Here is a 70,777-nt window from a genome sequence, read left to right on the forward strand (position 1 = left end):
CTAGGACCTGACACGTCTGGCGCGTCCGCAAAATGTGGCACAGCCTCCGCCGCAGCCACGTCCAAGGCCACAAAATAATCCAAGTCCTCCTCCGACGACTCCTCAGTCCACTCAACCGAGCTCCCAGAGTCAGTAAAATCAAAAAACTCAGATACAGACCCACCATATTCATTTCCATCTTTCGCGGTCGAAGCCGCCAAAAACTCAGTAGTAGCGGTTGCGTGCGCAGGCCCAAAATCTTGAACCTGCGCAGCAACCAAAATTCAGTACAACATCCAAAAATTCCCCAACCCTAATCACCCACTACGCCACCTGCGAAGGCCCTGCCGCTGCGGGAGCCTCCGCCGCAGCCTCCGCCGCTGCCTCTGCCCCAACCGCCGCAGGATCTTCAGCGCTCGGCACAGCAGCTGCGGGGGCATCGGGCGCGCCTTCGGCCACCTTTGGGGGCAGGTCTTCACCGGGCGCAGCAGATGCGGGGGCGCCTGGTGCGTCTTCCGCTGTCTCCGGGGTCGATCCCGGGGCGACTCCAGTCGCGGCCTCCGCAGGGGTCGTCTCCGGGTCAGGCAACGCGCTGTTCAGCGCCCCGAAGTCGTCCACCCGATCGCCGCGCTCCGCCTAAGACAAAACGCACAAAAATTCAGCAAACACACGCACAGACCGCATGCAGCAAACGCCGAGCAAACGACAACGTTACCTGAGCCCTCGCAGCCTCGGCCCGCGCCCTGACCACCTCTCGACCGTACGAACCCCACATCCGGTCATAGAGGGCCCCGGCGGATTCCTTCACCACGGGGTCTTCGACCTCAAAGATATCTCGCCCAAAATCCTCATCTGCCTGGTCGAGGGCCTCAAAGTGCCGGCACCCTTCGCGAGAGAGTGCGTTCATCGCTGCCTCGCAGGTGACCAGGGAGGTGAACGACATTAACCCCGCCAAGACAGTGGGGAGCTCCTGCAGTTCCTCCTGCACCCATTCCAGACAGCGAAGCCCGGCCTCTCGCTCCGGCACCTCGAAGTCACCGGTCCGCACACCCAGCTCGCGATATGCAGTCATGAGCTGCGTGCGCGTCCGTTCAGCCTTCGCTCGCATCGCGGCCTCGGCCCCCTCCGCGCGGCTCTCCAGGGCAGTAAGCCGCCCCTGCAGCTCTCCGGCGAGCTCCTTGCGATATTGCCCTCCGCCCGCGCCAGCCTGGCCTCCGCCTGCGCAGCCTGCTCTTTGGCGATGGCTTCGTTGGCCTCCCTCCTCTCCCCCGCCAGCTGGCGCCGGAGGTCAGCCTTCTCCTTCTCCAGGGCGGCCACTTTGTCCGCCAGTTTGCGGCACTTGCTGTCGGAGGCCGACTTCTCACGGACAGCGTCAGCATGTTGCGTCCGAAGTCTCTCGACTTCGGCAGACAAAGCTGCCGTAAGGGCCCCCGACGCAGTGCGGCTGGTGAAGTCAGCCACCTGCAGAGCACACGTAAAGCCGCTGTTTAAAAAAAAAACTCAGCGGACCTGACTCAGCGCCTCCGTCGCCCGACTCAGCGCCTCCGTCACTCCTTTCAGCCGGCGGGTCGCTACGCCCGCCTCGTCCCTGACCAGCGCGAGGGCCGACACCTCGCCTCCGGCGCCGAGGGTCTCACTCCTTGCCTTCGGCGCTAGCGCAGCTGTCACGATCGCCGCGCCAGGCGCAGCAAGAGCAAGCTGGCCCTCGTCCGACCCTGCAACGCGTCAACAGATTAAAAAAAATATAGACTTACCCCCAAGATAATCATCCACATTAATCTCGGTGCCGAAGTCGGCAACGCGTTTGCCCGGCAGTGGCAACGCCCGAGCCGCCTTCGCAGCCTCCGCCACTCCGCCGGCCGGCGGCACCACCTTCGTCAGTCTGGGGCCTCCGGCGCCCACCGTCGCCTCCGCGCCTTGCTAGGTGCAGAGACGCCCGCCTTCGCCGGCAGCGGCGGTTTGCCTCCGCCGGGGGCCGCAGCCTTCGCCGGTCCCCGCTGCCTTTTCGGCCGAGCTTCGTGAACCCTGACAGTCGCCTGGCGTTTTTGCGCCGCACCTTGGCGATCCTTGTCCATCACTGCCCACACAACAGCACCGATATTTTGCCCGTAAGGAAAAACTCTCCACCGATGAACCATACGAGATGTAAAATAGTCCTCCTCAGCCGCGCAGGGGATAGGAACGTCTTTAGGCCAACAACCCCCGGTAACCCTCAGCATCCGAGCCGAAGACTCCTGGAGCTCGGGCGAAGACATCCTTTCCCCCGGGGCCGCACACGTCCTCATTAACTCTCTAGCAAAACTATCAGACACCCCAAGTCCTCCCATCGCAGTACCTAATTTTCTCTTTTTCGAGGAGGCGGCGGCCACCAGCGCAGGGTCGCCTCCAGTCTCCACCGCCGGTTTCTTCCCACGGCGGTCCGCTTCGTCTTGGCCAGGGTAGCCGTCGTACGGCAATTGATTTAATTCGAAGACCCTGTTCAAACGTTCATTTGACCCGCGGATATCAAAGCTGCGCTGGCCTTTCGTCCTCGGCACGTAACGCCCCACGAGCCGCACCGCCAAGTCCTCCGCATCACGCACAAAGGCGGTCGGGTCACGGTTTCGCAAATTCAGTGCGAAGGCAGGACTTCGCACCACCCTTCCTCCGTGAAAAGGCATCTGACGAGGGCATACTTCGCCCAGCGCCCAGCCGTGCGCCAAGGGCCAGACCCCGTACGCCGCGAACTCTTCAACTAAATCACGACCGCTGCTCTGGCCGGCGGCGCACCGAAGGGCCCCTTCGTCTGCATCCTCTTCTGCCACTTCAAAAGGCGGATACGCAGAGTAATAGTGAGAGCACATTTCAGACACGGGGAGTCCTTCATGGCCTTCGACAGTAGCCTCAGCAACGTAAAACCAAAATTCATTCCAATTGCCCCACTTGTTGCGGGCGCACGGGACCAACTCCACTACTGGCATTGTGGTCTTGCCGGTCTTCGGCGTGAATGTGCATGACCCGAACTGGGCAACTCCGTCCTCAACCATCCTTTTCTGCCAATGCAAACAATAATTCTTCGCAAAAACTTCAACTGACGGCTGTCCGCCGTACGAAGTCGTCGCCCAGACATACTTCGCCAGCGCCACTATGGCGTTCGGTGTCAGCTTATGTATTTGAACACTGAATCTACGCAGGACTTCGCCAACAAACTGGAGCGCAGGCAAGCGGAGTCCGGCGACGAAGAACGCCTCGAAAACAACTAACTCGCCCTCCGGCTCGGGGACTTCCTCCGTCCCCGGAGCACGAGCGACTCCGCCTCCAAAGTAGCCCAACCGCTGCATATCTTCAATGCGGGCTGACGTCATCCGTGACACACCAAAATCAACAGAGTCGCCGGCGCGCAACTCCTCCACCATCACGCTACTCAACGTCTCCTCAGACGAGGCGGCGGCCGGCGGCGTGGCGTCGGCGGAAGAAGAAGAGGATGGCATTGCTACGTACCGTCGGCGGCGGCGGGCGGTCTGCTTCACTCGAGCCAGAACGCCGGCGAGCAAAAGGAGCAGCGGAGGAAGAGGAGCAGCAAGACAGCGGGCGGCTAGGGTTTTACGGAGCGCGGAAGGCAAAGTTCAAACAGCGCCGCCCCCGCCCCCTTTTATAGGCAGGGCGCGGCTCTTCGGGAAACCCGCAATCCGACAGGCCGCGACGCTTCGGGAAACCCGCAATCCAATAGTACGCCGTCCATCAACGGTCACATCAAAAACCCCCGCGGAACCACTTCGAGCGAGGGCAGCGTCTCCGCCATCTAGCGACGTCTTCGGCACCAGGTGACTTTGTCGAACTGGTCCCTCGGAGGGCAAATGTTGGGGCGAAGGCAAAGACGCCACCCTTCGCTCGAGGCCTTCGCTGCAGCCGCTGGTCTGACAGAGACAAAACGGGCAGGGACACCCTTCGCAGGACTCGGCACTTTGACGAAGGCCTGCGGCGACGTCTTCCCGCGGCGCGGCCTCGTTCAGTCCCAAGGCCCACGTGTGATCTGGCCCATTGTAACGGGCCCCGTTGGCCGCCTCTGTATTACGGGCCTAACTTGTAAAGGCATACTTGTAATTACAGCTTGTAACCCTGCTTTATGGGAATATTCTGGGGATAAACTAGGTGTCTGAGGGCACATGCGTCCTTAACACAAGGCGTCAGGCACTCAGATACCTATAAATACCCCCGCACAGTGCCCGTGAAGGGCTAGATTAACAGAGCTATTGCCCCCGAGCACGTAACCCTGTTGTCACCACTGTTCACCATTGTTGGCCTTCTTGCTGCTGAGAGCAAGTTCCAACAATGTTCATCATCCTCGCTGGGGTGGAGACCGGGCTGAGCCGGAGCTCTACCTCCCGCGCGGGTTCGTGGGTTCGTGGGTAGCGGTGTCAGCATGGACAGAGGCAGAGTTGGCTCGAAAATGAAGACTTGGTCGGCCGGAGCCTGGCCGGGTCGTCCGTTAGCGGGACCGACGCCGGAATTGATCCACCGAGGCCTCGGGCCGGGCTGATGTCCTCGGAGGACAGCTGGCCGAGGCCTCGGGGTGACCAGCCAAGCCGCCTGCTCGGGCCGGATTTTCGGAGAAGACCCTGGCGGCGATGGCCCGGGCTTGGTGATGACGTCGTCCTTCAGAGTGGAGATCCTCGGATCGGGTCGCCGTCCGAGGCTAGGTCGGACCTCGCCGAAGGTGTAGTCGACGCCGAGGGTGCTGCTGCTCCCTTCAGCCGTCAAGATCCGAGCCTGCAGGATCGGATTGTCTTGTAGCGTGTGTTTTCTGCGGCCGCCGAGGCCCAAACACACCCTCGCCGTGTTGTAAAGCTGCGCTTCTTTTCCTCTTGTTTCGAGTATCTAGACTTTTTCGTCGGTAACAAAATTATCTGTGCGAGCGAGAGTTGCTTTTCACGGAAGGTGATGGGTGAGGTATTCGTATCCCAGAGGCGTAGGAATCCCTCGGCTCGGTCGGCCTTGCCGCTTACGCGCGCTCTTGCCCGTCCATGGGGTTCTGTCACCGTCGCAGTCGAGAAGGCCCGAAGAACCACTTCGGCAGAGGAGCTTTCGAGCGTGAAGACTTGTTCGGTCCGCGGAATCACTTATCCGAATGTGAATTACTTATCGCAGAAGGTGATGAGTGAGGTATCCGTATCCCGGAGGCGTAGGAGTCCCTCGGCTCGGTCAGCTTGGCTGCTTACGTGTACTCCATCGTTTTCAGGATCCACTTCCGAAGTGGTCGAAAAGCACGAAAGACATTCTGGCAGAAAGGATCTTTTTTCGAGGAAAAAATTCAACGCAGAGGGGGTTCCCCCTTTTAGCCCCTGAGGGAGGGTCGGGCTTTGCCGAGGCAAGGCTGACCCTTCCTTGATGACTAAACTTTGCATGAGAGCGAGGTATATGAACAACTTGAAAACATCTTAAGGGTAGAAGCGACGTAGCTGTTGGATGTTCCAAGCGTTGTTGTAGACCTCACCTTGGCTGTTGGCCAGCTTGTATGTTCCGGGCTTCAGAACTTTGGCGATGACGAACGGCCCTTCCTAGGGAGGCGTGAGCTTGTGTCGCCCTCGGGCGTCTTGTCGCAGCCGAAGCACCAGGTCGCCCGCCTGGAGGTCTCGGGACCGGACCCCTCGGGCGTGGTAGCGTCGCAGGGACTGCTGGTACCGCGCCGAGTGTAGCAAAGCCATGTCCCGAGCCTCTTCCAGCAGGTCCAGCGAGTCTTCTCGATTAGCCTGGTTGCTTTGGTCAGCATAGGCCCTCATCCTTGGGGAACCGTATTCTAAGTCTATGGGCAAGATGGTCTCGGTCCCATAGACTAGAAAGAACGGCGTGAAGCTCGTGGCCCGGCTCGGCGTTGTCCTCAAGCTCCAAACCACCGAGGGGAGTTCCTTCATCCATCGCTTGCCGAACTTGTTGAGGTCGTTGTAGATCCGAGGCTTGAGTCCTTGTAGAATCATGCCGTTGGCACGCTCTACTTGCCCATTCGTCATGGGGTGAGCCACGGCGGCCCAGTCCACTCGGATGTGGTGATCCTCGCAGAAGTCCAGGAACTTTCTGCCGGTGAACTGGGTGCCGTTGTCGGTGATGATGGAGTTCGGGACCCCAAAACGGTGGATGATGTTGGTGAAGAATGCCACCGCCTGTTCGGACCTGATGCTGTTTAGGGGTCGGACCTCGATCCACTTGGAGAATTTGTCGATGGCGACCAACAGGTGCGTGTAGCCCCCGGGTGCCTTCTGCAAGGGGCCGACGAGGTCCAGACCCCACACAGCAAAAGGCCAAGTGATGGGTATCATCTGCAGAGCCTGAGCAGGCAGGTGGGTCTGCCTTGCGTAGAACTGACACCCTTCGCAGGTGCGGACAATTCTAGTGGCGTCGGCCACCGCCGTCGGCCAGTAGAAACCTTGCCGGAAGGCGTTTCCGACAAGGGCTCGAGGTGCCGTGTGATGGCCGCAAGCCACCGAGTGTATCTCTCGTAGGAGTTCCTGACCTTCGGTGATGGGAATGCATCGCTGGAGGATACCTGAGGGGTTGCGGTGGTAGAGCTCTTTCCCGTCTCCCAGCAAGACGAACGACTTGGCGCGTCGCGCCAATCGCCGAGCTTCGGCTCGGTCGAGGGGCAGCTCTCCTCGGTGGAGATATTGCAGGTACGGGGTCTGCCAGTTTTGATTAGGCGTGACCATGCTTCGCTCCTCCTCGACGCGCAGTGCCTCACCCTCGGGGGCCGAGGGTACCTCGGGCTGAACCGAGGATGCCTCGGGCCGAGCCGAGGGTGCCTCGGGCTGAGCCGGGGGTGCCTCGGACTGAGCCGAGGGTACCTCGGGCTGGGCCGAGGGTGCCTCGGGCTCAGGCGTGTCGTCGATCTTGACGGAGGGTTGATGCAGGTCTCGGGAGAAGACGTCCGGGGGAACCGTTGTTCGCCCCGAGGCTATTTTAGCCAGCTCGTCTGCAGTCTCGTTGTAGCGCCGGGCGATGTGGTTGAGCTCGAGCCCGTAGAACTTGTCTTCCAGGCGCCGAACCTCATCGCAGTAGGCCTCCATCTTCGGGTCGTGGCAGTGGGAGTTCTTCATGACTTGGTCGATGACGAGCTGCGAGTCACCGCGAGCGTCGAGGCGTCGGACCCTTAGCTCGATGGCGATCCGCAACCCGTTGACCAGAGCCTCATACTCGACCACATTGTTGGACGCCGGGAAATGGAGGCGTAGCACGTAGCGTAGGTGCTTCCCGAGGGGCGAGATGAAGAGTAGGCCTGCGCCGGCTCCTGTCTTCATCAGCGACCCATCGAAGAACATGGTCCAGAGTTCCAGCTGGATCGGAGCTGTTGGGAGCTGGGTGTCGACCCATTCAGCCACGAAGTCCGCCAAGACCTGGGACTTGACGGCCTTCCAAGGGGCGAACGAGATTGTTTCGCCCATGATTTCCACCGCCCACTTTGCGATTCTACCCGAGGCCTCTCGGCACTGGATGGTCTCCCCCAGGGGGAAGGATGACACCACAGTTACCGGATGAGACTCGAAGTAGTGTCGCAACTTCCGTCGCGTCAGGATCACCGCGTACAGCAGCTTCTGAACTTGTGGGTAGCAGGTTTTGGTCTCGGACAGTACCTCGCTGATGAAGTAGACTGGCCTCTAGACAGGCAATGTATGCCCCTCTTCTCGTCTCTCAACCACAATCGCGGCGCTAACCACCTGAGTGGTCGCGGCGACGTAGATCAAGAGGGCTTCTCTGGCCGCTGGGGGCACCAAGATAGGCGCATTCGTGAGGAGCGCCTTCATGTTCCCGAGGGCTTCCTCGGCCTCAGGGGTCCAAGTGAAGCACTCGGCCTTCCTTAAGAGGCGGTATAGAGGCAGACCTCTTTCGCCGAGGCGTGAGATGAAACGGCTCAGAGCCGCAAGACATCCCATGACCCTCTGTACGCCCTTCAAGTCCTTGATGGGCCCCATGCTGGTGATGGCTGCGATCTTCTCCGGGTTGGCTTCGATGCCCCGCTCGGAGACGATGAACCCCAAGAGCATGCCTCGGGGTACCCCAAAGACACACTTTTTGGGATTGAGCTTCACGCCTTTCGCCTTGAGACATCGGAATGTCACTTCAAGGTCGGAATGATGGTCGAAGGCTTTCCTCGTCTTGACTATGATGTCATCGACGTAGGCCTCGACCGTCCGGCCAATGTGTTCGCCGAACACATGGTTCATGCACCGCTGGTACGTCGCATCGGCATTCCTCAAGCCGAACGACATGGTGACATAGCAGTACATGCCGAAGGGCGTGATGAAAGAAGTCGCGAGCTGGTCGGACTCCTTCATCCTGATTTGGTGATACCCTGAGTAGGCATCGAGGACAGACAGGGTTTTGCACCCAGCAGTGGAATCCACGATTTGATCGATGCGAGGCAGAGGGTAGGGAACCTTCGGACATGCTTTGTTTAGACCAGTGTAGTCTACACACATCCGCCATTTCCCTCCTTTCTTTCTCACAAGCACAGGGTTGGCAAGCCATTCGGGATGGAATACCTCTTTGATGAACCCTGCCGCCATTAGCTTGTGGATCTCCTCGCCTATGGCTCTGTGCTTTTCTTCGTCGAATCGGCGCAGAGGCTGCTTGACGGGTCGAGCTCCGGCTCGGATGTCCAGCGAGTGCTTGGAGACATCCCTCGGTATGTCGGGCATGTCCGAGGGACTCCACGCGAAGACGTCGACGTTCGCACGGAGAAAGTCGACGAGCACTGCTTCCTATTTGGGATCGAGCTCGGAGTCGATCTGGACTTGCTTGGAGGCGTCGCCGCTGGGGTCGAGGGGAACAGACTTAACCGTCTCCGCTGGCTCGAAGTTGCCGGCATGACGCTTCACGTCTGGCACCCCCTTAGAGAGGCTCTCTAGGTCGGCGATGAGGGCCTCGGATTCGGCGAGGGCCTCGGCGTACTCCACGCACTCGACGTCGCATTCGAACGCGTGTCGGTACGTGGGGCCGACGGTGATGACCCCGTTGGGGCCCGGCATCTTGAGCTTGAGGTAGGTGTAGTTGGGGACGACCATGAACTTCGCGTAGCATGGCCTCCCCAGTACCGCGTGGTAGGTTCCTCGGAACCCGACCACCTCGAACGTGAGGGTCTCCCTTCGGAAGTTGGAGGGTGCTCCGAAGCAGACGGGAAGGTCGAGTTGTCCGAGGGGCTGGACGCGCTTCCCGGGAATGATCCCGTGGAAAGGCGCAGCGCCTGCCTAGACCGAGGACAGATCAACACGCAGAAGCCTGAGGGTCTCGGCGTATATGATGTTGAGGCTGCTGCCTCCGTCCATGAGGACCTTGGTGAGCCTGACGTCGCCGATGACGGGGTCGACGACGAGCGGGTATTTCCCCGGGCTCGGCACGTGGTCGGGGTGGTCGGCTTGGTCGAAGGTGATGGGCTTGTCGGACCAGTCTAGGTAGACTGGCGCCGTCACCTTCACCGAACAGACCTCCCGACGCTCTTGCTTGCGGCGCCGAGCCGAGGCGTTTGCCGCTTGCCAACCATAGATCATGAAGCAGTCGTGGACCTCGGGGAACTCTCCTGCTTGGTGATCTTCCTTCTTGTCGTCGTCGCGGGCCCTACCTCCCTCCGCGGGTGGCCCGGCCCTGTGGAAGTGGCGCCTAAGCATGGCGCACTCCTCAAGGGTGTGCTTGACGGGCCCCTGATGATAGGGGCATGGCTCCTTGAGCATCTTGTCGAAGAGGTTGGCACCTCCGGGGGGTTTCCGAGGGTTCTTGTACTCGGCGGCGGCGACAAGGTCCGCGTCGGCGGCGTCGCGTTTCGCTTGCGACTTCTTCTTGCCCTTCTTCTTGGCGCCGCGTTGAGTTGACGCCTCGGGGGCATCTTCCGGTGGGCGGCCCTGGGGCTGCTTGTCCTTCCGGAAGATAGCCTCAACCGCCTCCTGGCCAGAGGCAAACTTGGTGGCGATGTCCATCAGCTCGCTCGCCCTGGTGGGGGTCTTGCGACCTAGCTTGCTCACCAGGTCGCGGCAGGTGGTGCCGGCGAGGAACGCGCCGATGACATCCGAATCGGTGATGTTGGGCAGCTCGGTGCGCTGCTTCGAGAATCGCCGGACGTAGTCCCAGAGAGACTCTCCCGGCTGCTGCCGGCAGCTTCGGAGGTCCCAGGAGTTTCCAGGGCGCACGTACGTGCCCTGGAAATTGCCGGCGAAGGCCTGGACCAGGTCGTCCCAGTTGGAGATCTGCCCCGGAGGCAGGTGCTCCAACCAGGCGTGAGCGGTGTCGGAGAGGAACAGGGGGAGGTTGCGGATGATGAGGTCATCATCGTCCGTTCCACCCAGTTGATAGGCCAGCCGGTAGTCCGCGAGCCACAGTTCCGGTCTCGTCTCCCCCGAATACTTTGTGATAGTAGTCGGGGGTCGGAACCGGGTCGGGAACGGCGCCCGGCGTATGGCGCGGCTGAAGACCTGCGGACCGGGTGGTTCAGGCGAGGGACTCTGATCCTCCTCGCTGTCGTAGCGCCCCCCACGCATAGGGTGGTAGCCTTGGCGCACCCTCTCGTCGAGGTGGGCCCGACGGTCGCGGTGATGGTGCTCGTTGCCGAGGCGACCCGGGGCCGCAGGCGCTGTGTTGCGCGTGCGCCCGGTGTGAACCGAGGCTTCCCGCATGAATCGGGAAGTCGCGGTGCGATGTTCCGAGGGGTACCCCTGCCTTCGAGAGGCGGAGCTTTTGGCCCGTCGGACCGCGGTGTCCTCCAGGAGATTCTTGAGCTCTCCCTGGATTCGCCGTCCCTCGGTGGTTGATGGCTCCGGCATCGCGCGGAGGAGCATTGCCGCTGCAGCCAGGTTCTGGCCGACTCCACTGGAAGCGGGCGACGGCCTCATCCTGGCATCGTCGGCGATGCGGTGCTGGAAGCCCTGGGGTAGATGACGCATTTCCCCGGCCGGAGGTTGGCCCGCCCATTCCTGCCCGACGTCCCGGCGGATCGGCTCAAGTGCTCCTTCTCCCTCGTCGAGCCTGGCCGACACCCCGCGGATTTGCTCGAGCTGTGGGTCATGACCCCCCGCCTGAACGGGGACCACTGCTAGCTCCCGTAGGATGTCAACGCGAGGCACAGGCCTAGGGAGATCACCGTTCTCCGGCACACCAAGATGGTTGCCTTCGGAGGGACCCCCTAGATCGACGTGGAAACATTCGTGACTCGGGCCGCAGTCCTCGTCACCGAGGCTGCGGCTACTGTCGGAACAGTCGGAAAGGCAGTAGTCGCATGCGGTCATGAAGTCCCGCATGGCACTGGGGTTGCCAAGTCCGAAGAAATCCCAACAGAAGTCGGGCACGTCGTCTTCCTCGGACCCAGAGGGCCCGTAGGTCGAGACGTCCGTCAGCCGGTCCCAAGGTTACCGCATACGAAACCCCAGAGGGTTTGGACTCGCCTCTACGAGGGCGCCCGCCAAAGCGAAGTCGTTTGGCGGGTCGAGGCTGAATCCAGGGGCGTGAGATGAGAATCGGTCGGTACCTCTTGGTCGACGGGCGGTGATGAAGTCACGTCAGGGACTGACTGCACCGTCGTCTCTGGTACGAGGGTGACGCCCAGCAAGCCTTTCGCGAGCGTTCTGGCGTCGTCCGTTTGCTTGGAATTGGCGCGTTGCGGGGAGACGGCGCTCGTCTTCGTCTCAAACGCGAGGTCGATGCCCGGCGCACCCCCCGTTGGGGTGCCGGTGCTGTCGACTCGCTCGACAGCCGACGAGGCGCTGCCTCCTGCTTGGCCTTGGTTGCCCCGCCTCCTCCTCCGTCGGCGGGGGAGAGGACGGGGTGAGCTCGAATGTTGTTCTTCCACCACGCGGGGAAGACGTCGTCGATTCCGCCGCCGGCGGGCGGGCTGTCGGCCTCCATTGCTGCTGTCGCACGGCGGGGAAGGAGTATCATGTCGTAGTTGCCGTCGAGGGACATGAACTCAAGACTCCCGAAACGGAGCACCGTTCCGGGCTGGAGAGGTTGCTGGAGACTGCCCATCTAGAGCTTGACGGGAAGCTGTTCGTCAACACGCAGCAGGCCCCTACCTAGCGCGCCAACTGTCGGCGTTTCGAGACCGGGGGGTCCCTGGGCCGACGAGTGAAATGTCGCCGCGTGCCCCAGCCTAGATGGGTCGGCGCGAGGCCGAGCGCGAAGGGGGGAGAAAGGTGGCCGGAGACGGGCGTGAGAGAGGTGGAAATCCCGCGGCCTTCGTGTTCGTCCCGTGCCCAGGTCGGGTGCGCTTGCAGTAGGGGGTTACAAGCGTCCACGCGGGAGAGGGAGCGAGCGGCCTTACGCGAGCGCCTGTCTCGTCCTCGTCCCCGCGCGGCCAACCCTCTCTAAAAGGGACCTGGTCCTTCCTTTTATAGGCGTAAGGAGAGGATCCAGGTGTACAATGGGGGGTGTAGCAGAGTGCTACGTGTCCAGCGGAGCCGCGGAGGAGAGCTAGTGTCCTAAGTACACGCCATCGTGGCGGCCAGAGAGGTTTTGGCGCCCGGTTCGTGTGGTGTCGTGGCCGTCGGAGGAGCGCTGGAGCCTGGAGGAAGGACTGCTGTCGAAGCTGTCGAGTCCTTGCTGACGTCCTCTTGCTTCCGTAAGGGGGCTGAAAGCCGCCGTCGTCACAGAGTGTGCGGGGCGCCATCATTGCCTATCTGGCGGAGCGAGCCAGATGGGACACCGGTCTTGTTCCCCGTGGCCTGAGTCAGCTTGGGGTAGGGTGATGATGGCGTCTCCTGTTGACGTGGCTGGTCTGCGCCTAGGTTGGGCGATGTGGAGGCTCCTCCGAGGTCGAGGTCGAGTCTGTCTTCCGTGGCCGAGGTCGAGTCCGAGCCCCTGGGTCGGGCAAGGCGGAGACCGTCAGCTGAGGCCAGGGATGAGTCCGAGCCCTGGGGTCGGGCGGAGCGGTGTTCGTCGTCTTCCGGGGCTGAGCCCAAGTCCGAGCCCTGGGTCGGGCGGAGCGGAGTTCGCCGTCTTCCGGGGCTTAGCCCAAGTCCGAGCCCTGGGTCGGGCGGAGCGGAGTTCGCCGTCTTCCGGGGCTTAGCCCGAGTCCGAGCCTTGGGTCGGGCGGAGCGGAGTTCGCCGTCTTCCGGGGCTTAGCCCGAGTTCGAGCCCTGGGTCGGGCGGAGCGGAGTTCGCCGTCTTCCGGGGCTTAGCCCGAGTCCGAGCCCTGGGTCGGGCGGAGCGGAGTTCGCCGTCTTCAGGGGCTTAGCCCGAGTCCGAGCCCTGGGTTGGGCAGAACGGAGCTTCCTATGGTGCCTGAGGCCGGGCCTGATTGCCTGTCAACCTCACTCTGTCAAGTGGCACTGCAGTCGGTACGGCGCAGGTGGCGCTGTCCTTCTGTCAGGCCGGTCAGTGGAGCGGCGAAGTGACTGCGGTCACTTTGGCTCTGTCGACTGAAGGGCGCGCGTCAGGATAAAGGTGTCAGGCCACCTTTGCATTAAATGCTCCTGCGATTTGGTCGGTTGGCGCGGCGATTTGGTCAGGGTTGCTTCTTGGCGAAGACAGGGCCTCGGGCGAGCCGGAAGTATGTTCGTCGCTGGTGGGGGACCTCGGGCGAGGCGGAGATCCTCCGGGGTCGGCTGCCCTTGCCTGAGGCTAGGCTCGGGCGAGGCGTGATCGAGTCCCTCGAATGGACCGATCCCTGACTTAATCGCACCCATTAGGCCTTTGCAGCTTTGTGCTGATGGGGGTTACCAGCTGAGAATTAGGAGTCTTGAGGGTACCCCTAATTATGGTCCCCGACAAGAATAGTACCAAACCGTTCGATCTGCTCGCAGACTGTCCGACTACGAAGTTTGGACCGTTCGGAACATCAGAATCCACATGTGATCGGCCTAGTACAGAAGGCCAGCATAAAGACAGTCGGCCACCTAAGCCCCACGAGACGAAAGGTTACACATCATGAGTTTGTTTGGCCTATTAAGGAAATCTTCTACTCGATCTCGCCCGCACTCGGCACAAAAGGGGAAAATTAAGTTCAAATTTAATATTGCTAAGTGTGATAAAATATTTGATGAGTTACTTAAGCATGGTAATGTTAAATTGTCACATACAATTTCTTATGTTGAAGAATTAAAAGGGTGTGTATATTATAAATGGCATGGCTCCTTTTCTTCATAACACCAATGATTGTGATGTTTTTCGTCGGCAAATACAATCAACTATAAACGAAGGTTGGTTAAGATTTCAAAAAGAGGTGAAGAATGACACACCACCTGTCTCTATCACCACATTAGAGTCAATGAGCAAAAATGTCTTAGTTCGGTCGTGTCCGACCGATAAAAGCAAAGATAAAACATCATCATTGGTGATTCTCTCACGCCAAATATATCACGCAGAGTGGTTGCTCAGAAGGCTCTGAACAAAAGAAATACTGGAGCCATCGAAGGGCAAGCACTATCGGACACCCGATCACGGTCACCTGTCTTGCGTATGCCGAACGGTCTGGGTACTAAAGTCAGATAGTCTAGGACAAGCGCGGACAGTCCGACTATGAAGGTCAGACGGTCCGCAAAACGACCAAAAGCAGTAGCAACCTCATACCGTCAGACCACAACGTTCCGAAACATGTACTATGAAGCAAAACAATTCCGAAACGTCTGACCGACTCAGCAGAGTCGGCCATATTTTTTATTAGATGCTTGCTAAATATATAAAGAAGAAGGTCGTTCCACACAACTGGCCGATAAAACAAAAGAAGTCAAAAAGATAATATGTGCGAAAGCAAAGGCCAACTAAACCAGCCCAAAAGGTAGCATAGCCAAGATCGTCTGGTCATCTTCCTCTAGGTATGACATGGTGCTTCCCGGTCTATCCATCGTCGATGTGTTGTCCTACTCAAGTGTGGGGTGGTACGACGATTAATCTGTATTACTGGATCAATCCGTTTTGGTTATTTGAGCTGGGGCACCACAAGTTTTTGCCTATTAACATGTTGATCATGCAGACATGGCCAAAGATGATGTAATCTGAAATTGTCTCTGTGCATCAAAAAAGTTGATATAGGGGACAGTCCGCGTCTCGCGATCAGATTAACTCAGACGATTATCTTTATCTCGTGCATGATTATCCATCTAATCACGTGGGATTTGTTAGCTATCGCATAGGAACGTGTCCAGATCTCCCCTATATATACGAAGGGGTAAGGCCGATTGAGAACCACCGAATACATTCCAATCGAACCAATTACTTTATTTATCATTCCTGCCCTAGGAGTAGATGTAGCCTAGCCTTAGTTGTAGCTTTCCACATATCCACCTTCATCCCTATTTGACTATACGTTGTCTAGATCAATCTTGGGTGGTCTGTCGACCCCAGGATCTTACTCCCCCCGTGGGGCGGGATCTAGTTGTCTATTCAAGATACATTAACTCGACTGTCTCTTAATTTATAGACGACTCCACATCATTCGGGGATGCCCCGAGTGACCTGTCGACCCCGAGCACCCTAAGGTCTCTCCCAAAGTGGGTGAGATCTATATTCCAGCGAGTAGGAAGACAACATGCGCCATCGTGGACCATCCGGTCCAGAGCGGGACCGTCTAGTGCGACGCAGTGAAGACGCCGCTCCTGCGCCCAGGTTACAGACCGTCTAGCCCAGAGCCGTAGACTGTCCGTGCCACTGCAGAAGGCACCACCAGACGATACACCTCTAGTGATTGACGTCGAGATGGACACTAACATGCAGCTAAAGTTTACAGTATAACGATGATAACAGGTGGTTTTTTTTCGATGCTGTTACTTGTCTTCTCCCTCGACTCATTGCGCTGCAGCTAATATCATATCACTGCTTATGTGGCACCATCTACACGTAGTAGCGCGTGGACTCCGTTCCGGCCAAAAAAAATCCTGCGTCGTCAAGCAGGAATCGATGACCACAGAGACCGGCCAAAAAAAAAAAAAAACCAAACGTGTTATTGCTGCACCTAAGGAAACGCGGCCGAGGACGAGAGTGGGCCAGCGGGGTCGAGGAGGTAAAGAAAACTAATGGCAGCGAAGGAGGGAGGCAGTGGGGAAGGTGGGAAGCGGCTGCCCAAAGCCACCTCCACCACCAGGCCTTCTTCTACCCCCATCCCAACGCCCAGGCCACACCAGCGCAGCGAGCTCTCTCCTCGTAGCGGAGTCCCAGCCCCTCACGCCCTCCCGATCGCGCTCGTCGGCGCCCTTGTCGACTCGAGCCCGCTTCTGGGCCGATCGACAGCGAGAGCGAGAGCAGCGGCGCGCCGAGGAGAGCTCTTTCGGTGCTGCTGTATAACGACGACGACAGCAGGCGGCAGATAACACATAAAGGCGCGCGATGTGCGACGCGGCGGCCGTGGCGGCTCCGCGGTACAGGGGCGTGCGGAAGCGGCCGTGGGGCCGGTTCGCGGCGGAGATCCGGGACCCGGCGAAGCGCGCGCGCGTCTGGCTCGGCACCTTCGACTCCGCCGAGGCCGCGGCGCGCGCCTACGACGTGGCCGCGCGGGCCCTGCGCGGCCCGCTCGCCAGGACCAACTTCCCCGCGCTCACCTCCCGCCCTCCTGCCAACCTGCCCGCGCCCACGCCCACGTGCAGCTCAAGCTCCACCGTCGAGTCCTCCAGCGGGCCCCGGGCCGGGGTGCCCAGGGCGGGCAGGCGCGCTGCTGGGAAGCCGCGTGCCCCGCGGCAGGCGGCCGCGCCCGCCGACGCCGACTGCCGTAGCGACTGCGCCTCGTCGGCCTCCGTCGTGGACGACGGCGACGACGCCTCCACGGTCCGGTCGCGCCCGGCGCTCGACCTCAATCTCCCCGCGCCGCTCGACGTCGACGATGGTCATGACCTCGAGCTTTGCACGGACCTGCGGCTCTGAATAGGCGACCGGATCCACGGACGGATCGGGACGAAGGGAGAGAAGGCGGTTTTTGCTTTGGTCTTCTTTTCTTGATCAGATTCTGCCTTGCTTTGACTTGTCGTGCTCGAGGGAGCTTGTACCAGTGCTGCACTGTACTACTCGATACGAATGGCAATAGAATTGGATGACGATTCCTGCAACGCTATGCAGACTGCGGATCCGTTCAGAGGTCAGTTAGATCGTCGAGAGATTGTGTTTTTTCTTCTTCTTTCTTCGTATCTCTTGTTTGTGGATCTGATATTAGTTATTACATCCTACTGCGGATCCGTTCAGAGGTCAGTTAGGCATGATTTTTGTGAGAGAGTTTTTATACAGGCCAGGTCAGGCATAACATCAACTGTTTCATACAGGCTCCACCATTGTTTATTAGACCAAGCAGTAATTGCCGTAAAATCATGCCTTACAGTATGTACTGTGGGTCTGTTTGGTTTGATGTCTAAATTGCCATACTTTGCCTAACTTTTCTTTCTAAGGTTAGGGGCCTGTTTGGTTCGTGGCTAACTACGCCACACTTTGCCTAAGGTTAGTCGTTCAAATTGAAGAACTAACCTTAGGCAGAAAAGTTAGGTAAAGTGTGGCAAGTTAGGCAGGGAACCAAACATGCCCTAGTTCTTCAATTCGAACACCTAATCTTAGACAAAGTGTAACACATTTAGCCACGAACCAAACAGCCCCAGTAACAGGAAAGGTCAGGCGTAACATCAACTGTTAGCATGGACGTCGCTGAGATCTGAGACAACTCGTAGGAAATTTACAGAATTACAGCCATAGGCATAGGCTAGTCCCACAAGTTGTGTTTGGCTCTCAATGTACAGTATGTTACTATCAGTTTCACATTCAAATTCATCACGACTTCAGTATGTAGCAAATGCTCTTGGACTTGCGAACGACGCTTCAAATTTCAAAAATACCAATTCTTCTTCTTTTTTTCTTGTACTCCGTCGTACCTACCTTTTTGCCCATTTCACGAGGCTCCGCTCGGCGCTCCTGACACCATCGGCCATCGCGCTTCGCGCCCGCAACTGCTCGACCGAGCCGGGACCGGGCGGCGCCCGTTCGTTGCGTATCCCGCAAGTTGGCCGGCCTCCCTCCGCCTTGGGAGGGGAAAGCGGAGGAGGAAGAGGGAGCCAAGCGGTCAAGCCGGCTCGGCCGATCGCCTCCCACCAAAATACCCCCGAATCCCCATCCCCAAGCAACACCCAGAAAAGGCGACAAGTGCCGAGGTCTGGGGAGCGATGGTTGTGCGGCGGCTGGGCGGCACGGGGCGCGCGCTGCTCACGCTCCCCAACATCCGGAGGCGGGCGTCCAACTCCTGGGCCGCCGTCTGCGACACCTTCTTCTCCACCAAGGTGACGACTGACAACCTCTCCCCATGTGTCCCTATCGCCCCTGATGTGATTTTGCTTGATCCGCTGACCCGCAGCAAGTGTTCGAGAGCCACCGCATCGTCTTCACCGTCGGCACCTCAATCGCCTCCGTCCTCACGGCTTGGGCCGGTACGCTCCTCCCTGCTCTGACAGATCAGCTGCTGCTCTAGATTTCAGTACTGGTCACGGTTAGGTGGTGTGGCCGTGTGGGTGATGTGTGAATAATCAACGGTCTAGAGGTTTACGTTGATTCATCAGGCTGGGTTTCACAATCGCTTTAGGCTGTAATTTTTGGGAGGCAGTGCTGCAATCGTGCAGCTTATATGTTGCCACAGCTTTGTTACTCATAGTGCTTCACTTTTGTAAGGGTTAGGGAATAACCAGATCGGAACTCCACAGCGATGGTCTGCTCGTATCCAGTGTGGCTGAGATAGAAGCTTGGAGTGTGTTTGCATCCCATTTTTCCTTGGAAAAGCATAGTTTACCTTAGTGTTGGATTCTTTGCTGATTTCCAATTGAGTGCATCAGATGATTATTTTAATTTAAACTCATGCTCACCAATTCAATTATATTTTGTTAAATTTGAGTCACATCTCTGTGATTCGAACTGGTAGTTTCTCGTCCATTTGTAGCAGCTTGGATTAGCAGAGAACAATGTGACTAACGTCCGTTTTAAGTATTCGTAATGTTCTGAATGGTTACTTATGTTTTTTAGAATATCATCATTGGATGGATTCACAAAATTTATATTGTGATTTTTTTTCGCACTATAGGTTATTCACTTCGCCATGTGCAACAATTAAAGATTGAAAGGAGGCTTGAGTCAATTGAATCATCTGTAAGTAATTTAGAAGGAATACTGTTTTTGTTGGTGAAGCGAGTTTGTTCTCTCCTTTCGGCTCTGTTTATTTATAAGCTGATAATCCAGCAGGTGGTGTGAGCGCTAAGACGCTGTTGTGTAAACTCTTAGCCTCTGACCAAAAAAGGAAAAAAAAACACTGATTTTCTCAAGTGTGCAGGAGTGTTATGTGTCTTTAAGTCAAAAAGAGATAACTGGTCTGAAAACACACACTTTTGAAATACAAACTCTCTCACATAAGCACTGACAACAAATGCACACCCCCCAGACAGACAGTAAGATCACACAGAAGAAATACTGTCAAAGCTTTTTTTAGTTACTCTTTAACAGTGTTGTATCCTCTACACCTGTTTGGGCCATTTTCATTTCTCACTTCTTAGCTTAACCTTAACCTACATATGCAAAGATGAAAGCTGACAACAAAGCAATTTTGGAATTTGGACTGCTCCACCGTAGGCTTAAAATTTCAGGGCATATTAGAAACTTATGTGGTGCTATTTTGTTTCCCGAGCAACATTTTGTTTGTTGAAACGAACATGCAGGAAAGCTGCCTGTTGTATTACAAGGAAAATTGGTTTTGGGGGACTATTTTTTTCCTGATTTTTTCAGTAGGATGCTGTTAATTAACCCCTTGTCTGCAGGACAGTGTCTAGAAGTTTTTTTTCATGTGTCTAGAAGTTTTTTCGTCCTGTAGACAAATTTTTCATATTAGAAAGGAAGAGCAAAAATGTCTTGCAGACAAACTTCCCATATTAGAAAGGAAGAGCAAAACACTCTCTGAAGGGGAACTACCATCACAGATTACAATACCACCTTAAGCCACACCTAGTATTCCAACAGAACATACCTTGTTGTGCTGTTGACAACAAGATTAAAGTGTTCTCACTGTTCACTTCATTTGCATCTATTTCAGTTGCTTATTTTCATTTTTATGGTGCACTCCGATGTTGAAGATACACTCTTTAACCCAGCCAAAAAAACTTGATGCTTTAGGTTTTTATATTGTATCACGTTGCTTTTTGAATGGTTGGATTATCTGCTTTCTTTGTCCCTTTCTATTTTCATCTGTTCTTTTTTCTCGTATTGACTGCTGGACATATTTACTTGTACCATTTCTTGATATGTTAACAGCTGAAGGATAACCACAAAGTTGAACATGAAGAGATAAAAAAGATCGTCACTTCCAGCAATATTAGCGCTCCAGGCTGTGTAGCCACGGCGATGACCACAATGGTTGTTGGGTATGTTGTTGCTGTTGATATTTAACTTTGGTTTTGTACTTTGCTCTCGTCCACCTTGATAGTACTGCTCTTTGATTTTATGTAATTCATTTTATGACCTGGCATGTTCCTTGCCTTCTAGATAAGAGTATATTGCCCTAAAGCTTAATTAAGCTTAGATCCATGCATATGTTCTATACCTGACATAACTGGGGTCCGCATTGACCATCATGCATCAAATTGGTGCTTGATCCATCGATCTATGCAGTTACTAGCTTAGGATGGGTAGATGTTGAAGGAGTACATTTACCGTGTTCATCAAGATACCTATATGGCCACTCAAAAACACTGTTTTACACTGTAGACTGCACTATTCGCGGAGTGAAGTTTGAAATTGGAGATGTGACAGGGGATAGGATGAGTAAGCTGTTGGAGATACTATGCATGCTTGCTTTTGAGTTCTGAACCTTTTCCCACTACCCAGGGCAGCATCAAATATTATGACTTGTTTTGCACAGTGTACACATTGCCGACCATTTTGAACTATGGCACAATTGGAACTGGACCAGTTTGGACTTAAAGATCTTATTTGAGCTGTGATGTTGCCATATATATAGTGATAGTCAAACTTGGCCTGATGTTACATTACACATGCCATACTTCAGCTGCCATTAGTGGTATGGATATGGAACCTTTTCCCACATGTGTTGCTGGTATCAACTTGAATTTCCACCACCATAGCATCTTGCAACGGTGCAGCCTAACCAATTCCACTTTGCTCAGGCATTGTCATTGGGAGATCTTTTATAATTCCTAGCTCCAACGATCTGGTGACAATGGTTACGTGAGTAACAAATTACAGCCTTCCTGTTTGCATTAACCTATAAGTGTGTTATCTTGTGGAATTTCCAGGTACGCGTTAGGCTGGCGAGGCGGTGCTTGGTACGCTCGAAGGGCCTTCAGAAGAGAGCAGCAAAAGCTGATGATGGGTCACATGAAGTCGTCACAGAACAGGTGGCACTGGCGGCCCTTCAACAGGCTCAGGAACAGCAGGTTAACCGCCTCCAAGAACAAGAGCACCGATGCCCTCTCAACCTCACGCAGCGGGGCCTCTGCGAACGTTGGCAGCGCAGCGGGCAGTGCTTGAGCTATACGCATAATGGACTAGGATGTGGACTTAGGGCGCGTAGTAGTCCATACAACTTTACTACGTAGAACAGATCATGTGACTGGTAGGTACGCAGATTGATCTACATGCGCGCAGTGGATCATTTTTTTGTGTAGTATATTAAGGTCATAATGCACCCAACTGCATGCATGGAACAACTGACTGACGATAGGATTGAGTTGAGACAGCCATATGGTGGCAGATCGTTTGACTTCCCGTGATACTACTAGTCTACTACTAGTTTGATGAAGGGTCTAGTGTGCTTCGCGCTGGCGAGTGCTCGCAAAGTACATCCACTAGCGAGCAGTGAAAAAGAGATCCACTAGTGATAAAGGAGCGGAGCGCATCGTGACACGGCAGGAAATCAATCAGGCGCCGCGATCGGCACCGGAGTCTATCCATCAATCCTGTATATTTTTTTCTCTCCTCGTGGTCGCCAGCACTGCCGTGCCGAGCCGGAGGCCGAGCTCGGCAGCTGCCCGCCTCGGTGTGTCGCCGCCGCACCCCACCCACGTAGCAAAAGCCGTCTTCCCGTACCGTAGGCAGCGGCAAACAGCGCCCCCTCATCACTCGGTCTCGTTCCCTCCTCTCCAACTTCACTCGCGTCGCGCCCCTCCACTGCACCAGCGTCATGGCGGTGGCCTCGACCTCGCCGCTGTCCGCCAAGCCCGCCACGGCCCCTTCGCCGCCCGCTCCCGGATCCGGGCTCCTCGCTCTCGGCGTTCGCCGCGCCCCCGCCACTGCCGCGTGGTACGACACGCCAACCTTAAGCCCGGCTGGTCCCTCCCCACATCGTACCTGTGTTGTTCTCCCGTGATAAATAAACCCGGGCCTGTGCAGGAGGAGGCTCCGCGTGGAGGCGATCAGGACGCAGCGAACGGAGGTGCCCGTCGAGGAGTCCGCCCCCGCCAGGGACGCCGCCGCTGCCGCGCCCCTGGACGGAAACGGAGCCGGAGCGGACGGCTCCGTGGTTCCTTCCTCGGACGACAGCTGGGTTGTCAAGCTCGAGCAGTCGTTCAACATTTTCGCCACGGTGAATCAGTCAGCTCGCCACAATTAATTCGTCCCGATTGCTCACCACCCCTGCAAAATCCTGTACCATCCGGATGGTCATGGTCTCACGTGCTATTCCTCTCCGCAGGATTCGGTGATTATGGTACTCAAGGGCGTGTACGGTGATCGGTACTACGCCAGGTTCTTTGCGCTGGAGACGATTGCGAGGGTGCCGTACTTCGGTGAGGGCTCCGTTTCTGTCATATGCTTGCAGTGCAGTAGCCTGGGAAAAAAAATGGTCCCTAGACCTGAGAATGGATTAGACGTAGGACTTTAGTTGGATGAATACATCCAACCGCTTTGGATTTTGTTGGACAAAAACGAAGTTGGACAATCCGAACTATTTTGGACTTTCGCTCGGCAGTCGGCAGCCCATGCGTTGTGCTTGTCCTTGTTCGCCATTCACCAATCACCGACCACCATGTAGCACCTGTGCGGTGAGCCAGAGTGGTCGTGCGCGCGGTGGCCGGTTGACCACATGTTCACCTTGGCCATGGTGCTGGCCGGACTAGGTTGCCGCCGACCACCGCGTCGTGCACAACGAGCCGTACACACGAGAGCAGCGGGCCGGGTGGGTGCATGCATGCGGAGGAGCGTCTGCTTCACGACGCGCGCACTTGATTGATTGAGGTAGGGTAGGCGGGCGGCGGGCCATGTCGGCATCGGACACGGCGAGGCCGCAGCCCATTGCGGCGGCGTCCAGGCTCCGCTTGCGTCTTGGACTGGATGTTCGGGTGTAGCGGGACCGCAGCAGCACCATCCATTGCCAAGCTCTGCTGGCTGTGCATGAGTTCGCTGCACACACTTGTAGATTAGTACTGGATGTGTCGGATGGATTTTGATTTTGGTGAAGTTAGATTGGATTTGGACTGGATGCATGTACCAATTGTTAGGATTGGATTCCAGTGTTTGGATATGGATATCCACCATCCATTCTCAGGTCTATTGGTTCCTGGCATGCCTCTGTCTTGACTCTGCTTGGTTATGAACAGCATTCATATCGGTGCTTCACTTGTATGCGACCTTTGGATGGTGGAGACGAGCTGATTACATAAAGGTTCACTTTGCGCAGAGCTGGAACGAGTTCCATCACCTCTTGATCATGGAAGTATGTCTCCATCTTCCCTTTCCAGTAAAATCAAATCTATGTGTGCCAGATCTTTCCTTTCAGTGCTATTATGTCAAAGTTCTACCGCAACTTACTTCTATTTCGTTGGTTTGCCTATGTTGTTTTCCATATTAATTATCGCCTTAGTTTCTTTACATGGATTCAACACCTACTACTTATGTATTGATCCCTTTTCCCTTGGCTCATATTAGGAATTGGGTGGCGACTCTTTGTGGTTTGACTGTTTTCTTGCTCGGTTTATGGCATTCTTTTACTACTTCATGACTGTTGCAATGTACATGCTGAGCCCACGAATGGCATGTAAGTACTCTTACTCTTACCGGTTGTCAAGTAAATGCTTGTTTTCTTTTCTTTTGTGATGATAACGCTTGCACCCACGAATGGAGTACAGATCACTTTTCCGAATGTGTGGAGAGACATGCATATTCCACCTATGATGAGTTCCTCAAGCTCCATGAAGGTAAGCCTGCCTTAACGGGCTTGATTGTTGAACCTGGCTTAGTATTTTTATCCATGTAAAGGCAATGAGCCAGACAGCCAATGAGGGTCAAATCGTTTTGATTTTATGTCATCATGTTTCAAGATTTTCAGTTTTTAGTTCTTACGAACATCCAGAACCCTAAAATCATTTCTTACCATAAATTCTTATGCAAATATTTTATGTCTCATAATAGTTTTGAAACCCACCATGCAATTAAAGAAGCTGCTAATTCATTTTACATGCACTTCCACCTCCTTGATGTAAATTTTCTGTTTCCTTTCAACAGAGGAATTGAAAAGACTACCAGCTCCAGAGGCAGCATTGAACTATTACATGAATGAGGACCTTTACTTATTCGGTGCCTACTTATGTTCCTTAAAATCTTAATGCTATACATCAACAGTTCATATCTATTCTAATTGCTTGCATACCTTTTCTTGCCCCTCAGATGAGTTTCAGGCATCAAGAACTCCAGGTTCTAGGAGGCCTAAAATAGGTAAACTTGCTGTTATATCTTTTGTGCCCTCAATAGCCGCCTATTACTTGTTTTATTTTTACTTTTCATAAGGTTGGAACTAAACATGTTAGGCCCTGTTTGGAATTGTAGTATTTTTGCAGTTTTGAAACAATACTATGGTATTTGATGATACTATAGTATTGGAACTCAAAAGGTGTTTGGTTTGTATAGTCAAAACTCAGTTTTAAATACCATGGTTTACCCAAAACTGTAGTATTTTTGGAGTTTTCGAAACTCCACTCTTCTCTCTACATATACTTTGTTTTTCCAATAGAACCAAACAGATCTCGGTTTTGAGCAATACTGCAGTTTTACTGTGGTAAAGCAATACCGTAGTATTTATGTCATGTACAATTGTAAACTATGGTATCTCAAAACTACAGTATTTTAAAACTGCATTTCCAAACAGGCCCTTAGCTGTGATTGTGAACTTAGGTCATGTTTGTTTCCCTCCTATGTAAGCCAAATTATGGTGGAAGGGTAAGAGGGTAACATATCACTTTGTGATTACAAATAAGCTATCTAATGTTGGCTTATTTCAGCTTATTTGTGGTCTCAAAGTGATATTTTAACTTCATATCATTTCACCATAATCCAACTTATATAATTTAGAAGGAAACAAACATACCCTTAATTGGCTGCTCCATCATGTAGTCGTACAAAATCCCAATTCTATTTTCTTGTTTACTGGATTCTGGCCTCCTGATGTGAGTTATTTGTAGTCGAGCTTTCTATTTCTCTTCCGTAGGTCTCGTAAATAAACGCTGTTTCATATATGCAGATAACTTATACGATGTATTCGTTAATATACGAGAAGATGAGGCAGAGCACTGCAAGACAATGAAGACCTGTCAAACACATGGAAATCTTCGTTCTCCTCATTCAACGCCGAACTGCTTAGAAGATGATACGGAATGTGTAATACCTGAAAACGACTGTGAAGGTATTGTGGACTGTGTCAAAAAGTCCCTTACAAAGTAAATAGACTATATTCTTTAATGTGTTTGACTGTTTTCAGGTGTCGTAGTATACAAAGTATAAAATTTTGATGATATCCTCTCTTTTTTCTATGTCTCATTCAAAGTAAAATCCAGGTCATATATCACAGAAACCAATTTAAATGCAGGATCAAATATCTGCTCCCTCCAAAGTCATTCTATTTTTTTTTTAAAAGTTAAAGCATCTTAAGTTTGATTAAAATTATGAAAACAAGAAATATAAAAATTTATGACATCAAATACATGTAATATAAAAATATAATTAATGAAAAATATAATAATACTTATTTGATATCATAAATGTTATTATCTTATCATAAATTCGATCAAATTTAAAATGTTTTGATTCTTCTTGAAAGTTGGAATGACATAATTTGAAATAAAGGGTGCGTTTGGTTGAATGTACAAAGAGGGATGGAATGAGACGACCATGTTTTCTATAGTGTTTGATTGAGAGTTAAGCGGGAGCGAGGTGAACACCGAAGTGATTTTTGGGGGCGACGTGATCCCAAAAAATCAAGGGGCGAAGGCGCCCCCGACTCATCCTACTTTGACTTCAAACCAAACATACCCAAAGAGTAGCATTGAAGAGATGAGAATTTAGGTTGTAAAACATCGTTACACCTCTATGTGTAGAGGTGTCAATGGGGACACGAGACCTGTTAACCCATGAAGAATTTCTCTATTATGGTTAGTTTTTTTTTGCCGAGGATGGGGACCCATTGGGGATCTGATACCTGGATGAGAATGGGTATGGGGATGAGGATGGATATAAATTCATGTGGATGGGCATGCAGTGTCCAAACCCGATAGAGAACTCCATATTGACACCTTTGTCTACGTGATTTATGAAATACTACATTCTTGTTGCATCCCTATGACCCATGGGGCCAGACACCTTTGTCTACGTGATTTATGAAATACTACATTCTTGTTGCATCCATATGACCCATGGGGCCAGACGATGCGATGTCCTTAGGAATTGTGCACCTCAGCTAGGGCGCGGACAGAAGATTGGCCTATGGGGAACTCACTATGCGAGCTCACAAAGCTGAAGTCATCCAGCAAAACCACTATAGTGGACTGTCTGAGATTCCTATGCATAATATGGTGTGCCTTATGGTTCGAGTTGCTAGAGCAGGTGCTAGAGACAACATCTCGAACCAGTGAATGTGATGACATCCGTGCGACATAGCAAAACATGACAAACTTAAAAGAAAATGCACCCAACCCTACCTACGCATGCTAAATGTCATTGTGCAACAACATTAGGGTACACATAGTACTAGAAAGAGAGAATTAGGAGGTTGCATGGTGTAAGAGGATGGTCGTGTTGAACCTAGGCATAAGTGGGAGTCTATATGTGGGCAATTAGTGAAGTTTGGACCACAGTGTACGTAATACTCTATATTATCTTGATAGTCATTAATTAATAAACGCAAAGAGAAAATGAGTACAAGCTCAAATATCAGTGACAATCAAGACCTTCTAACTCGCCTCACCTACAGGCTATGATGAGAGTTCTAGACTAATGGTTCTACTCCCTCTTTATGTCTGACTACTAAATGAGTTCTTCATGTAAAAGTGACCGGAGTAGAGTCTAGCTTATCTGAACCAAATCCATTGGATCGGAACCCCTTTAAATGTTGCTTACCCCATCCATTTTATAGTATAGGGGAGGAGAAAGGTTACATGATTCTCGAATTCCTTCGATTAAGGCTCAACCCTCTCGTTCCTATCATGTTACTAGAGTCGTACCAAAGTCTATCCCTAAACATGGCACAATGTTAGAGGTATTGCTTCTCTAGACGGTTGTCATACTTGTCATATGAGCAAGTATGATATGCCATGCCCTTCGACGCTAAGGCGTGTGCCACCTGGTACGATATAGTAGTAACCAGTGTAGTCTTTTATATTTGGTAATACTTCATGGTACACTTCATGTGTGCCCGCGTAGCTATTGGATCGATGCACGTACAAGGTAGTAATCTTGAGTACCATATAATCTAAGTCTAACAACAACATGCTTGTCAGGCATGTAATGTCGTCCACCACATATTTAATACGTTATATCTAAGCCTTATCCATTGAGCTTTGCTATGAACGTATCCTTAGGTCCTTAGACGTGAAACCCATTTTCTAAAGGGTGTATTGTCCTCGATGGGCCTAGACACATTATGTATTGTGACAGGATTCTACTTACGCACGTCGAGTCTCTTATTTCCATTGGCCATCGGACCCCAAAAGGCTGTGTCCCATCCTTCTTCATGACGTGGGGTTATGATGCCTAAGACTGTGTTCACCGCATGCTTCTTCCCTCCCCCTCCCCTATTACTGTAGCTCCTATAGGGGCTACAGTACACCGCTATCCTCTTCACCGCATCCCTCTTCCTCCTCCTCTCCCCTCCCGTTTCCTTCTCTCTCCCGCTAAATGGATGGGGACGCTACCGCGCTCGCCTCCCCCTCGGCCGGTAGCTTCCCAGAGAAGCGCGCGCGATCGGAATACTCCTTGGAGCGACCTCCAGGCGATTCAACCGCGAGCGCAACGCCGCCGGAGAAGGTAGTCGTGGTTCCGCGCACGGCACCCAATCCTTTGTATTGGTCGGGCCGGCGAGCTTCAGAGGTCGTTGTGGCCGCGGATTCGTCGGCTTCCTTCGTGGAGCGGCCACCCCGCCGATCCGTGCGAAGGCGCCGCCGCCGGCCGTCTCTGTCCGCCGGTGCTGCCTCTGCTGGGAGGAGGTCAACGGGAGTTCGTCGATTCGCCGAGAGATCTACGCTCACCCGATATGCGTCATTCGAGCTTCAAGGTCCAAGGTACGTGTCCCCAGCTCCATGTTGTACATCTCCGATTCAATCCGTGTCCCAAAAAAACCTGATTTCGATTCACCCTAGGGTTTACTTGTACTTAAGTTGTTTACATAGATCCATTTAATTGTTCATGGCCAACTTGGAGAAATAGGGTTTACTGTGTACTCCGAATCGCCTAAAATGGTCAACTGATCCGTCGTTATCATGTACACCAACAAATCTGGTTTCAGTTAACGATGATAGGATACGACATGAATACTCTTGTATGCTTTTCATATTCATCATCGTGTACTGGTCATTTCTGTGTATCCACCAACGTGTAAGAGGTCAATTATGTAGCTGTCATGTTGTTTGTATGTTGATTGGTGAATGTTGCTCGTACTGAAATTAATATTCTTGTTGCTATGCGAACATCTAAGTACCATTTACCGTAGACTTCCCCAACACTTCCCCTTTTTGTTGCATATCACTTATTTGTAAAATTCTTAGTACCTCTGTGTATGGTTTGTAGTCAGGTGTCATACAATTTTGGTTGCATGACTAACCATTGCATGGAACTGACCATACCTTTACTTATTATGCAGCTTCAAATATTTAATTTCCTTATTTGACGTCCACTTCAACTAACTGAGGTTCTAAATCCTTGTTTCGCTTACGTTCTTTGTTTTTATGAATCTGCTTAAGTGTACTGTCCATGTATGTTTTGTGTGCTTCCATGTTTGTTATAAATGTTTGTTTTTTAGAAGCAACTAACATATGGACGAAGCCAGGGATAGTGTGTTACAATACTGGACAGTGCTTGACCAATTCAACCAACAATAATTTCGTAACTGCCTTGCACTGTGTGGTTCATTACTTGTCGTCATTTCTTTATTATATTGCAACCCACAGCTGTTTGCTATGTGACTAGAAGACTTCAATTTAACCAAATAGTAACAACACTGCCCTAATTTTTTTTATGTATGCACCTTGTCTAGCCAAGGAGCAACAACTTGAGGATTCCAATCAAGATGAGCAGCCATGATGCCAAAGTGCTGCAAAACTTGGTCCTCAATCTTGCTTCCTCTGTCGAAAGTGGTGCTTTCAATATTAGGACGTTTTTAGAAGAGGCTTTCCGTCATTTGGGAGACGAGCATTACCTTCTCAATGCTCTTCTTGCTATTCGTAAGGAGGTAGACAAGATGGAGCAGGATGCACTGGAGAGCAAAGCACGGTCTGACCCAGAGAAGGAGAGGATGGAGGAACAAATTGACCTTGCTGAGCCTGCAAAGACAAGGCCTAGACAATTCACTTTCACCCCCCCTTCCTCACCAGAATTGTACGAGGCCAGTGACAATGACTCCTACGACTCGGACAGGTCCACTAGGCATAGCATTTGGAACCTGTAATAGTGGTACCTCGACCTTTGTCGTAGTGGTACAAATGCATCCAAATAAATTAGGAACTTCTGTGTTATGTCTCTGATGCATGCGTAACCGATGTAGGACTTCTTGAAGCTAATGTTCGTTTTGTAAGAACCTTATGTCCAATGCTTCATCCTTTTATATGAATTTATGTGAATGGGTGCATCCTTGTGATCATTTTCTGTCACCCTTATGTGCAATGAATTGGAGTTTGTATTTTATACTCCAAGTTTGTTACCTGTTGTCCAACTTAATGTATCTATGTATTTCATTCCAGAATGGCTGAGAACAACTCAAATACACCTTTTCGACCACCTGCTGCCAGCCCCAATTCAGGTAACCAAATCTTCCCCCCACCCCTGTGGGATCCTCAGATGTGGCAGGCCCAAGGTTTGGACCCAACACAGCCTCCTCTGTTTAGTAATCCTACATCCCATATGACCAATCCTAACTGGTCCCAGGGACATAATGACCCATCTCCATATACCTTTCGTAGTCCATGGAACCCATATTTTGGTATGACGAATCCTGGGGGTCCTCCTACACAAACATCTTTCGGTCAACCTCAGCTGGTACCACCCATTCCATGTCCACAGGTTTCCACCCATGTTCCAAACCAGACTGACCCTATAAATTTTGAATCGGAAGCAGAACACAGTGTCCAGGAAGTTAACAGCCCTACCAAACCTTCTGATACACCTGGGACTTTTAGGAGGACAAAGGAACAGAACTTCAAACCTGATGAAGACCTGTTGCTTTGCAAAACATGGCTAGAGATTAGTAGTGACCCAGTTATTAGCACAGGGCAGAGGAAGGAGGGTTTGTGGGCTAGAATTGAGAAAAGGTACAATGACCTTAGAGGTGAGTTTCCTTTGAGGCTGAATAGGGCTCTCAGCAGCAGGTGGGACAAAATAAGAGCAGAAACAGGAAAATTTGCCGGATTCTATGCTAGAGTCCTAAGGGAAAACCAGAGTGGCCTCACAGATAACGATAAGGTACACTGATATTAATTTCGAATACGTTTTGTATGTCAAGGTTTTTCTAATCGTAGTGTTATACGTTCACTGATGTCTGGTTGTAAATCTTGTGTAGACATCGAAAGCTGCAACTCTTTATGCAACCTCACAGAAAAAGCCATTTCATTTCATGCATTGCTGGACGCGCCTTAAAAACGAACCGAAATGGGATGCCATGGTTCATGGAAGCCCCTGGAGAGGCACTGCGGGGACGGAGCCAGCCCGTAGTCTTACACCTACAGGCTCTGTTAATGAAGTTGAATATGATGAAGGTGGTTCAAGAGGGAAGAGACCATTAGGACGTGACTCCGCGAAAGCTTCAAGGAAGAAGTCAATGTCCAGTTCATCTCAGTCTACTGACTACCTTTCAAGAATCCATGACATGCAAGTAGCAAGATTCAAGCAAAGTGAAGAAAAATCAGACCTAAAGCAGCAGAACATTGAGTTCATGAAGGAAGTTGAACTGAAGAAGTTGGAGGTTCAATCCAAGGAAATACAAGTACAGGAAAAAAATTGATGATGGAAGATAGGAAGCAAAAAGACGAAGAGCTCAACAAACTTTATGCTATGGACATGGATGTTTTACCTGAAGAATTGAGAGTTGTTTACATCGCAAGGAGAAAAGGTTTAATCGAATATTTCATCAACAATCCTGTGTGAAGAGTATTACTGTATGTGATAAGGTGTTTGTCACCTTTGTATCGGCGAACCGTGGTCCTCTGTGTTTGGACATGTCTATTTTAGAGTGGTTGAACAATTCCTTAGTTGTTTGAGATCATCAGCTTGGTTTTTGAACATTGTTTATTTTAACATTATTGATATTGATAATAAGGATTATCATACATGACTTCAAGTTTGGAAACATATGCAACTTATTTGTAGCAGAGGCATTACACTTACAAGGAACCATGACTTGTCAACTACGGACATACAAACCACATACGACTACTAGTCGTGCTACACATGATTTAGTTCATAGTTCAAAGTAAACAACATTGTTGTACCACATCATTTGGATAAAAGGCATCAACCCAAGGAGCCTCGACGAGCCCAGAGGTGTTCTATGAGGTTGTGCTGTAAAGACAAGTATGTTGCCTGACATGTGATGTCCTGGTCCGTATCGTTGGGTAACTCAGAGCGGATATGATTGTTTAGCCACTCGTTGCGGACCTCAGGAGTATTGTTACACGGTTCAGGCGGCCCAGAGGGGCCAACGAAGTCCACATTAGCTGCACCATCTCCTTCGTCCTCGACAATCATGTTGTGCATAATAATGCAAGCAGTCATCATCTCTGCGAGGTGATTACGATCCCAACCATAAGCGGGTCCACGTAGAACAGCCCACCTAGCCTGCAAAACTCCAAATGCTCGCTCTATGTCTTTTCGACAACTCTCTTGCTTGGTTGTAAAGTGAACCTTTTTTTCCTCAAATGCGTGGCGAATAGCTTTTACAAAGGTAGGCCAATTTGGATATATGCCATCTGCTAAGTAGTATCCGAAATTGTAAGTGGTCCCATTAATAGTGAAGTGCACTGGTGGCATCGTCCCATTACGTAACGGATCAAACACAGGTGACCGATGAAGCACGTTGAGATCATTGTTGGTACCAGGCATTCCAAAGAAGGCATGCCAAATCCACAAATCGTACCCAGCGACTGCCTCTAGTATCATTGTTGGCCTCGAATTGCGCCCACAAAACTGTCCGCGCCATGCAGTAGGACAGTTGCGCTATTCCCAATGCATACAATCGATAGAGCCTAGCATACCCGAAAACCCCCTGTCGGCGTTTACACGTAGTATGCGAGCAATGTCGTCGTGGTTAGGGATATGAAGGTATCGTTCGCTAAAGGAAGAGATGATTGCGCGACAAAAACGGATAAGGCAGTCCCTAGCGGTAGTCTGTCCAATCTGTATGTACTCATCTACCGCATCGGTTGGTAACCCGTACGCAAGGATACGCAATGCAGCACAAACTTTTTGCAATGGACCAAGCCCTGCTAAACCTGTTGCATCACAACGAATAGTGAAGTATTCGTCTTCTCGCTGAACGGCACGAAGGATACGTAGGAACAAAGGACGATGCATCCAAAACCTATAAACGAAAATAAAGCAAAAAATTAACAAAACAAACCTACAAATGAAAGTAAAATCATAACTTAGGAAATGTACCTTCGACGAAAGACATGTGATGGATACTGAAAGGGAATTAGGCTTACACCTAGTCCCTAATTAATTTTGGTGGTTAAATTGCCCAACACAAATAATTGGACTAACTAGTTTGCCCAAGTGTATAGATTATACAGGTGCAAAAGGTTCACACTCAGCCAATAAAAAGACCAAGTTTTGGATTCAACAAAGGAGCAAAGAGGCAACCGAAGGCACCTCTGGTCTGGAGGCACCGGACTGTCCGGTGTACACCGGACAGTGTCCGGTGCGCCACCGGACAGTGTCCGGTGCACCAGAGGACTCCAACTCGAACTCGCCACCTTCGGGAATTTCCAAGGCCGGCGCGCTATAATTCACCGGACTGTCCGGTGTACACCGGACAGTGTCCGGTGCGCCAAGGAGGAGCGGCCTCAGGAACTCGCCAGCTTCGGGAATCTCCAACGGCTAGTCCGCTATAATTCACCGGACATGTCCGGTGTGCACCGGACTGTCCGGTGCAACTCCGAAGCAACGGCTATCTCCGCGCCAACGGCTACCTGCGCGCATTAAATGCGCGCGCAGCGCGCGCAGGAGTCAGGCGCGCCCATACTGGCACACCGGACAGCAAACAGTACCTGTCCGGTGTGCACCGGACACCCAGGCGGGCCCACAAGTCAGAAGCTCCAACGGTCAGAATCCAACGGCAGTGATGACGTGGCAGGGGGCACCGGACTGTCCGGTGTGCACCGGACTGTCCGGTGCGCCATCGAGCAGACAGCCTCCCAACGACCACATTTGGTGGTTGGGGCTATAAATACCCCAACCACCCCACCATTCATTGCATCCAAGTTTTCTACTTCCCAACTACTACAAGAGCTCTAGCATTCAATTCTAGACACACCAAAGAGATCGAATCCTCTCCAAATTCCACACAACGCCATAGTGACTAGAGAGAGTGATTTGCTTGTGTTCTTTCGAGCTCTTGCGCTTGGATCACTTTCTTTCTTTCTCTCTTGTTCTTGTGATCAAAACTCAATTGTAACCAAGGCAAGAGGCACCAATTGTGTGGTGGCCCTTGCGGGGAAGTTTTGTTCCCGTTTGATTGAGAAGAAGAAAACCTCACTCGGTCCGAGGGACCGTTTGAGAGAGGGAAGGGTTGAAAAAGACCCGGCCTTTGTGGCCTCCTCAACGGGGAGTAGGTTTGCGAGAACCGAACCTCGGTAAAACAAATCCGCGTGTCTCACTTGTTTATTCGCTTGCGATTTGTTTTGCGCCCTCTCTCGCGGACTCGATTTTATTTCTAACGCTAACCCGGCTTGTAGTTGTGTTTATATTTGTAAATTTCAGTTTCGCCCTATTCACCCCCCCTCTAGGCGACTATCAATTGGTATCAGAGCCCGGTGCTTCATTAGAGCCTAACCGCTCGAAGTGATGTCGGGAGATCACGCCAAGAAGGAGATGGAGACCGGCGAAAAGCCCACTACAAGCCACGGGAGCACTTCATCGGAAGAGTCCCGCACCAAGAGGAGGGAGAAGAAGAAGAGCTCCTCCAACAAAGGGAAGGAGAAGAAATCTTCTTCTCACCACAAAGAGAAGAAGGAAAAATCTTCTTCCCACAAGCCACATCGGAGCGGGGACAAGCAAAAGAGGATGAGGAAAGTGGTCTACTACGAGACCGACACTTCATCAACATCGACCTCCGACTCCGATGCGCCCTCCGTAACTTCTAAACGCCAAGAGCGTAAGAAGTTTAGTAAGATCCCCCTACACTATTCTCGCATTTCTAAACATGCACCTCTACTTTCCGTCCCATTAGGCAAACCACCAACTTTTGATGGTGAAGATTATGCTAGGTGGAGTGATTTAATGCGTTTTCATCTAACCTCACTCCACAAAAGTATATGGGATGTTGTTGAGTTTGGTGCACAGGTACCATCCATAGGGGATAAGGATTATGATGAGGATGAGGTGGCCCAAATCGAGCACTTCAACTCTCAAGCGACAACGATACTCCTCGCCTCTTTAAGTAGAGAGGAGTATAACAAAGTGCAAGGGTTGAAGAGCGCCAAGGAGGTTTGGGATGTGCTCAAAACTGCGCACGAGGGAGATGAGCTCACCAAGATCACCAAGCGGGAAACGATCGAGGGGGAGCTCGGTCGGTTCCGGCTTCGCAAAGGGGAGGAGCCACAACACATGTACAACCGGCTCAAGACCTTGGTGAACCAAGTGCGCAACCTCGGGAGCGTAAAGTGGGATGACCACGAAGTGGTTAAGGTTATTCTAAGATCTCTTATTTTCCTTAACCCTACTCAAGTTCAATTAATTCGTGGCAATCCTAGATATACTAAAATGACCCCCGAGGAAGTAATCGGGCATTTTGTAAGTTTTGAGTGCATGATCGAAGGCTCGAGGAAGATCAACGAGCTTGATGATCCATCTACATCCGAAGCTCAACCCGTCGCATTCAAGGCGACGGAAGAAAAGAAGGAGGAGTCTACACCAAGTAGACAACCAATCGACGCCTCCAAGCTTGACAATGAGGAGATGGCGCTCGTCATCAAGAGCTTCCGTCAAATCCTCAAACAAAGGAGGGGGAAAGACTACAAGTCCCGCTTCAAGAAGGTTTGCTACAAATGTGGTAAGCCCGGTCATTTTATTGCTAAATGTCCTATATCAAGTGACAGTGACCGAGGCGACGACAAGAAGGGGAGAAGAAAGGAGAAGAAGAGGTACTACAAGAAGAAGGGCGGCGATGCCCATGTTTGTCGGGAGTGGGACTCCGACGAAAGCTCAAGCGACTCCTCCGACGACGAGGACGCCGCCAACATCGCCGTCACCAAGGGACTCCTCTTCCCAAACGTCGGCCACAAGTGCCTCATGGCAAAGGACGGCAAAAAGAAGGTAAAATCAAGATCCTCCGCTAAATATGAAACCTCTAGTGATGATAATGCTAGTGATGAGGAAGATAATTTGCGTACCCTTTTTGCCAACCTCAGCATGCAACAAAAGGAAAAACTTAATGAATTAATTAGCGCCATCCATGAAAAGGATGATCTCTTGGACACCCAAGAGGACTTCCTTATTAAAGAAAACAAGAAGCATGTTAAGGTTAAAAATGCTTATGCTCTAGAAATTGAGAAATGTCAAAAATTATCTAGTGAGCTAAGTACTTGCCATGAAACAATAGACAACCTTAGAAATGAAAATGCTAATTTGTTAGCTAAGGTTGATTCTCATGCTTGCAATGTTTCAATTCCCAATCCTAGAGATAATAATGATGATTTGCTTGCTAGGATTGAAGAATTAAACATTTCTCTTGCTAGCCTTAGAATAGAAAATGAAAATTTAATTGCTAAGGCTAAAGATTTTGATGTTTGCAAAGTTACAATTTCCGATCTTAGAGATAAAAATGATATTCTTCATGCTAAGATTGTTGAACTTAATTCTTGCAAACCATCTACATCTACCATTGAGCATGTCACTATTTGTACTAGATGTAGAGATGTTGATGTTAATGCTATTCATGATCATATGGCTTTAATTAAACAACAAAATGATCATATAGCAAAACTAGATGCTAAAATTGCCGAGCACAACTTAGAAAATGAGAAATTTAAATTTGCTCGTAGCATGCTTTATAATGGGAGACGCCCGGGCATTAAGGATGATATTGGCTTCCAAAGGGGAGACAATGTCAAACTTAGTGCCCCTCCTAAAAGATTGTCTAACTTTGTTAAGGGCAAGGCTCCCATGCCTCAGGATAACGAGGGTTACATTTTATACCCTGTCGGTTATCCCGAGGATAAAATTAGGAAAATTCATTCTAGGAAGTCTCACTCTGGCTCTAACCATGCTTTTATGTATAAGAGTGAGACATCTAGCTCGAGGCAACCAACCCATGCCAAGTTGCCTAAGAAGAAAATTCCAATTGCATCAAATGAACATAGTATTTCATTTAAGACTTTTGATGCATCTTATGTTTTAACTAACAAATCCGGCAAAGTAGTTGCCAAATATGTTGGGGGCAAGCACAAGGGCTCCAAGACTTGTGTTTGGGTACCCAAAGTTCTTGTGTCTAATGCCAAAGGACCCAAAACCATTTGGGTACCTAAAGTCAAGAACTAAACTTGTTTTGTAGGTTTATGCATCCGGGGGCTCAAGTTGGATACTAGACAGCGGGTGCACAAACCACATGACTGGGGAGAAAAAGATGTTCTCCTCATATGAGAAAAACCAAGATCCTCAAAGAGCGATCACATTCGGGGATGGAAATCAAGGTTTGGTCAAAGGTTTGGGTAAAATTGCTATATCTCCTGACCATTCCATTTCCAATGTTTTTCTTGTTGATTCCTTAGATTACAATTTGCTTTCCGTATCTCAATTATGTCAAATGGGCTACAACTGTCTATTCACTGATGTAGGTGTCACTGTCTTTAGAAGAAGTGATGATTCAATAGCATTTAAGGGAGTGTTAGAGGGTCAGCTATACTTGGTAGATTTTGATAGAGCTGAAATCAACACTTGCTTAATTGCTAAGACTAACATGGGTTGGCTCTGGCACCGCCGACTAGCTCATGTTGGGATGAAAAATCTTCATAAGCTTCTAAAGGGAGAACACATTTTAGGACTAACGAATGTTCATTTTGAGAAAGACAGGATTTGTAGCGCATGCCAAGCAGGGAAGCAAGTTGGCACTCATCATCCGCATAAGAACATAATGACGACCGACAGGCCACTGGAGCTCCTGCACATGGATCTATTCGGCCCGATCGCTTACATAAGCATCGGCGGGAGTAAGTACTGTCTAGTTATTGTGGATGACTATTCTCGCTTCACTTGGGTATTCTTTCTACAGGAAAAATCTCAAACCCAAGAGACCTTAAAGGGATTCTTGAGATGGGCTCAAAATGAGTTCGGCTTAAGGATCAAGAAAATAAGAAGCGACAACGGGACGGAGTTCAAGAACTCTCAAATTGAAGGCTTCCTTGAGGAGGAGGGCATCAAGCATGAGTTCTCTTCTCCCTACACGCCACAACAAAATGGTGTAGTGGAGAGGAAGAATCGAACTCTACTGGATATGGCAAGGACCATGCTTGATGAGTACAAGACTTCGGATCGGTTTTGGGCCGAGGCGGTCAACACCGCCTGCTACGCCATCAACCGGTTATATCTTCACCGAATCCTCAAGAAGACATCATACGAACTCCTAACCGGTAAAAAGCCCAATATTTCTTATTTTAGAGTCTTTGGTAGCAAATGCTTTATACTTGTTAAAAGAGGTAGAAAATCTAAATTTGCTCCTAAGACTGTAGAAGGCTTTTTACTAGGATATGATTCAAACACAAGGGCATATAGAGTCTTTAACAAGTCCTCGGGACTAGTTGAAGTTTCTTGTGACGTTGTGTTTGATGAGACTAATGGCTCTCAAGTAGAGCAAGTTGATCTTGATGAGATAGGTGAAGAAGAGGCTCCATGCATCGCACTAAGGAACATGTCCATTGGGGATGTGTGTCCTAAGGAATCCGAAGAGCCTCCAAATGCACAAGATCAACCATCCTCCTCCACGCAAGCATCTCCACCGACTCAAAATGAGGAAGAGGCTCAAGTTGATGAAGAAGAAGATCAATCAAATAAGCCACCTCAAGATGACGGCATAGATCAAGGGGGAGATGCAAATGAGGAAGACAAGGAGGATGAGGAACCAAGGCCGCCACACCCAAGAGTCCATCAAGCAATCCAACGAGATCACCCCGTCGACACCATCCTCGGCGACATACATAAGGGGGTAACCACTAGATCTCGTATTGCACATTTTTGTGAACATTACTCTTTTGTTTCCTCTATTGAGCCTCACAGGGTAGAGGAAGCACTCCAAGATTCAGATTGGGTGGTGGCAATGCAAGAGGAGCTCAACAATTTCACTAGAAATGAGGTATGGCATTTAGTTCCACGTCCTAACCAAAACGTTGTAGGAACCAAATGTGTCTTCCGCAACAAGCAAGATGAGCATGGTGTGGTGACAAGGAACAAAGCTCGACTTGTGGCCAAAGGATACTCCCAAGTCGAAGGTTTGGATTTCGGTGAAACCTATGCACCCGTAGCTAGGCTTGAGTCAATTCGCATATTATTAGCCTATGCTACTTACCATGGCTTTAAGCTTTATCAAATGGACGTGAAAAATGCCTTCCTCAATGGACCAATCAAGGAAGAGGTCTATGTTGAGCAACCTCCCGGCTTTGAAGACAGTGAGTATCCTAACCATGTCTATAAGCTCTCTAAGGCGCTTTATGGGCTCAAGCAAGCCCCAAGAGCATGGTATGAATGCCTTAGAGATTTCCTTATTGCTAATGGCTTCAAATTCGGTAAAGCCGATCCTACTCTATTCACTAAAACTCTTGAAAATGATTTGTTTGTATGCCAAATTTATGTTGATGACATCATATTTGGGTCTACTAACGAATCTACTTGTGAGGAATTTAGTAGGATCATGACACAGAAGTTCGAGATGTCTATGATGGGGGAGTTGAAGTATTTTCTAGGATTTCAAGTGAAGCAACTCCAAGAGGGCACCTTCATTAGCCAAACGAAGTACACTCAAGACATACTAAGCAAGTTTGGGATGAAGGATGCCAAGCCCATCAAGACACCCATGGGAACTAATGGGCATCTCGACCTCGACACGGGAGGTAAGTCCGTGGATCAAAAGGTATACCGGTCGATGATAGGTTCTTTACTCTATTTATGTGCATCTCGACCGGATATTATGCTTTCCGTATGCATGTGTGCAAGATTCCAAGCCGACCCTAAGGAAGCTCACCTTACGGCCGTAAAACGAATCTTGAGATATTTGGCTTATACTCCTAAGTTTGGGCTTTGGTATCCTAGAGGATCCACATTTGATTTGATTGGTTATTCGGATGCCGATTGGGCGGGGTGCAAAATCAATAGGAAGAGCACATCGGGGACTTGCCAATTCTTGGGAAGATCCTTGGTGTCTTGGGCTTCAAAGAAGCAAAATTCGGTCGCTCTTTCCACCGCCGAAGCCGAGTATATTGCCGCAGGCCACTGTTGCGCGCAATTGCTTTGGATGAGGCAAACCCTGCGGGACTACGGTTACAAATTAACCAAAGTCCCGTTGCTATGTGATAATGAGAGTGCAATCAAAATGGCCGACAATCCCGTCGAGCATAGCCGCACTAAGCACATAGCCATCCGGTATCATTTTCTTAGGGATCACCAACAAAAGGGAGATATCGAGATTTCATACATTAATACTAAAGATCAATTAGCTGATATCTTTACCAAGCCTCTTGATGAACAATCTTTTAACAAACTTAGGCATGAGCTCAATATTCTTGATTCTAGGAACTTCTTTTGTTAAAATTGCACACATTGCTCTTCTATATACCTTTGATCATATCTCTTTCATATGCTACGACTAATGTGTTCTCAAGTCTATTTTAAACCAAGTCATAGGTGTATTGAAAGGGAATTGGAGTCTTCGGCGAAGACAAAGGCTTCCACTACGTAACTCATCCTTCGCCGTCGCTCCAAGCAACTCTCCGTTCTAGGGGGAGAAAACATGAGCATCAAAGAAAAAGACTTTGGGGAGAGAGTAAGAGCCCAAAGATAAAAGATCGGACTTCGTCTTTGGTATAATCTCAACTCATTTATTTATGACCAAAGGGGAAGATAGCACTTCGAGGGCTCTAATGATTCCGTTTTTGGCGATTCATGCCAAAGGGGGAGAAAGTAAGAGCCCAAAGCAAAAGGACCCGCACCACCACCAATTTCAAAAACTTCGTGTTTCCAAGAATATTATCAATTGGTTTTCCTTTTGTGTTCAAAAGGGGGAGAAAATAGTATTTCAAAATGACATATCAAAACCCTCTTGAACACTAAGAGGAGGATCTCATTTAGGGGGAGTTTTTGTTTAGTCAAAGGAAAAGCATTTGAAATAGGGGGAGAAAATTTCAAATCTTGAAAATGCTTTGCAAAATCTTATTCATTTACCTTTGACTATTTGCAAAAGAACTTTGAAAAAGATTTACAAAAGAATTTGCAAAGACAAAACATGTGGTGCAAGCGTGGTCCAAAATGTTATATAAGAAAGAAACAATCCATGCATATCTTGTAAGTATTTATATTGGCTCAATTCCAAGCAACCTTTGCACTTACATTATGCAAACTAGTTCAATTATGTACTTCTATATTTGCTTTGGTTTGTGTTGGCATCAATCACCAAAAAGGGGGAGATTGAAAGGGAATTAGGCTTACACCTAGTCCCTAATTAATTTTGGTGGTTGAATTGCCCAACACAAATAATTGGACTAACTAGTTTGCCCAAGTGTATAGATTATACAGGTGCAAAAGGTTCACACTCAGCCAATAAAAAGACCAAGTTTTGGATTCAACAAAGGAGCAAAGAGGCAACCGAAGGCACCTCTGGTCTGGAGGCACCGGACTGTCCGGTGTACACCGGACAGTGTCCGGTGCGCCACCGGACAGTGTCCGGTGCACCAGAGGACTCCAACTCGAACTCGCCACCTTCAGGAATTTCCAAGGCCGGCGCGCTATAATTCACCGGACTGTCCGGTGTACACCGGACAGTGTCCGGTGCGCCAAGGAGGAGCGGCCTCAGGAACTCGCCAGCTTCGGGAATCTCCAACGGCTAGTCCGCTATAATTCACCGGACATGTCCGGTGTGCACCTGAAAGTCGCCTAGAGGGGGGGTGAATAGGGCGAAACTGAAATTTACAAATATAAACACAACTACAAGCCGGGTTAGTGTTAGTAATAAAGAAACGAGTCCGCGAGAGAGGGCGCAAAACAAATCCCAAGCGAATAAGCAAGTAAGACACGGAGATTTGTTTTACCGAGGTTCGGTTCTTGCAAACCTACTCCCCGTTGAGGAGGCCACAAAGGCCGGGTCTCTTTCAACCCTTCCCTCTCTCAAACGATCCACGGATCGAATGAGCTTTCTCTTCTCAATCACTTGGAACACAAAGTTCCCACAAGGACCACCACAAGATTGGTGTCTCTTGCCTCAATTACAAGTGTGTTTGATTGCAAAGAATGGATCAAGAAAGAAGAAAGCAATCCAAGCGCAAGAGCTCGAAAGAACACAAGCAAATCACTCTCTCTAGTCACTATGGCGTTGTGTGGAATTTGGAGAGGATTTGATCTCTTTGGTGTGTCTAGAATTGAATGCTACAGCTCTTGTAGTAGTTGGGAAGTGGAAAACTTGGATGCAATGAATGGTGGGGTGGTTGGGTTATTTATAGCCCCAACCACCAAAAGTGGCCGTTGGGAGGCTGTCTGCTCGATGGCGCACCGGACAGTCCGGTGCCCCCTGCCACGTCATCACTGCCGTTGGATTCTAGCCGTTGGAGCTTCTGACTTGTGGGCTCGACTGGATGTCCGGTGTACACCGGACATCTACTGTTCCTTGTCCGGTGCGCCAGAATGGGCGCGCCTGCCATCTGCGCGCGCAGAGCGCGCATTAAATGCGCGGCAGAGAGCCGTTGGCGCGGAGATGACCGTTGCTCCGGAGTCGCACCGGACAGTCCGGTGCACACCGGACAGTCCGGTGAATTATAGCGGACTAGCCGTTGGAGTTTCCCGAAGCAGGCGAGTTCCTGAGGCCGACCTCCCTTGGCGCACCGGACACTGTCCGGTGTACACCGGACAGTCCGGTGAATTATAGCGGAGTCGCCTCTGGAATTTCCCGAAGGTGGCGAGTTTGCGTTGGAGTCCTCTGGTGCACCGGACACTGTCCGGTGGCGCACCGGACACTGTCCGGTGTACACCGGACAGTCCGGTGCTCCCAGACCAGAGGGCCTTCGGTTCCCACTTTGCTCCTTTGTTGAATCCAAAACTTGGTCTTTTTATTGGCTGAGTGTGAACCTTTTGCACCTGTATAAACTATACACTTGGGCAAACTAGTTAGTCCAAATGTTTGTGTTGGGCAATTCAACCACCAAAATTATATAGGAACTAGGTGTAAGCCTAATTCCCTTTCAATCTCCCCCTTTTTGGTGATTGATGCCAACACAAACCAAAGCAAATATAAAAGTGCATAATTGAACTAGTTTGCATAATGTAAGTGTAAAGGTTGCTTGGAATTGAGCCAATATAAATACTTACAAAATATGCATGGATTGTTTCTTTCTTATATAACATTTTGGACCACGTTTGCACCACATGTTTTGTTTTTGCAAATACTTTTGTAAATAGTCAAAGGCAAATAAATAAGATTTTGAGAAGCATTTTCAAGATTTGAAATTTTCTCCCCCTGTTTCAAATGCTTTTCCTTTGACTAAACAAAACTCCCCCTAAAAGAGATTCTCCTCTTAGTGTTCAAGAGGGTTTTGATATATCATTTTGAAATACTACTTTCTCCCCCTTTTGAACACACTAGGATACCAATTGAAAAATATTCAATACTGAATTTTTGAAATTAAATAGGTGGTGGTGCGGTCCTTTTGCTTTGGGCTTATTTCTCCCCCTTTTTGGCATGAATCGCCAAAAACGGAATCATTAGAGCCCTCGAAGTGCTATCTTTCCCTTTGGTCATAAATAAATGAGTTAGAATTATACCAAAGACAAAGTCCGGTCCTTTTGCCTTGGGCTCATTTCTCCCCCAAGGGCGAAGTCCTTTTCTTTGATGCTCATGCTTGGAGTGATGGCGAAGTATGAGTTGCGGAGTGGAAGCCTTTGTCTTCGCCAAAGACTCCAATTCCCTTTCAATATACCTATGACTTGGTTTGAAATAGACTTGAAAGCACATTAGTCATAGCATATAAAAGAGATATGATCAAAGGTATATAGAAGAGCAATGTGTGCAATTTAGCAAAAGAAATTGCGCGAATCAAGAATATTGAGCTCATGCCTAAGTTTGTTAAAGGAGTGTTCATCAAGAGGCTTGGTAAAGATATCTGCTAATTGATCTTTAGTATTAATGTATGAAATCTCGATATCTCCCTTTTGTTGGTGATCCCTAAGAAAATGATACCGAATGGCTATGTGCTTAGTGCGGCTATGCTCGACGGGATTGTCGGCCATTTTGATTGCACTCTCATTATCACATAGCAAAGGGACTTTGGTTAATTTGTAACCGTAGTCCCGCAGGGTTTGCCTCATCCAAAGTAATTGCGCGCAACAATGGCCTGCGGCAATATACTCGGCTTCGGCGGTGGAAAGAGCAACCGAATTTTGCTTCTTTGAAGCCCAAGATACCAAGGATCTTCCCAAGAACTGGCAAGTCCCCGATGTGCTCTTTCTATTGATTTTGCACCCGGCCCAATCGGCATCGGAATAACCAATTAAATCAAAAGTGGATCCCCTAGGATACCAAAGCCCAAACTTAGGAGTATAAGCTAAATATCTCAAGATTCGTTTTACGGCCGTAAGGTGAGCTTCCTTAGGGTCGGCTTGGAATCTTGCACACATGCATACGGAAAGCATAATATCCGGACGAGATGCACATAAATAGAGTAATGAACCTATCATCGACCGGTATACCTTTTGATCCACGGACTTACCTCCCGTGTCGAGGTCGAGATGCCCATTAGTTCCCATGGGTGTCTTGATGGGCTTGGCATCCTTCATCCCAAACTTGGTTAGAATGTCTTGAGTATACTTGGTTTGGCTAATGAAGGTGCCCTCTTGGAGTTGTTTGACTTGGAATCCCAGAAAATACTTCAACTCTCCCATCATTGACATCTCGAATTTCTGTGTCATGATCCTACTAAATTCCTCACAAGTAGATTCGTTAGTAGACCCAAATATGATATCATCAACATAAATTTGGCATACAAACAAATCATTTTCAAGAGTTTTAGTGAATAGAGTAGGATCGGCTTTACCAACTTTGAAGCCATTAGCAATAAGGAAATCTCTAAGGCATTCATACCACGCTCTTGGGGCTTGCTTGAGCCCATAAAGCGCCTTAGAGAGCTTATAGACATGGTTAGGATACTCACTGTCTTCAAAGCCGGGAGGTTGCTCAACATAGACCTCTTCCTTGATTGGTCCATTGAGGAAGGCACTTTTCACGTCCATTTGATAAAGCTTAAAGCAATGGTAAGTAGCATAGGCCAATAATATGCGAATTGACTCAAGCCTAGCTACGGGTGCATAGGTTTCACCGAAATCCAAACCTTCGACTTGGGAGTATCCCTTGGCCACAAGTCGAGCTTTGTTCCTTGTCACTACACCATGCTCATCTTGCTTGTTGCGGAAGACCCATTTGGTTCCTACAACATTTTGATTAGGACGTGGAACTAAATGCCATACCTCATTCCTAGTGAAGTTGTTGAGCTCCTCTTGCATCGCCACTACCCAATCCGAATCTTGAAGTGCTTCCTCTACCTTGTGTGGCTCAATAGAGGAAACAAACGAGTAATGCTCACAAAAATGTGCAACACGAGATCGAGTTGTTACCCCCTTATGAATGTCGCCGAGGATGGTGTCGACGGGGTGATCTCGTTGGATTGCTTGGTGGACTCTTGGGTGTGGCGGTCTTTGTTCTTCATCCTCCTTGTCTTGATCATTTGCATCTCCCCCTTGATCTATGCCGTCATCTTGAGGTGGCTCATTTGATTGATCTTCTTCTTCATCAACTTGAGCCTCTTCCTCATTTTGAGTTGGTGGAGATGCTTGCATGGAGGAGGATGGTTGATCTTGTGTAGTTGGAAGCTCTTCGGATTCCTTAGGACACACATCCCCAACGAACATGTTCCTTAGCGCTATGCATGGAGCCTCTTCATCACCTATCTCATCAAGATCAACTTGCTCTACTTGAGAGCCGTTAGTCTCATCAAACACAACGTCACATGAGACTTCAACTAGTCTAGTGGACTTGTTAAAGACCCTATATGCCCTTGTGTTTGAGTCATAACCAAGTAAAAAGCCTTCTACAGTCTTAGGAGCAAATTTAGATTTTCTACCTCTCTTAACAAGAATAAAGCATTTGCTACCAAAGACTCTAAAATATGAAATATTGGGCTTTTTACCGGTTAGGAGTTCATATGATGTCTTCTTGAGGATTCGGTGTAGATATAACCGATTGATGGCGTAGCAGGCGGTGTTGACCGCCTCGGCCCAAAACCGATCCGAAGTCTTGTACTCATCAAGCATGGTCCTTGCCATGTCCAATAGAGTTCTATTCTTCCTCTCAACTACACCATTTTGTTGTGGAGTGTAGGGAGAAGAGAACTCATGCTTGATACCCTCCTCCTCAAGGAAGCCTTTAATTTGAGAGTTCTTGAACTCCGTCCCGTTGTCGCTTCTTATTTTCTTGATCCTTAAGCCGAACTCATTTTGAGCCCGTCTCAAGAATCCCTTTAAGGTATCTTGGGTTTGAGATTTTTCCTGTAAAAAGAATACCCAAGTGAAGCGAGAATAATCATCCACAATAACTAGACAGTACTTACTCCCGCCGATGCTTATGTAAGCGATCAGGCCGAATAGATCCATGTGTAGGAGCTCCAAAGGCCTGTCGGTCGTCATTATGTTCTTATGCGGATGATGAGTGCCAACTTGCTTCCCTGCTTGGCATGCGCTACAAATCCTGTCTTTCTCAAAATGAACATTTGTTAATCCTAAAATGTGTTCTCCCTTTAGAAGCTTGTGAAGATTCTTCATCCCAACATGGGCTAGTCGGCGGTGCCAGAGCCAACCCATGTTAGTCTTAGTAATTAAGCAAGTGTCGAGTTCAGCTCTATCAAAATCTACCAAGTATAGCTGACCCTCTAACACTCCCTTAAATGCTATTGAATCATCACTTCTTCTAAAGACAGTGACACCAATATCAGTAAAAAGGCAGTTGTAGCCCATTTGACATAATTGAGATACAGAAAGCAAGTTGTAATCTAAGGAATCAACAAGAAAAACATTGGAAATGGAATGGTCCGGAGATATAGCAATTTTACCAAGACCTTTGAACAAACCTTGATTTCCATCCCCGAATGTGATAGTTCGTTGGGGATCTTGGTTTTTCTCATATGAGGAGAACATCTTCTTCTCCCCTGTCATGTGGTTTGTGCACCCGCTGTCGAGTATCCAACTTGAGCCCCCGGATGCATAAACCTACAAGACAAATTTAGTTCTTGACTTTAGGTACCCAAACTGTTTTGGGTCCTTTGGCATTAGAAACAAGAACTTTGGGTACCCAAACACAAGTCTTTGACCCCTTGTGTTTGCCCCCAACAAACTTGGCAACGACCTTGCCGGATTTGTTAGTCAAAACATAGGATGCATCAAAAGTTTTAAACGAAATGATATGTTCATTTGATGCATTAGGAATTTTCTTCTTTGGCAACTTAGCATGGGTTGGTTGCCTAGAACTAGATGTCTCACCCTTATACATATAAGCATGATTAGGGCCAGAGTGAGACTTCCTAGAATGAATCTTCCTAATTTTGTCCTCGGGATAACCGGCAGGGTATAAAATGTAACCCTCGTTATCCTGAGGCATGGGAGCCTTGCCCTTAACAAAGTTAGACAATCTTTTAGGAGGGGCACTAAGTTTGACATTGTTTCCCCTTTGGAAGCCAATGCCATCCTTGATGCCCGGGCGTCTCCCACTATAAAGCATGCTACGAGCAAATTTAAATTTTTCATTTTCTAGGTTGTGCTCGGCAATTTTAGCATCTAGTTTTGCTATATGATCATTTTGTTGTTTTATTAAAGCCATATGATCATGAATAGCATTAACATCAACATCTCTACATCTAGTACAAATAGATACATGCTCAACAATAGATGTAGAGGGTTTGCAAGAATTAAGTTCAACAATCTTAGTATGAAGAATATCATTTTTGTCTCTAAGATTGGAAATGGTAGTATTGCAAACATCTAGTTCTTTAGCATTAGCAATTAAATTTTCATTTTCTACTCTAAGGCTAGCAAGAGAAATGTTCAATTTTTCAATCCTAGCAAGCAAATCATCATTATTATCTCTAGGATTGGAAATTGAAACATTACAAACATGTGAATCAACCTTAGCATTTAAACTAGCATTTTCATGTTTAAGGTTGTCAATCATCTCACGGCAAGTGCTTAGCTCACTAGATAATTTTTCACATTTTTCTACTTCTAGAGCATAAGCCTTTTTAACCTTAACATGTTTCCTGTTTTCTTTAATTAGACAATCCTCTTGGGAATCCAAAAGGTCATCCTTTTCATGAATAGCACTAATTAATTCATTTAATTTTTCCTTTTGTTCCATGTTAAGATTGGCAAAAAGGGAACGCAAACTATTCTCCTCATCACTAGCATTATCATCACTAGAAGATTCATATTTAGTGGAGGAGTTAGATTTAACCTTCTTCCGTTTGCCGTCTTTTGCCATGAGGCACTTGTGGCCGACGTTTGGGAAGAGAAGTCCCTTGGTGACGGCGATGTTGGCGGTGTCCTCGTCGTCGGAGGAGTTGCTTGAGCTCTCGTCGGAATCCCACTCCCGACAAACATGGGCATCGCCACCCTTCTTCTTGTAGTATCTCTTCTTCTCCTTTCTTCTCCCCTTCTTGTCGTCGCCCCTGTCACTATCACTTGATAATGGACATTTAGCAATAAAGTGACCGGGCTTACCACACTTGTAGCAAACCTTCTTGGAGCGGGACTTGTAATCTTTCCCTCTCCTTTGCTTGAGGATTTGGCGGAAGCTCTTGATGACGAGTGCCATTTCCTCATTGTCGAGCTTGGAGGCGTCTATTGGTTGTCGAGTTGGTGTAGCCTCCTCCTTCTTGTCTTCCGTCGCCTTGAATGCGACGGGTTGAGCTCCGGATGTGGTGGGTTCATCAAGCTCGTTGATCTTCCTCGAGCCTTCAATCATGCACTCAAAACTAACAAAATGCCCGATAACTTCCTCGGGGGTCATTTTTGTATATCGACGATTACCACGAATTAATTGAACTTGAGTTGGGTTAAGGAAAATGAGAGATCTTAGAATAACCTTAACCATTTCGTGGTCGTCCCATTTTACGCTCCCGAGGTTGCGCACTTGGTTCACCAAGGTCTTGAGCCGGTTGTACATGTGTTGTGGCTCTTCCCCTTTGAGAAGCCGGAACCGACCGAGCTCCCCCTCGATCGTTTCCCGCTTGGTGATCTTGGTGAGCTCATCTCCCTCGTGGGCGGTCTTGAGTACATCCCAAACCTCTTTGGCGCTCTTCAACCCTTGTACCTTGTTATACTCCTCTCTACTTAGAGAGGCGAGGAGTATCGTTGTTGCTTGAGAGTTGAAGTGCTCGATTTGGGCCACCTCATCCTCATCGTAATCCTTATCCCCTATAGATGGTACCTGTGCACCAAACTCAACAACATCCCATATACTTTTGTGGAGTGAGGTTAGATGAAATCGCATTAAATCACTCCACCTAGCATAATCTTCACCATCAAAAGTTGGTGGCTTGCCTAATGGGACGGAAAGTAAATGTTTAGATGTACGAGAGTAGTGCAAGGGGATCTTACTAAACTTACGCTCTTGGCGTTTAGAAGTTACGGAGGGCGCATCGGAGTCGGAGGTCGATGTTGATGAAGTGTCGGTCTCGTAGTAGACCACTTTCCTCATCCTCTTTTCCTTGTTCTTACTCCGATGTGGCTTGTGGGAAGAAGATTTTTCCTTCTTCTCTTTGTGGTGAGAAGAAGATTTCTTCTCCTTCCCTTTGTTGGAGGAGCTCTTCTTCTTCTCCCTCCTTTTGGTGCGGGACTCTTCCGATGAAGTGCTCCCTTGGCTTGTAGTGGGCTTTTCGCCGGTCTCCATCTCCTTCTTGGCGTGATCTCCCGACATTACTTCGAGCGGTTAGGCTCTAATGAAGCACCGGGCTTTGATACCAATTGAAAGTCGCCTAGAGGGGGGGTGAATAGGGCGAAACTGAAATTTACAAATATAAACACAACTACAAGCCGGGTTAGTGTTAGTAATAAAGAAACGAGTCTGCGAGAGAGGGCGCAAAACAAATCCCAAGCGAATAAGCAAGTAAGACACGGAGATTTGTTTTACCGAGGTTCGGTTCTTGCAAACCTACTCCCCGTTGAGGAGGCCACAAAGGCCGGGTCTCTTTCAACCCTTCCCTCTCTCAAACGATCCACGGATCGAATGAGCTTTCTCTTCTCAATCACTTGGAACACAAAGTTCCCACAAGGACCACCACAAGATTGGTGTCTCTTGCCTCAATTACAAGTGTGTTTGATTGCAAAGAATGGATCAAGAAAGAAGAAAGCAATCCAAGCGCAAGAGCTCGAAAGAACACAAGCAAATCACTCTCTCTAGTCACTATGGCGTTGTGTGGAATTTGGAGAGGATTTGATCTCTTTGGTGTGTCTAGAATTGAATGCTACAGCTCTTGTAGTAGTTGGGAAGTGGAAAACTTGGATGCAATGAATGGTGGGGTGGTTGGGTTATTTATAGCCCCAACCACCAAAAGTGGCCGTTGGGAGGCTGTCTGCTCGATGGCGCACCGGACAGTCCGGTGCACACCGGACAGTCCGGTGCCCCCTGCCACGTCATCACTGCCGTTGGATTCTAGCCATTGGAGCTTCTGACTTGTGGGCTCGACTGGATGTCCGGTGTACACCGGACATCTACTGTTCCTTGTCCGGTGCGCCAGAATGGGCGCGCCTGCCATCTGCGCGCGCAGAGCGCGCATTAAATGCGCGGCAGAGAGCCGTTGGCGCGGAGATGACCGTTGCTCCGGAGTCGCACCGGACAGTCCGGTGCACACCGGACAGTCCGGTGAATTATAGCGGACTAGCCGTTGGAGTTTCCCGAAGCAGGCGAGTTCCTGAGGCCGACCTCCCTTGGCGCACCGGACACTGTCCGATGTACACCGGACAGTCCGGTGAATTATAGCGGAGTCGCCTCTGGAATTTCCCGAAGGTGGCGAGTTTGCGTTGGAGTCCTCTGGTGCACCGGACACTGTCCGGTGGCGCACCGGACACTGTCCGGTGTACACCGGACAGTCCGGTGCTCCCAGACCAGAGGGCCTTCGGTTCCCACTTTGCTCCTTTGTTGAATCCAAAACTTGGTCTTTTTATTGGCTGAGTGTGAACCTTTTGCACCTGTATAAACTATACACTTGGGCAAACTAGTTAGTCCAAATGTTTGTGTTGGGCAATTCAACCACCAAAATTATATAGGAACTAGGTGTAAGCCTAATTCCCTTTCAGCACCGGACTGTCCGGTGCAACTCCGAAGCAACGGCTATCTCCGCGCCAACGGCTACCTGCGCGCATTAAATGCGCGCGCAGCGCGCGCAGGAGTCAGGCACGCCCATACTGGCACACCGGACAGCAAACAGTACCTGTCCGGTGTGCACCGGACACCTAGGCGGGCCCACAAGTCAGAAGCTCCAACGGTCAGAATCCAACGGCAGTGATGACGTGGCAGGGGGCACCGGACTGTCCGGTGTGCACCGGACTGTCCGGTGCGCCATCGAGCAGACAGCCTCCCAACGGCCACATTTGGTGGTTGGGGCTATAAATACCCCAACCACCCCACCATTCATTGCATCCAAGTTTTCTACTTCCCAACTACTACAAGAGCTCTAGCATTCAATTCTAGACACACCAAAGAGATCGAATCCTCTCCAAATTCCACACAACGCCATAGTGACTAGAGAGAGTGATTTGCTTGTGTTCTTTCGAGCTCTTGCGCTTGGATCGCTTTCTTTCTTTCTCTCTTGTTCTTGTGATCAAAACTCAATTGTAACCAAGGCAAGAGGCACCAATTGTGTGGTGGCCCTTGCGGGGAAGTTTTGTTCCCGTTTGATTGAGAAGAAGAAAACCTCACTCGGTCCGAGGGACCGTTTGAGAGAGGGAAGGGTTGAAAAAGACCCGGCCTTTGTGGCCTCCTCAACGGGGAGTAGGTTTGCGAGAACCGAACCTCGGTAAAACAAATCCGCGTGTCTCACTTGTTTATTCGCTTGCGATTTGTTTTGCGCCCTCTCTCGCGGACTCGATTTTATTTCTAACGCTAACCCGGCTTGTAGTTGTGTTTATATTTGTAAATTTCAGTTTCGCCCTATTCACCCCCCCTCTAGGCGACTATCAGATACACAGGATTAGGTCCGAAGTAGTGATGTTTGATGAGATTTTCTCCAGCAGCGTGGTCCCTATGGATAACTCGGCGAGGCAATGAGGAGCGCCTACGGCGCGTGCTCGTGTCTCCTACTACAAGGTGCTCAACATGTTGGGCAAGCAACAAGGTATCGATCTCATCGTCGGAATCGTCAGATGACGAGGACAACACAAGGCTTTTCAATGACTCCATGACGACCTAAACTACGAGTACGTACTACGGACTTCTTATGGAATGGCGGATGATATAGAAGAGGTGAGTGTGTAGATGAGTGGAGCATGTTGAGAGCACCTAGAGGGGGGGGGTGAATAGGTGATCCTGTGAAGCTTAAACTTATAGCCACAAAAACTTGTTAAGTGTTAGCACAATAGCTGCCAAGTGGCTAGAGATGAGTCCAAACACGATAACCACAAGAAATCAAACACAGAGATGGCACGGTGTTTATCCCGTGGTTCGGCCAAGTACAAAACTTGCCTATTCCACGTTGTGGCGTCCCAACGGACGAGAGTTGCACTCAACTCCTCTCAAGTGATCCAATGATCAACTTGAATACCACGGTGTTCTTCTTTACTTTGATCTTTTCCCGTTTGCGAGGAATCTCCACAACTTGGAGTCTCTCGCCCTTACAATTTGAATTTCACAAAGAAGTACGGAGTAAGGGAGGGAAGCAACACACACAAATCCACAGCAAAATGCGCACACACACGGCCAAGAATCGAGCTCAAAAGACTATCTCAAAGTTCTCACTAGAACGGAGCTCGAATCACTGAGAATGACAAACGAATGCGCAAAGACTGAGTGTGGATGATCAAGAATGCTCTAAGGTTGCTTGGTGTACTCCTCCATGCGCCTAGGGGTCCCTTTTATAGCCCCAAGGCAGCTAGGAGCCGTTGAGAGCAAATCTGGAAGGCCAATCTTGCCTTCTGTCGTCGGGTGCACCGGACAGTCCGGTGCACACCGGACACTGTCCGGTGCCCGATTTCCTTCCTTAAACAGCGCAGCCGACCGTTGCAGATCTGGGAGCCGTTTCGCACCGGACATGTCCGGTGCACACCGGACAGTCCGGTGCCCCCTTCCGACCGTTGGCCAGGCCACGTGTCGTGCGCAGAATCCGCGGCCGACCGTTGGCTCGGCCGACCGTTGGCTCACCGGACAGTCCGGTGAATTATAGCCGTACGCCGTCGGCGAATTCCCGAGAGCGGCTACTTCATGCCGAGTCAGCCTGGCGCACCGGACACTGTCCGGTGCACCACCGGATAGTCCGGTGTGCCAGACAGAGCTGAGTTTTGGCTGTACACAGCCAAGTCTTTTGCACCTCTTTTCTTTTCTTCTTCTTTCTGTTTCTAACACTTAGACAAGTATATTAGTACACAAAACCAATGTACTAAGGCTTAGAAACATACCTTTACTCTTGATTTGCACTTTGTCCATCCATGAGCGTAAATTCACATTTAAGCACTTGTGTTGGCACTCAATCACCAAAATACTTAGAAATGGCCCAAGGGCACATTTCCCTTTCAATCTCCCCCTTTTTGGTGATTTATGCCAACACAACATAAAGCAACTAGAACAAGTGCAAAATCACTTCAAATAAAACTCAAATTTATTTTGATTCAATTTTGGCATATATGGATCATCCTTTGCCACCACTTGGTTTGTTTTTGCAAATCAAACTCAAATCTCTATCTCTAAGTCAGACACACATGTTGAAGCATAAAGAGAGTTATTCCAAAAGAGATTGATCAGAGATTTCAAAAACTCCCCCTAATTCCCATAATCAATACTTCTCCCCACAAGAGGTCAACTTTTGACAAAAAAGAGACAATGCAAGAGTTTTGACAAAACAAAAAGCTCTATTTTACTATTTTCAAAATTTCTCAAGTGGTAGCTGATCCATTTATTGCTTTGGCCTTTATTTTCTCCCCCTTTGGCATCAAGCACCAAAACGGGATCAATCTTGGCCCTTTAACCCCATTGCCTCACCAAAATCTTCAATTAAGAGCAAATGGCAATAAGAGTTAAAAGATGAACTTGGAAAAGTTACTCTTTTTATCGGAGTGCAGTGGAAGTCTTGCATGGTCCAAGTCCACCTTTTCCCTTTCAAACCACCATTGAGACTAAAACAAGCAAACTCAAGCACATGATTAGTCTCAAAGGGTCAAGTTGTAACACATCTCCCCCTAAACATGTGCATCACTTTGCAACGGACTTGTGAGGTCCAGGGAGTGTTTGTACAACTTGAGCACCATTATTAAGCAACAAAATTGAAAGGGAAATGTGCCCTTGGGCCATTTCTAAGTATTTTGGTGATTGAGTGTCAACACAAGTGCTTAAATGTAAATCTATGCCCATGGATGAACAAGTTGCAAATCACAAGTAAAGGTATGTTTCTAAGCCTTAGTACATTGGTTTTATGTACTAATATCTTGTCCAAGTGTTAGAAACAGGAAAAAGAAGAAAAGAAAGGAAGTGGAGAGTGGCTGTGTAAAGCCAAAGGCTGCTTCGGGCTGGGGCACCGGACTGTCCGGTGTGCACCGGACAGTGTCCGGTGCGCCAGACCAGCGCAGCGCAAACCAGCCGCTCTCGGGTTTTTCTCCGGCGACTTCGGCTATAATTCACCGGACTGTCCGGTGTGCACCGGACTGTCCGGTGAGCCAACGGTCGGCTGGGCCAACGGTCGGCCGCGCGATCTGCGCAGGACACGTGGCCAAGCCAACGGTCGGAAGGGGGGCACCGGACTGTCCGGTGTGCACCGGACTGTCCGGTGCGCCAATGGCTCCCAGATTTGCTGCAGGCAGCAACGGTCGGCTGCGCTGTTTTGGAAACAAATCGGGCACCGGACAGTGTCCGGTGTGCACCGCACTGTCCGGTGCACCCGACGACAGAAGGCAAGGATGGCCTTCCAGATTTATTCTCAACGGCTCCTGGCTGCCTTGGGGCTATAAAAGGGACCCCTAGGCGCATGGAGGAGTACACCAAGCATTCCCATAACTCTTCTAAGCACCAAGACATCAATCTCACGCATTCGTTTCATAGTGATAGCATATAGAGCTCTTGTGGAGTTGTGAACTCCTTGTGTTGCGTTGCGAGCTCTTGTTGCGACTTGTGTGCGCGTTGTTGCTCTGATTTTCGAGTCTTGTGTGCGTTGCTCATTCCCACCTTACTCCGTGCTTCTTTGTGAACTCAATTGTAAGGGCGAGAGACTCCAAGTTGTGGAGATTCCTCGCAAACGGGAAAAGATCAAAGGAAAGAAAAACACCGTGGTATTCAAGTTGATCATTGGATCACTTGAGAGGAGTTGAGTGCAACTCTCGTCCGTTGGGACGCCACAACGTGGAGTAGGCAAGTTTTGTACTTGGCCGAACCACGGGATAACCACCGTGTCAACTCTGTGATTGCTTTCTTGTGGTTATCGTGTTTTGACTTCTCTCTAGCCACTTGGCAATTACTGTGCTAACGCTTAATCAAAGTTTTGTGGCTATAAGTTTAAGTTTTTACAGGATCACCTATTCACCCCCCCCTCTAGGTGCTCTCAATTGGTATCGGAGCCGTTCTCTTCAAAAAAGGGACTAACCGCCCGAAGAGATGGATCCTAAGGGGAAGGGAATTGTGATCAACGACAAGGAGAAGGAGTCCTTCGTCAACGAGCCAAGGGATGACAAGTCCAATGACTCGGGCTCGGGCCACAAGCGAAAAGATGGGAAGAAGAAGAAGACAAGACGCATCAAGGAGATCGTCTACTACGACAGCGATGAGTCCTCTTCTTCCCAAAAGGACGACGACCACGACAAACAAAAGACGGTTAACTCAAACTTTTCTTTTGATTATTCGCGCATTCCATATAGCTCAAATGCTCATTTGCTCCCCATTTCGCTTGGCAAGCCTCCTCACTTTGATGGAGAGGACTACGGATTTTGGAGTCACAAAATGCGTACTCACCTATTTTCTCTCCATCCAAGCATTTGGGAGATTGTGGAAAGTGGAATGAAATTTGATAGCTCGGATAGCCCTTCATTCATTAATGAGCAAATCCATAAGAATGCACAAGCTACCACTGTTCTTCTAGCTTCATTGTGCAGGGATGAATATAACAAAGTGAGCGGCTTGGATAACGCCAAGCAGATCTGGGACACCCTCAAGATCTCTCATGAAGGGAATGACGTTACCTTGCTCACCAAAACGGAGTTGGTGGAAGGCGAGCTTGGACGGTTCGCGATGATAAGGGGCGAGGAGCCAACTCAGACATACAACCGGCTCAAGACCCTTATCAACAAAATAAGGAGCTACGGAAGCACGCGATGGACGGACCACGACGTCGTCCGACTAATGCTCAGGTCCTTTACCGTTCTTGATCCTCATTTGGTGAATAATATTCGTGAGAATCCCAGGTACACCAAAATGTCGCCCGAAGAAGTCCTAGGAAAATTCGTCAGCGGGCGAATGATGATCAAGGAGGCAAGGTATGTGGACGACGCCTTGAATGGACCGATCAACGAGCCGCAACCTTTTGCTCTCAAAGCCACAAGGAACAAGGAGGCGCTACCCAGCAAGGTGGCGCAAATTGAGGCGGCCGGTCTTAATGATGAAGAAATGGCCCTCATTATCAAGAGATTCAAGACGGTGCTAAAGGGTCGCAATGGACAGCCGAGCAAGACTAAGACCAAGGGGAAGCGATCATGCTTCAAATGCGGTAAGCTTGGTCATTTTATTGCTAACTGTCCTGATAATGAATGTGACCAGGAAAAGGGGAACAAAAGGGAGAAGAAGAAGCACTACAAGAAAGCCAAGGGCGAGGCGCATATAGGCAAGGAGTGGGATTCGGATTGCTCCTCCTCCGACTCCGACAATGAGGGACTCGCCGCCACCGCCTTCAACAAATCGGCCCTCTTCCCCAACGAGCGTCACACGTGTCTCATGGCTAAGGAGAAGAAAGTAAGTACTCGAAACTCTACTTGTGCTTCTTCTAGTGATGATGATTCTAGTGACAATGATGAAATAGACTACTCTAGTTTATTTAAAGGTCTAGATAGAATTACGATTGGCAAAATTAATGAATTAATTGATGCATTGAATGAGAAGGATAAACTCTTAGAGAAACAAGAGGATTTATTGTATGAAGAGCATGATAAATTTTTAGAAGCTCAAAAATATCATGCTCTAGAAGTTAAAAGAAATGAAATGCTTACTTGTGAATTATCTTCATGCCATGAGACAATTTCAAAATTAAAGAGCGTTAACGATGAGTTGAACGCTAAGATAGAAATAGCTAGTAAATCAACAACTTATGTAGAAAATGTTGTTATTTGCAATAGATGTAAAGACTTTGATATTGATGCTTGTAGTGAACACATAGCTTCTATTGCAAAGTTAAATAATGAAGTGGCTGGTCTTAATGCCCAACTTAAGACTAGCAAAAGTGAATATGATAAGTTAAAATTTGCAAGGGATGCTTACACAATAGGAAGACATCCCTCAATTAAGGATGGACTTGGCTTCAAGAGGGAAGCCAAGAACTTAACAAGCCATAAGGCTCCCATTCCCGCTAAGGAGAAAGGGAAGGCCCCTATGGCTACTAGTGTTAAAAAGAACCATGCCTTTTTGTACTATGATAGGAGATATTCTAGAAATACTTTTAGAGGTCATGATGGTGTTGATTCACATGCTTATGACTCTTATGCTATGACTGCTTCTAGTTCTCATGTTATGCATGGTAGAAATGTGCCTAGGAGAAATGTTGTTCATAATGCTCCTAGGAAAGTAGTGAATGAACCTTCTACAATTTATTGTGCTTTAAATGCTTCCTTTGCTATTTGTAGAAAGGATAAGAAAATTGTTGCTAGGAAGTTAGGGGCAAAATGCAAGGGAGACAAAACTTGCATTTGGGTCCCTAAGGATATTTGCACTAACCTTGTAGGACCCAACATGAGTTGGGTACCTAAGACCCAAGCCTAAATTTGCCTTGCAGGTTTATGCATCCGGGGGTTCAAGCTGGATTATCGACAGCGAATGCACAAACCATATGACGGGGGAGAAGAAAATGTTCACCTCCTACGTCAAGAATAAAGATTCCCAAGATTCAATTATATTCGGTGATGGGAATCAAGGCAAGGTAAAAGGTTTAGGTAAAATTGCAATTTCTAACGAGCACTCCATATCTAATGTGTTTTTAGTTGAGTCGCTTGGTTATAATTTGCTATCTGTTAGTCAATTGTGCAACATGGGGTATAACTGTCTATTTACAAATGTAGATGTGTCTGTCTTTAGAAGAAGTGATGGTTCACTAGCTTTTAAGGGTGTATTAGACGGCAAACTGTATTTAGTTGATTTTGCAAAAGAAGAAGCCGGTCTAGATGCATGCTTAATAGCTAAGACTAGCATGGGCTGGCTGTGGCATCGCCGCTTAGCACATGTGGGGATGAAGAACCTCCATAAGCTTCTAAAGGGAGAACACGTGATAGGTCTAACTAATGTTCAATTCGAAAAAGATAGACCATGTGCAGCTTGTCAAGCAGGGAAACAGGTGGGAGGCTCTCATCACACCAAAAATGTGATGACGACATCAAGACCCTTGGAGATGCTGCATATGGACCTCTTCGGACCTGTCGCCTACCTGAGCATAGGAGGGAGTAAGTATGGTCTAGTTATTGTTGATGACTTTTCCCGCTTCACTTGGGTGTTCTTTTTGCAGGATAAGTCTGAAACCCAAGGGACCCTCAAGCGCTTCCTCAGGAGGGCTCAAAATGAGTTTGAGCTCAAGGTGAAAAAGATAAGGAGCGACAACGGGTCCGAGTTCAAGAACCTTCAAGTGGAGGAGTTCCTTGAAGAGGACGGGATCAAGCACGAGTTCTCCGCTCCCTACACACCACAGCAAAATGGTGTGGTAGAGAGGAAGAACAGGACGCTCATCGACATGGCGAGGACGATGCTAGGAGAGTTCAAGACCCCCGAGTACTTTTGGACGGAAGCCGTGAACACGGCTTGCCACGCCATCAACAGGGTCTACCTTCATCGTCTCCTCAAGAAGACGTCGTATGAGCTACTAACCGGTAACAAACCCAATGTATCCTACTTTCGTGTATTTGGGAGCAAGTGCTACATTCTAGTGAAGAAGGGTAGAAATTCTAAATTTGCTCCCAAAGCTGTAGAAGGGTTTTTGTTAGGTTATGACTCAAATACAAAGGCGTATAGAGTCTTCAACAAATCATCGGGTTTGGTTGAAGTCTCTAGCGACGTTGTATTTGATGAGACTAATGGCTCTCCAAGAGAGCAAGTTGTTGATTGTGATGATGTAGATGAAGAAGATGTTCCGACGGCCGCTATACGAACCATGGCGATTGGAGAAGTGCGGCCACAGGAACAAGATGAACGAGATCGACCTTCTTCCTCAACTATGGTGCATCCCCCAACTCAAGACGATGAACAGGTTCATCAACAAGAGGCATGTGATCAAGGGGGAGCACAAGTTGATCATGTGATGGAGGAAGAAGCGCAACCGGCACCTCCAACCCAAGTTCGAGCGATGATTCAAAGGGATCATCCCGTCGACCAAATTTTGGGTGACATCAGCAAGGGAGTAACTACTCGATCTCGATTAGTTAATTTTTGTGAGCATTACTCCTTTGTCTCTTCTATTGAGCCTTTCAGGGTAGAAGAGGCCTTGCTAGATCCGGACTGGGTGTTGGCCATGGAAGAGGAGCTCAATAACTTCAAGAGGAATGAAGTTTGGACACTAGTGCCTCGTCCTAAGCAAAATGTTGTGGGAACCAAGTGGGTGTTCCGCAACAAACAAGACGAGCACGGAGTGGTGACGAGGAACAAGGCTCGACTTGTGGCAAAAGGTTATGCCCAAGTCGCAGGTTTGGACTTTGAGGAGACTTTTGCTCCTGTGGCTAGGCTAGAGTCCATTCGTATCTTGCTAGCATATGCCGCTCATCATTCCTTCAGGTTGTACCAAATGGATGTGAAGAGCGCCTTCCTCAACGGGCCAATCAAGGAGGAGGTGTACGTGGAGCAACCCCCTGGCTTCGAGGATGAACGGTACCCCGACCATGTGTGTAAGCTCTCTAAGGCGCTCTATGGACTTAAGCAAGCCCCAAGAGCATGGTATGAATGCCTTAGAGACTTTCTAATTGTTAATGCTTTCAAGGTTGGGAAAGCCGATCCAACTCTTTTTACAAAGACATGTGATGGTGATTTGTTTGTGTGCCAAATTTATGTCGATGACATAATATTTGGTTCTACTAACCAAAAGTCTTGTGAAGAGTTTAGCAGGGTGATGACGCAGAAATTCGAGATGTCAATGATGGGCGAGTTGAACTACTTCCTTGGGTTCCAAGTGAAGCAACTCAAGGACGGCACTTTCATCTCCCAAACGAAGTATACGCAAGATCTGCTAAAGCGGTTTGGGATGAAGGACGCCAAGCCCGCAAAGACTCCGATGGGAACCGACGGACACACCGACCTCAACAAAGGAGGTAAGTCCGTTGATCAAAAAGCATACCGGTCAATGATAGGGTCTTTACTTTATTTATGTTCTAGTAGACCGGATATTATGCTTAGCGTATGCATGTGTGCTAGATTTCAATCTGATCCTAAGGAGTGTCACTTAGTGGCGGTGAAGCGAATACTGAGATATTTAGTTGCTACGCCTTGCTTCGGGCTCTGGTATCCAAAGGGGTCTACCTTTGACTTGGTTGGATACTCAGACTCCGACTATGCTGGATGTAAGGTCGATAGGAAGAGTACTTCGGGGACGTGCCAATTCTTAGGAAGGTCCCTGGTGTCATGGAACTCTAAGAAACAAACATCCGTTGCTCTATCCACCGCTGAGGCCGAGTACGTTGCCGCAGGACAGTGCTGCGCGCAACTACTCTGGATGAGGCAAACCCTCCGGGACTTTGGCTACAATCTGAGCAAAGTCCCACTCCTATGTGACAATGAGAGTGCTATCCGCATGGCGGAAAATCCTGTTGAGCACAGCCGCACAAAGCACATAGACATCCGGCATCACTTTTTGAGAGACCACCAGCAAAAGGGGGATATCGAAGTGTTTCATGTTAGCACTGAGAACCAGCTAGCCGATATCTTTACCAAACCTCTAGATGAGAAGACCTTTTGCAGGCTGCGTAGTGAGCTAAATGTCTTAGATTCGCGGAACTTGGATTGAATTGTAGCATACATGTGTTTATGCCCTTGATCATGTTCATTCTGCATTTTGTTGCTTATTTTGGTGCTCAAGTTGTACAAACACTCCCTGGACCTCACAAGTCCGTTGCAAAGTAATGCACATGTTTAGGGGGAGATGTGTTACAACTTGACCCTTTGAGACTAACCCTATGCTTGAGTTTGCTTGATTTAGTCTCGAAGGAGAATTGAAAGGGAAAAGGTGGACTTGGACCATGAAAGACTTCCACTGCAACTCCGATGAGAGTGTAACTTATTCCAAGTCCATCTCATGAACTCTTATTGCCATTTGATCTTAATTGAAGATTTTGGTGAGGCAATGGGGTTAAAGGGGCCAAGATTGATCCCGTTTTGGTGCTTGATGCCAAAGGGGGAGAAAATAAAGGCCAAAGCGATAAATGGATCAGCTACCACTTGAGAAATTTTGAAAATAGTAAAATAGAGCTTTTTGTTTTGTCAAAACTCTCTTATTGTCTCTTTTGTCGAAAGTTGGCTTCTTGTGGGGAGAAGTAGTGATTATGGGAAAAAGGGGGAGTTTTTGAAATCTTTGATCAATCTCTTTTGGAATGACTCTCTTTATGCTTCAACATGTGTGTTTGACTTAGAGATAGAGATTTGAGTTTGATTTGCAAAAACAAACCAAGTGGTGGCAAAGGATGATCCATATATGCCAAAATTGAATAAAGCTCAAATTTTTTTTATTTGAAGTGATTTTGCACTTGTTCTAATTGCTTTATGTTGTGTTGGCATAAATCACCAAAAAGGGGGAGATTGAAAGGGAAATGTGCCTTTGGGCCATTTCTAAGTATTTTGGTGATTAAGTGCCAACACAAGTGCTTAAATGTGAATCTATGCCCATGGATGAACAAAGTGCAAATCACAAGTAAAGGTATGTTTCTAAGCCTTAGTACATTGGTCTTGTGTACTAATATCTTGTCTAAGTGTTAGAAACAGGAAGAAGAAGAAAAGAAAAGAAATGGAGAGTGGCTGTGTACAGCCAAAGGCTGTTTCGGGCTGGGGCACCGGACTGTCCGGTGTGCACCGGACAGTGTCCGGTGCGCCAGATCAGCGCGGAGCAAACCAGCCGCTCTCGGGTTTTTCTCCGGCGACTTGGCTAAAATTCACCGGACTGTCCGGTGTGCACCGGACTGTCCGGTGAGCCAACAGTCGGCCGGGCCAACGGTCGGCCGCGCAATCTGCGAGAGACACGTGGCCGAGCCAACGGTCGGAAGGGGACACCGGACTGTCCGGTGTGCACCGGACATGTCCGGTGCGCCAACTGTGCGCAGATCTGCATCAGAAAGCAACGGTCGGATGAGCTTTTTATGGAAACAAATCGGGCACCGGACAGTGTCCGGTGTGCACCGGACTGTCCGGTGCGCCACGAGACTGAAGGCAAAGATGGCCTTCCAGATTTGTTCCCAACGGCTCCTAGCTGCCTTGGGGCTATAAAAGGGACCCCTTGGCGCATGGAGGAGAAAACCAAGCATTCCTACAACTCTTCTAAGCACCAAGACATCGATCTCACACATTCGTTTCATTGTGATAGCATATAGAGCTCTTGTGGAGTTGTGAACTCTTTGTGTTGCGTTACGAGCTCTTGTTGCGACTTGTGTGCGTGTTGTTGCTCTGATTTTTGAGTCTTGTGTGCGTTGCTCATTCCCACCTTACTCCGTGCTTCTTTGTGAAACTCAATTGTAAGGGCAAGAGACTCCAAGTTGTGGAGATTCCTCGCAAACGGGAAAAGATCAAAGGAAAGGAAAACACCGTGGTATTCAAGTTGATCATTGGATCACTTGAGAGGAGTTGAGTGCAACTCTCGTCCGTTGGGACGCCACAACGTGGAGTAGGCAAGTTTTGTACTTGGCCGAACCACGGGATAACCACCGTGTCATCTCTGTGATTGCTTTCTTGTGGTTATCGTGTTTTGGCTCCTCTCTAGCCACTTGGAAATTATTGTGCTAACACTTAACAAGTTTTTCTGGCTTAAGTCTTGAAGTTTTACAGGATCACCTATTCACCCCCCCCCCTCTAGGTGCTCTCAATTGAAAGGGAAATGTGCCTTTGGGCCATTTCTAAGTATTTTGGTGATTAAGTGCCAACACAAGTGCTTAAATGTGAATCTATGCCCATGGATGAACAAAGTGCAAATCACAAGTAAAGGTATGTTTCTAAGCCTTAGTACATTGGTCTTGTGTACTAATATCTTGTCTAAGTGTTAGAAACAGGAAGAAGAAGAAAAGAAAAGAAATGGAGAGTGGCTGTGTACAGCCAAAGGCCGCACCGGACAGTGTCCGGTGCGCCAGATCAGCGCGGAGCAAACCAGCCGCTCTCGGGTTTTTCTCCGGCGACTTGGCTAAAATTCACCGGACTGTCCGGTGTGCACCGGACTGTCCGGTGAGCCAACAGTCGGCCGGGCCAACGGTCGGCCGCGCAATCTGCGAGAGACACGTGGCCGAGCCAACGGTCGGAAGGGGACACCGGACTGTCCGGTGTGCACCGGACATGTCCGGTGCGCCAACTGTGCGCAGATCTGCATCAGAAAGCAACGGTCGGATGAGCTTTTTATGGAAACAAATCGGGCACCGGACAGTGTCCGGTGTGCACCGGACTGTCCGGTGCACCACGAGACTGAAGGCAAAGATGGCCTTCCAGATTTGTTCCCAACGGCTCCTAGCTGCCTTGGGGCTATAAAAGGGACCCCTTGGCGCATGGAGGAGAAAACCAAGCATTCCTACAACTCTTCTAAGCACCAAGACATCGATCTCACGCATTCGTTTCATTGTGATAGCATATAGAGCTCTTGTGGAGTTGTGAACTCTTTGTGTTGCGTTACGAGCTCTTGTTGCGACTTGTGTGCGTGTTGTTGCTCTGATTTTTGAGTCTTGTGTGCGTTGCTCATTCCCACCTTACTCCGTGCTTCTTTGTGAAACTCAATTGTAAGGGCAAGAGACTCCAAGTTGTGGAGATTCCTCGCAAACGGGAAAAGATCAAAGGAAAGGAAAACACCGTGGTATTCAAGTTGATCATTGGATCACTTGAGAGGAGTTGAGTGCAACTCTCGTCCGTTGGGACGCCACAACGTGGAGTAGGCAAGTTTTGTACTTGGCCGAACCACGGGATAACCACCGTGTCATCTCTGTGATTGCTTTCTTGTGGTTATCGTGTTTTGGCTCCTCTCTAGCCACTTGGAAATTATTGTGCTAACACTTAACAAGTTTTTCTGGCTTAAGTCTTGAAGTTTTACAGGATCACCTATTCACCCCCCCTCTAGGTGCTCTCAATTGGTATCAGAGCCGTTCTCTTCACAAAAGGGACTAACCGCCCGAAGAGATGGATCCTAAAGGGAAGGGAATTGTGATCAACGACAAGGAGAAGGAGTCCTTCGTCAACGAGCCAAGGGATGACAAGTCCAACGACTCGGGCTCGGGCCACAGACGCAAAGATGGGAAGAAGAAGACAAGGCGCATCAAGGAGATCGTCTACTACGACAGCGACGAATCCTCTTCTTCCCAAAAGGACGACGACCACGACAAACAAAAGACGGTTAACTCAAACTTTTCTTTTGATTATTCGCGCATTCCACATAGCTCAAATGCTCATTTGCTCCCCATTCCACTTGGCAAACCACCTCACTTTGATGGAGAGGACTACGGATTTTGGAGTCACAAAATGCGTACTCACCTATTTTCTCTCCATCCAAGCATTTGGGAGATTGTTGAAAGTGGAATGAAATTTGATAGCTCGAATAGTCCTTCATTCATTAATGAGCAAATCCATAAGAATGCACAAGCTACCACTGTTCTTCTAGCTTCATTGTGCAGGGATGAATATAACAAAGTAAGTGGCTTGGATAACGCCAAACAGATCTGGGACACCCTCAAGATTTCTCATGAGGGGAATGACGTTACCTTGCTCACCAAAATGGAGTTGGTGGAAGGCGAGCTTGGACGGTTCGCGATGATAAGGGGCGAGGAGCCAACTCAGACATACAACCGGCTCAAGACTCTTATCAACAAAATAAGGAGCTACGGAAGCACGCGATGGACGGACCACGACGTCGTCCGACTAATGCTCAGGTCCTTTACCGTTCTTGATCCTCATTTGGTGAATAATATTCGTGAGAATCCCAGGTACACCAAAATGTCGCCCGAAGAAGTCCTAGGAAAATTCGTCAGCGGGCGGATGATGATCAAGGAGGCAAGGTATGTGGACGACGCCTTGAATGGACCAATCAACGAGCCGCAACCTCTTGCTCTCAAAGCCACAAGGAGCAAGGAGGCGCTACCCAGCAAGGTGGCGCAAATTGAGGCGGCCGGTCTTAATGATGAAGAGATGGCCCTCATCATCAAAAGATTCAAGACGGTGCTAAAGGGTCGAAATGGACAGCCGAGCAAGACTAAGACCAAGGGAAAGCGATCATGCTTCAAATGCGGTAAGCTTGGTCATTTTATTGCTAACTGTCCGGATAATGAAAGTGACCAGGAAAAGGGGAACAAAAGAGAGAAGAAGAAGCACTACAAGAAGGCCAAGGGCGAAGCACATATCGGAAAGGAGTGGGATTCGGACTGCTCCTCCTCCGACTCGGACAATGAAGGACTCGCCGCCACCGCCTTCAACAAGTCATCTCTCTTCCCCAACGAGCGTCATACTTGCCTTATGGCAAGAGAGAAGAAGGTAAGTACTCGAGACACCACTTATGCTTCTTCTAGTGATGATGAATCTAGTGATGAAGATGAAATTGATTATTCATGCTTATTTAAAGGTCTAGATAGAACCAAGGTAGACAAAATTAATGAATTGATTGATGCCTTGAATGATAAGAATATACTTGTAGAAAAGCAAGAGGACCTTTTGTATGAAGAGCATGACAAATATGTAGAGGCACAAAAATCTCTTGCCTTAGAAATTAAGAGAAATGAAATGCTTTCTTATGAGTTGTCTACATGTCATGAAACCATTTCTTCTTTAAAAAGTGTTAATAATGATTTAAATGCTAAATTAGAAGTAGCAAATAAATCCAACTCTTGTGTAGAACATGTTGTAATTTGTACTAGGTGTAAAGATTTTGACATTGATGCTTGTAGTGAACACCTAGTTTCAATTTCCAAGCTTAATGATGAATTGACTAGTCTTAATGCTCAACTTAAGACTAGCAAGAACGATTTAGATAAGTTAAAATTTGCAAGGGATGCCTACACGATTGGTAGACACCCCTCAATTAAGGATGGACTTGGCTTCAAGAGGGAAGCCAAGAACTTAACAAGCCATAAGGCTCCCATTCCCGCTAAGGAGAAAGGGAAGGCCCCTATGGCTACTAGTGTTAAAAAGAACCATGCCTTTTTGTACTATGATAGGAGATATTCTAGAAATACTTTTAGAGGTCATGATGGTGTTGATTCACATGCTTATGACTCTTATGCTATGACTGCTTCTAGTTCTCATGTTATGCATGATAGAAATGTGCCTAGGAGAAATGTTGTTCATAATGCTCCTAGGAAAGTAGTGAATGAACCTTCTACAATTTATTGTGCTTTAAATGCTTCCTTTGCTATTTGTAGAAAGGATAAGAAAATTGTTGCTAGGAAGTTAGGGGCAAAATGCAAGGGAGACAAAACTTGCATTTGGGTCCCTAAGGATATTTGCACTAACCTTGTAGGACCCAACATGAGTTGGGTACCTAAGACCCAAGCCTAAATTTGCCTTGCAGGTTTATGCATCCGGGGGTTCAAGCTGGATTATCGACAGCGGATGCACAAACCATATGACGGGGGAGAAGAAAATGTTCACCTCCTACGTCAAGAATAAAGATTCCCAAGATTCAATTATATTCGGTGATGGGAATCAAGGCAAGGTAAAAGGTTTAGGTAAAATTGCAATTTCTAACGAGCACTCCATATCTAATGTGTTTTTAGTTGAGTCGCTTGGTTATAATTTGCTATCTGTTAGTCAATTGTGCAACATGGGGTATAACTGTCTATTTACAAATGTAGATGTGTCTGTCTTTAGAAGAAGTGATGGTTCACTAGCTTTTAAGGGTGTATTAGACGGCAAACTGTATTTAGTTGATTTTGCAAAAGAAGAAGCCGGTCTAGATGCATGCTTAATAGCTAAGACTAGCATGGGCTGGCTGTGGCATCGCCGCTTAGCACATGTGGGGATGAAGAACCTCCATAAGCTTCTAAAGGGAGAACACGTGATAGGTCTAACTAATGTTCAATTCGAAAAAGATAGACCATGTGCAGCTTGTCAAGCAGGGAAACAGGTGGGAGGCTCTCATCACACCAAAAATGTGATGACGACATCAAGACCCTTGGAGATGCTGCATATGGACCTCTTCGGACCTGTCGCCTACCTGAGCATAGGAGGGAGTAAGTATGGTCTAGTTATTGTTGATGACTTTTCCCGCTTCACTTGGGTGTTCTTTTTGCAGGATAAGTCTGAAACCCAAGGGACCCTCAAGCGCTTCCTCAGGAGGGCTCAAAATGAGTTTGAGCTCAAGGTGAAAAAGATAAGGAGCGACAACGGGTCCGAGTTCAAGAACCTTCAAGTGGAGGAGTTCCTTGAAGAGGACGGGATCAAGCACGAGTTCTCCGCTCCCTACACACCACAGCAAAATGGTGTGGTAGAGAGGAAGAACAGGACGCTCATCGACATGGCGAGGACGATGCTAGGAGAGTTCAAGACCCCCGAGTACTTTTGGACGGAAGCCGTGAACACGGCTTGCCACGCCATCAACAGGGTCTACCTTCATCGTCTCCTCAAGAAGACGTCGTATGAGCTACTAACCGGTAACAAACCCAATGTATCCTACTTTCGTGTATTTGGGAGCAAGTGCTACATTCTAGTGAAGAAGGGTAGAAATTCTAAATTTGCTCCCAAAGCTGTAGAAGGGTTTTTGTTAGGTTATGACTCAAATACAAAGGCGTATAGAGTCTTCAACAAATCATCGGGTTTGGTTGAAGTCTCTAGCGACGTTGTATTTGATGAGACTAATGGCTCTCCAAGAGAGCAAGTTGTTGATTGTGATGATGTAGATGAAGAAGATGTTCCGACGGCCGCTATACGAACCATGGCGATTGGAGAAGTGCGGCCACAGGAACAAGATGAACGAGATCGACCTTCTTCCTCAACTATGGTGCATCCCCCAACTCAAGACGATGAACAGGTTCATCAACAGGAGGCATGTGATCAAGGGGGAGCACAAGTTGATCATGTGATGGAGGAAGAAGCGCAACCGGCACCTCCAACCCAAGTTCGAGCGATGATTCAAAGGGATCATCCCGTCGACCAAATTTTGGGTGACATCAGCAAGGGAGTAACTACTCGATCTCGATTAGTTAATTTTTGTGAGCATTACTCCTTTGTCTCTTCTATTGAGCCTTTCAGGGTAGAAGAGGCCTTGCTAGATCCGGACTGGGTGTTGGCCATGGAAGAGGAGCTCAATAACTTCAAGAGGAATGAAGTTTGGACACTAGTGCCTCGTCCTAAGCAAAATGTTGTGGGAACCAAGTGGGTGTTCCGCAACAAACAAGACGAGCACGGAGTGGTGACGAGGAACAAGGCTCGACTTGTGGCAAAAGGTTATGCCCAAGTCGCAGGTTTGGACTTTGAGGAGACTTTTGCTCCTGTGGCTAGGCTAGAGTCCATTCGTATCTTGCTAGCATATGCCGCTCATCATTCCTTCAGGTTGTACCAAATGGATGTGAAGAGCGCCTTCCTCAACGGGCCAATCAAGGAGGAGGTGTACGTGGAGCAACCCCCTGGCTTCGAGGATGAACGGTACCCCGACCATGTGTGTAAGCTCTCTAAGGCGCTCTATGGACTTAAGCAAGCCCCAAGAGCATGGTATGAATGCCTTAGAGACTTTCTAATTGTTAATGCTTTCAAGGTTGGGAAAGCCGATCCAACTCTTTTTACAAAGACATGTGATGGTGATTTGTTTGTGTGCCAAATTTATGTCGATGACATAATATTTGGTTCTACTAACCAAAAGTCTTGTGAAGAGTTTAGCAGGGTGATGACGCAGAAATTCGAGATGTCAATGATGGGCGAGTTGAACTACTTCCTTGGGTTCCAAGTGAAGCAACTCAAGGACGGCACTTTCATCTCCCAAACGAAGTATACGCAAGATCTGCTAAAGCGGTTTGGGATGAAGGACGCCAAGCCCGCAAAGACTCCGATGGGAACCGACGGACACACCGACCTCAACAAAGGAGGTAAGTCCGTTGATCAAAAAGCATACCGGTCAATGATAGGGTCTTTACTTTATTTATGTTCTAGTAGACCGGATATTATGCTTAGCGTATGCATGTGTGCTAGATTTCAATCTGATCCTAAGGAGTGTCACTTAGTGGCGGTGAAGCGAATACTGAGATATTTAGTTGCTACGCCTTGCTTCGGGCTCTGGTATCCAAAGGGGTCTACCTTTGACTTGGTTGGATACTCAGACTCCGACTATGCTGGATGTAAGGTCGATAGGAAGAGTACTTCGGGGACGTGCCAATTCTTAGGAAGGTCCCTGGTGTCATGGAACTCTAAGAAACAAACATCCGTTGCTCTATCCACCGCTGAGGCCGAGTACGTTGCCGCAGGACAGTGCTGCGCGCAACTACTCTGGATGAGGCAAACCCTCCGGGACTTTGGCTACAATCTGAGCAAAGTCCCACTCCTATGTGACAATGAGAGTGCTATCCGCATGGCGGAAAATCCTGTTGAGCACAGCCGCACAAAGCACATAGACATCCGGCATCACTTTTTGAGAGACCACCAGCAAAAGGGGGATATCGAAGTGTTTCATGTTAGCACCGAGAACCAGCTAGCCGATATCTTTACCAAACCTCTAGATGAGAAGACCTTTTGCAGGCTGCGTAGTGAGCTAAATGTCTTAGATTCGCGGAACTTGGATTGAATTGTAGCATACATGTGTTTATGCCCTTGATCATGTTCATTCTGCATTTTGTTGCTTATTTTGGTGCTCAAGTTGTACAAACACTCCCTGGACCTCACAAGTCCGTTGCAAAGTAATGCACATGTTTAGGGGGAGATGTGTTACAACTTGACCCTTTGAGACTAACCCTATGCTTGAGTTTGCTTGATTTAGTCTCGAAGGAGAATTGAAAGGGAAAAGGTGGACTTGGACCATGAAAGACTTCCACTGCAACTCCGATGAGAGTGTAACTTATTCCAAGTCCATCTCATGAACTCTTATTGCCATTTGATCTTAATTGAAGATTTTGGTGAGGCAATGGGGTTAAAGGGGCCAAGATTGATCCCGTTTTGGTGCTTGATGCCAAAGGGGGAGAAAATAAAGGCCAAAGCGATAAATGGATCAGCTACCACTTGAGAAATTTTGAAAATAGTAAAATAGAGCTTTTTGTTTTGTCAAAACTCTCTTATTGTCTCTTTTGTCGAAAGTTGGCTTCTTGTGGGGAGAAGTAGTGATTATGGGAAAAAGGGGGAGTTTTTGAAATCTTTGATCAATCTCTTTTGGAATGACTCTCTTTATGCTTCAACATGTGTGTTTGA

At 48.8% G+C, this 70,777-nt stretch overlaps 3 protein-coding genes across 4 annotated transcripts; all 3 read left to right on the forward strand.

Annotated features, from left to right (window-relative positions):
- The first annotated feature begins 16,006 nt into the window (after positions 1-16,006).
- On the forward strand, positions 16,007-16,970 carry LOC100281797 (uncharacterized). The gene has a single exon (NM_001154717.2). It carries the CDS (start codon positions 16,249-16,251, stop codon positions 16,777-16,779), a length of 531 nt encoding a protein of 176 aa, NP_001148189.2. The 5' UTR covers positions 16,007-16,248; the 3' UTR covers positions 16,780-16,970.
- Positions 16,971-17,331: 361 nt separating this feature from the next.
- On the forward strand, positions 17,332-25,671 carry LOC100284413 (uncharacterized). 2 transcript variants are annotated; one of them, XM_035964825.1, is made up of 12 exons: positions 17,332-18,317; positions 18,962-19,026; positions 20,179-20,288; positions 21,180-22,185; positions 22,276-22,468; positions 22,577-22,670; positions 23,481-23,596; positions 23,809-23,917; positions 24,009-24,077; positions 24,385-24,456; positions 24,547-24,594; positions 25,397-25,671. In XM_035964825.1, exons 4-12 carry the CDS (start codon positions 22,067-22,069, stop codon positions 25,594-25,596), a joined length of 1,020 nt encoding a protein of 339 aa, XP_035820718.1. In that variant the 5' UTR covers positions 17,332-18,317; positions 18,962-19,026; positions 20,179-20,288; positions 21,180-22,066; the 3' UTR covers positions 25,597-25,671. The 2 variants fall into 2 exon arrangements, with proteins under 2 accessions (XP_035820718.1, NP_001354117.1); NM_001367188.1 differs by lacking the exons at positions 17,332-18,317; positions 18,962-19,026; positions 20,179-20,288 and having other exon boundaries at positions 21,850-22,185; positions 25,397-25,666.
- A 4,383-nt stretch (positions 25,672-30,054) lies between these two features.
- Positions 30,055-31,682, forward strand: LOC111590816 (uncharacterized). The gene is made up of 2 exons (XM_023301581.2): positions 30,055-30,819; positions 30,917-31,682. The coding sequence occupies exons 1-2, from the start codon at positions 30,103-30,105 to the stop codon at positions 31,355-31,357; spliced, it is 1,158 nt and encodes a 385-aa protein (XP_023157349.1). The 5' UTR covers positions 30,055-30,102; the 3' UTR covers positions 31,358-31,682.
- The last annotated feature ends 39,095 nt before the right edge of the window (positions 31,683-70,777 follow it).

Source organism: Zea mays, chromosome 2, assembly GCF_902167145.1.
Source record: "Zea mays cultivar B73 chromosome 2, Zm-B73-REFERENCE-NAM-5.0, whole genome shotgun sequence".
NCBI lineage: Eukaryota > Viridiplantae > Streptophyta > Magnoliopsida > Poales > Poaceae > Zea > Zea mays.

What these genes read in the sequence shown, in the direction of transcription:
- LOC100281797 (NM_001154717.2), top strand. Translation starts at nt 16,249, where the DNA reads ATGTGCGACGCGGCGGCCGTGGCGGCTCCGCGGTACAGGGGCGTGCGG.
- LOC111590816 (XM_023301581.2), top strand. Translation starts at nt 30,103, where the DNA reads ATGGCTGAGAACAACTCAAATACACCTTTTCGACCACCTGCTGCCAGC. An exon ending in GCCTCACAGATAACGATAAG is followed by an intron (nt 30,820 to 30,916) that starts GTACACTGATAT and finishes AATCTTGTGTAG; the next exon opens with ACATCGAAAGCTGCAACTCT.
- LOC100284413 (XM_035964825.1), top strand. Translation starts at nt 22,067, where the DNA reads ATGGCGGTGGCCTCGACCTCGCCGCTGTCCGCCAAGCCCGCCACGGCC. An exon ending in CGTTCAACATTTTCGCCACG is followed by an intron (nt 22,469 to 22,576) that starts GTGAATCAGTCA and finishes TCCTCTCCGCAG; the next exon opens with GATTCGGTGATTATGGTACT. An exon ending in TTCTAGGAGGCCTAAAATAG is followed by an intron (nt 24,595 to 25,396) that starts GTAAACTTGCTG and finishes TCATATATGCAG; the next exon opens with ATAACTTATACGATGTATTC.